The 51,909-nt window shown below is 40.9% G+C and overlaps 1 protein-coding gene and 1 long non-coding RNA gene across 2 annotated transcripts; one reads left to right on the top strand and one right to left on the bottom strand.

Annotated features, from left to right (window-relative positions):
- Positions 1 to 5,705: 5,705 nt before the first annotated feature.
- On the bottom strand, positions 5,706 to 8,421 carry LOC143296341 (uncharacterized). The gene is made up of 3 exons (XR_013057129.1): positions 8,309 to 8,421; positions 7,458 to 7,592; positions 5,706 to 5,945 (listed from the first exon to the last, which is right to left on the bottom strand). It is a non-coding gene; the product is annotated as an uncharacterized LOC143296341 (long non-coding RNA).
- A 6,419-nt stretch (positions 8,422 to 14,840) lies between these two features.
- Positions 14,841 to 44,411, top strand: LOC143296188 (triokinase/FMN cyclase-like). The gene is made up of 16 exons (XM_076607998.1): positions 14,841 to 15,215; positions 15,745 to 15,855; positions 16,978 to 17,162; positions 18,509 to 18,587; positions 21,456 to 21,545; positions 23,485 to 23,519; positions 24,847 to 24,931; positions 26,754 to 26,843; positions 28,353 to 28,469; positions 29,036 to 29,185; positions 30,669 to 30,803; positions 34,594 to 34,712; positions 36,757 to 36,860; positions 38,475 to 38,508; positions 40,794 to 40,880; positions 43,355 to 44,411. The coding sequence occupies exons 1-16, from the start codon at positions 15,017 to 15,019 to the stop codon at positions 43,502 to 43,504; spliced, it is 1,770 nt and encodes a 589-aa protein (XP_076464113.1). The 5' UTR covers positions 14,841 to 15,016; the 3' UTR covers positions 43,505 to 44,411.
- Positions 44,412 to 51,909: the final 7,498 nt, after the last annotated feature.

Genomic DNA, 51,909 nt, shown 5'->3' with positions numbered 1-51,909 from the left:
CGCCTGGTGGGTGAAGGGTGGAGATTTTTCCGATCTCCCAGGTCAACATATGTGCAGACCTGCTAGTGCCTGAACCCCCTTCGTGTGTATATGCAAGCAGAAGATCAAATACGCATGCTAAAGATCCTGTAATCCATGTCAGCGTTCGGTGGGTTATGGAAACAAGAACATACCCAGCATGCACACCCCCGAAAACGGAGTATGGCTGCCTACATGGCGGGGTAAAAACGGTCATACACGTAAAAGCCCACTCGTGTGCATACGAGTCAACGTGAGAGTTGCAGCCCACGAACGCAGAAGAAGATTCATTGTGTGTATATGTGTATATATATATATATATAATAATATATATATAAATAAATAAATAATAAATATTCAATCATGTAACTAATACATGTATGCTGTCTTACATATATATATGCATGTTGTTGTTGTTTTTTTAAGTTATTATTAATCTTATTGTGGGTTGATGATGCAGTAGTGGTAAAATTATCTTACTAACACTGGTGACCTGCCTGTCTGATAATTATTCATTCATCATCTGCTGAGTGAATGCAATTGAGAAGCTTACAAATCAGTGGAGTAGAGTCCCAACTAACAAAGAATAAATGTCACCATTTTTTTTTCTTCAGCAAGTGTGGACCAATGAAAAGCACTGATATGCCTGATGGCCATTGATCCAAATCTTTCCAGCTCACTGCAGTGTGAGGTATGAGGAGTAGGTTGGTCAAAAAAGTGAAGTGATGATTCACAAACTGAAACCTCAATTGCTGGAACAAGGAAAACTTTCAAGCCCCCCCCCCCCAAAAAAAAAGGCCATTACACCAAGGAATGTATATAGGAATATCCACATAAGAAGCCTTAAGGTTTGTGTGATTCCACTGAAAAGGTACAAAAGAAACCCTGATCGTCACTCAGTGTTTAAAATGGTTGAGACAACCATTGTCATGATAGGTGGACCATTTGGACAGTTACCATTCCTACATTTTAGGTTCAAGGAAGTGTTGCCATATATATGAAATTGTAAAACAAGCCAGGATTCCCACATTTTTTTTTTTATTAAAATGTTTTGACTATATTTGTTGTCCTGATAGGAGACCAGTTTATATACTTTTATTTTTGTATTTTATGAATTGTCTTTTGGCACTTTCATTGTACCTTTTAATGTCTTAGTTTGTATAGACTAGACTAATCACTGTGATCTGAGGTAATTTTGTTTTCTCTCAGTGGAGTGAGGATAATATCTTTTATTACTTTTTGTGATGGTATAAATTAATAGACCCTGGTTTTAACTTTTCTGACTGCCTGTACAGTTTTACTTCAGACAGTACTCTTGTTGGAATTAAGTGGTGTTCAGTATAATGCTTTAAGACTGTTATTTTTTTGAAACTGTATGTAGCAGGCATGTGTTCAAGATGTCTGATGAGCAAACTGGTCACAACTTACATGTCAATAACACAGCCAGCTGAGAACACTGGAGTTGCATGACAAACAGAAGTTAGGTCACAATGTCTGCAGCCAAACCGACCACAGAAGCTATGTCAGAAGAATCTGTCAAAGACTGCAGTATCATGCATTGATGAAAAGGCCAAATTTTCATTGAACTGCCACACTGAAACTTGAGAATTGGTTTAACATATGGACTTTGAATGACAATTGAGTACAATACCTGTTACTGTATTTGCATGTAGTTTAATGTTTTTCATCTTTTCCCTCATTTAGAGTTCCATTTTTTATGGAGACAAAACAGGAAGGGTCTGTTTCTATCAGGTCTGAAACCCCATTAATTATTTTATTTTATTTTTTTGCAAACCACTTGAAATTCTGACTATTAAATAATTACACTTTCAATCCTGATAAGTCGACTGATCCCACAATTTTTGCAACTCCTTGAAGTTGAAAAGACCAAGCTGACCATAAAACTGAAACCAAGGATGCTTTTCAGTGTAACTTTCACATTTTTATGTTCTTTTGGCACCTTATTGGATAATATTGTGCATTGAATGCCTTGGGATACAATTTTCTCTAGTCCAATCCTCACATTTATATTAATTTTGACACAGGTAAATGTGTATTAATTAGTAAGTGTAACAGAATTATGAGATACTTTTTATGCTTATTATTCAAATGTAGACTACATGAATTTTACATGCACTTTTATCATTGTCTCTGCTTTGGATGAATCACGCTTTACATAGCTTCAATAAATAGCCTTGTCCAAAGATTGTGGGTATTTTGGTAATTTGTTTGTGTTTGTATTGTGTGCTGACCAATAAATCAGGATAAACTTCTTTTTTTTTGATGTCGTGTCATTTGCACAGTTTCACTGGCATTACCTCTAATGGTATGCAGTTGAGCCTGCTCTGATTCAACATGTGCAGGACATATTAGCCACCAACTGGTGACAACAGTGTTGCCTTGTGAAATCCGACAAGTGAGCATCCATCCTGGAGTGCAGACCACCACCATGTCCCTCCAACAACAGTCCCATGAATCTGTTAATGCCTTAGACTTTGACAAGCATGGAAGTTGGTGGGAAATGGAAACAGGTCACCATGAGAGCAGTTTGGTCATGACAGACCACAAATTTATTCGAGGACAATTTTCCTATACTTGGGCAGGCTCATTGTGGCTACAGATTTATTGTTAATATCGTTTTAAATAGAAGAAGATATAAAAACAAAGAAAGAAACAAACAAACAACCCAAAAAATGAACAATCCAATAATGTATCAATGTTTCTCAAGGTGAAGAGGATTGAGTGTCTCTGAAAACTTGGGCATGTTGTATGGCAACTCGCTAGCTGCAGGCCCAGGTGTTGCATCAACGCTTTTGTGGATAAAGACGGTGCGTACCGTCCACCTTTGTTGACGTGATCAGAGGAGAGCTGAGCAGAACGTAGCACCAGCACGGCTGTAGGAGGTGCCTATATGAGTGCTGAAATCCAGCCACCTTTAGGGGTTCCAGTCGTGGGCTGGGATGCAGAAGTGTTATCAGCGGCTTTAATTTTCCTTGTGTTCAGAATATTTTTAAGTCAATTCCTTTGACTTATGGAAATATTCTTAACGCTAAGCAAACTCAGCTCCGTAGACTTTGGAAAATTCTTAACGATTTTCCATCATCCAGATCAAGAAAATTCTGAACGCTAAGCAAACTTTGCGCATTCCTTAGACTTTGGAAGAAAACTTAGTGCTGCTAGGTTCGCTTAGGCAAGCTAGCACTGGTTTTATGTATGGGTTTACTCGTTTTCTCCTGAGGATGATCCACGAGGCAGTTGGACTATTTACTATGGGCTGGAATATTGATTGTTGCTGGATCATCGGATGTCTGTTGACTCAGGGTCATCATGCTCCTGAGAACACCTGGCTCTCGAAGTCCGCGTTTCTCTCTCTCTCTCTCTCTCTCTCTCTCTCACACACACACTCTCTCTCTCTCTCAATGTGTGTGCGTGCGTGCATGCCACGGGGAGTGCGTGTGTGTGTAAGTGTGTGTATGTGCATGTGTCTCTGTGTGTGTAATGAACTGGAACTTTATTTTCTCGGCTGCAACAAGGGATATCTAGGAACAATACTTGCTTGAATGGCATTTACAAAATAAGACTTAAGTTATTTTGTTTATACTTGTGAGCAAGATCAAGGTTCAAGGTCCCCATTGGTAAACTGAAGCTTGTTGGAGCTCATGCATTACACATGTTTTCATCAACCTTAGTATTATGAACGACCATGGCGACATATTGAGTGCCTAGAATATTTCTTGAGGACAGGCAACAAGCAGTTGTGGCGGAGGAAGCTACCTCAGAATATATTCCAGTCAACTCGGGTGTTCCCCAGGGCTCGGTACTCGGCTCTTGTCTCTTCCTTCTCAACCTCAATTACCTTCCAAAGTTCATCAAATATAAGGCCAGATTATTTGCAGATGACATCGTGTGCTACAAAGTAATCAAAGGAAGCCGACCAGCACATACTTGAAAAAGACCTAGTTTCTCTTACCATCTGGGAGAAACAGTGGGCCATGCAATTCCACCTGCAAAGGTGTTTCATGTTGAGTGTCAGTCGAAAGAGGAAAATGATCGAACTAAACTACCAGCTCCATGGCCATCCACTGGGAAACGTCAACACCTCAAAATATCTTGGTTTGGATCGCTGGAGATCCCACATCAATTCTACAACCAACAAAGCCAACAAGACCCCAGGCTTTCTTCGGCGCAACTTCAAGAAAGGAAACGAGAAGACAAAGGAAACTGCGTACAAAGCCCTTGTTCGACCTATCCTTGAATACGCAGCGTCTGTGTGGGATCCCTATATAGCCAGTGCTATCGAAAAGGTCCAGCGCCGAACACCATGATGGGTCACTAACCGACATCGACAGACGTCTTGTGTCAGCTCCATCCTTGGCTTCCTCAACTGGTACCCACTATAAGCTCGCCTGGAGATGTTTTACAAGTTCCACCATGGTCTCATGTCCATCAACTCAGTCTGCCAACCAAGACCATCAGACAGCATGCTGAGCTCTAGAAAAAAACCCAAAAAAAACCCACACCTGCAACTATGACATCCCTGCCTGCAGGACAAAGTACAGACAGATGTCTTTCTTCCCCCGCACCATCCCGGAATAGAACACTGCGCCAAGACCCAAGACCCACCCCCCACACCCTACTAGCACCCAAACACTTCTGTTTAGTCCCTCACCCCACCCAACCAGCCAGCAAGCCCACCAACCCCAACCCCCACCGTTTTTGTTGTTGTTTTTCACTGGTAAGTAGTGTCGTAGAAGGCTAAGGCTGTGCCGGTCGGATGCATTCCCAGGGACTGCTGCAGTAGCCGGACTGGCCTAGCTGGAGATGCGAACACACCAGTGGACTGCGCCCCATCTATCAGTTGAACAGTTGAATTACGCCCAACAGCAACCTCCCACAATACGACAGTTTTCCTCAACATACTAATGTTGGTCGTCAAGTGGAAGAAAAAGATTAGCTTGGAAACCGACAAGAACAAGAGAGGTAAGATCTTGCGTACAACCTTCATCAGACTTTGTACGCAGACTGGTCATGATGAGAACAATAAGTACAGGTCAAAAGTCAAAGTTCAAGGTCACAACATGACATGATGGGATAAAGGAAGAAGTTCGATATAAGAACTTGAGTAAACTTTTTTTTTTCTTCCAAATTTGGTACAAGGACTGGTTATTGCCTGAACATAACCGCTTTCGAATATATAGGGGGTCAATGGTGAAACTCACAACTGCGTGCAGGCTAACTGAAATTGCCCAGTAGCAAGCTTATCAGTTTTCTATTTCATGATTGCTGTGTTGGATTGATTGGGTATCACAAGTTAGAATTGGAGGGCTTGCCTTCATTAAATATTTCCTTCATTGCAGATGATTAATCGTTTTATTTAGTTAGTTATTTATTTTTATTGTATTGATGCAAATGCATCCTTTCTACTTGCTTTGTAACCTATTTTGTGTCTGTCGGTTTAGGTTGTACTTTTTGTGTTGTGTTAAATTTCCCCAGTAAATTGTTGTGGCTTGTTGTTACATATATTGTTGCAGTTGTTAGAGTACAATAGTAAACTACAGATCGATTGCGTGGGAGATAAGGACTGCCTAAAATCTTTTCCCTCAGTCTTCACTGACTCTTCCAGTACGCATGCGCACACAGACGATCAGTGCAATGACATGTTGGTATTCTGTGTTCAGGTGATTCATATTTCTGATTTTTCAAAAACAATATTCAGAAAAATCAGTTGTTTGCTTTGAAGCTTTTCAGCAGTGTTGGTTTGGAAACAAACTTCTTGAGAGCACGAGGCCAGTTTATTGGCGGACTGTTCGAACTCTTCTTGGATTTTCGTCTGCGGAGTTGTGGTTTTAGGTCATTCACCGACTGCGGGAAGCCAACCATTGGTCGTGACGGCAAACCCAGTGATGAGAACATGGTAACTGCATCGTCTGGAACACATATTATCATTCACTTCCAGTCTTGTCGTCACATGAACATCACCAACAACATAAAGCAGGCCTAGTTATCAACATGATCACGGCTAGTGTTGTAGTGGTATGTACTATTATGTTGTGTTTTTCTGCGTTGTAGAATGCATGGTTTTATTTATTGTTGGAGCACATACTTCAAGAAGACCACGTCTCCTTTGCCATATGAGAGAAACAGTGAGCCATGTAAATCCAGTCTCAATAGTGCTCCATCTTGAGTGTCAACCGAAAAAGAGGGAGATAAAAGATTGTACCAGATTACCAACTTCATGGCCACCTATTGGAAAACGTCAACACCGTGAACACCTTCGTATAAACATTTAAGACGACCTACACTGGGGAGATCCCACATCAACTCTATAACCAACAAAACCAACAAGACCCCAGCACCGCCGCAACTTCGACAGGAAACAAGAAAACAAAGGAAACTGCGTACAAAACCCCTGCCGTGTTCGACCTATCCTTGAATATTCTGCCTCTGTGTGGGACCTAACAGAGCCAGTAAGATCCAGGCCATTGAAAAGATCCAGCGCCGAGCATCAATGGGTCACCAACCGACATTGTCAGTCGTTCTGCGTCAGCTCCGTACTCGGCTCTCTCAACGTGCATGTCAGACGAAATAAAATATCGCCCAGAGATGCTTTATAAGTTCCACCATTGACTCGTCTCCATAAACTCAGTCTGCCTACCAACACCATCTGACAGCAGGCGAACACACCAGTGGACTACCCCCCCCACCCCCTCACCCCCCTCTCAACTAAAAGCATTCCCTCAGCGGTCCAGTCAAATCACTCTGTACAGTGATCTCTCACAAAACGACAGTTTCATCAGAATGCTGATGTTGGTCATTCAATCAATCAATCAAAAACTCTTAATAATCTACATGGAAATTAACTTGCACAATCACAGACTCGTTGTAAACACCAACATAAAATGATAATGCGCTCCATAAAAGACATTAAGATAGTCAAATGATAGTAGCTGACAACAGACTGAAACAAACTACTGCACATACACATACACATGCGCGCATGCGTTAAGACTAAGGCGTGCACAACAATGCGTTAAAAAAAACATTTAAAAAAACCCCCCAAAAAACCACAAAAAAACCCCACCATCCACTGAACAAATAAATCGTATACAAAATAAACACACACACACACACACACTACTGTTGCTGCTGCTACTACTACTAAACAGACAACGAAGAAAAAACCCAATAACAACAACAACAATATTGCGCGTGTGCCTGAAAGAACCATTTGCGTATCCATTGAGAGACCAGTAGTAGACTATATGCGCCTTAAACAAACTGAATGATTTATCGATTTTTTTAAGTACCCATTTTATGAAAATATGACTGCTTTTATGAAGTGATTCTCAACTTTTTGTGAACCCTATAAAACACAAAAAGAAATACTTGTGATGATCTCCACAACGAACTAAAGGTTGTAAGGACAGGCACAGTCTGACCTTGCTCTTCCTCTTCCATTATCTCCAGAAGGCCAGTGAAGATTGTGATGAGGACGATGACCATACCATGCAGTACCCGCCGCATCCTGCAGGCAAACACCCAGCCTGGCTCCACCCAGTTACTCTTGGTAACGACTGTAAGAGCATTATCTTATTGAAAAACGTCGGTGGCTTACAGAGGGCTTCAAAAGTTGCTCGTGCAAGTAATCCATGATTGATTAACTGTCTGTCTTGTTGTCAAGTCAGCTCTATGAGGCATAACCTCTCAAGAGAAACTGACATGTTTCTGTCAGTCGTCCATTGCAGCTGCTGTTGCCACTACCACTTGTTCTCTCTCTCTCTCTCTCTCTCTCTCTCTCTCTGTGTGTGTGTGTGTGTGTGTGTGTGTCTGTACAATATATCAGATATTTTACTCACATAGTTAGATGATTGAAAGTTTGAAGAATATCTACAGATATGTACTGACATGACCCGCTAAGAAAACTAAAACAAATTTCTACAGAGATGTACTTATGTCAACCGCTAAGAAAACTTGAGATTCTGTGGGGAAAAAATCTATTAATATTCAACCCACCTGTTAAGAAAACTGAAGATTCAAGTGGACATACCTGAACAGTATTTAACTCACCTCTAATGAAACCGGCTTTTCTTGAAGAAAAATGCTTCGACTACTGAAAATATTGAAGATCTAAGAGGGAAAAAAAATCCCAAGATATTTAATTTAACTTCTTCTCCAGATATGCATCTCACCAGCTATGAAAATTGAGGAATCTGGGAAGCAGTAGGGAGGGGAATCCCCTTAAAAAAAAATTAGAGACGAAAACAAATTGATTCCAAAACATTGAACTCACTTGCAAAGAGAATTGTAGCTTGGGAAGAAAATATGTCCTGTATATGGCTCTGTTAGCAGGTTAATGCAAACCTTAGGCCTGCTGCAGTATGAAACAGTGAGCTTCGCCAGCTGCCACCCATCTCTGTCCTGATAATGAGCTGATTTACCGTGGGTGGGAATGAGTTGTACCTAATCACAATTCTCCCTCTCCGTCAGTGTATGCGAACAGAATGATTATATATATATATATATATATATATATATATATATATATATATATATATATATATATATATATATATATATATATATATATGTGTGTGTGTGTGTGTGTACACATGTGTGTGCTTCTCTCTCTCTCTCTCTCTCTCTATATATATATATATATATATATCTAGAGAGAGAGAGAGAGAGACAAACACTTACACACACACACACACATATATATATACATATATATACTTAGAGAAAGACGCGCGCGCGCGCGCGCGCGCGCGCGCACACACACACACACACACACACACACACACACACACACACACACACACACACACACACACACACACACACACACACACATATTATTCAGTGCCCACCCGAAGACCCACTCCAGCAAAAGATGAAGTCGGCTTTGTCGTGCCGACGAGAGACTCTATGACTATGGATTTATGCCTGTTGATGTTCACTGCAGGCGCCTTCTCTTTTATTCGGTGCGACAACTCACCATTACCAACACCATTTTCCAACAGAAAGACAGTCCGAAACCAATCCAGATGCATCCTCGGTCAAAGCATTGGTACCTCATAGACTACATCTTGGTTCGCCAGAGAGACCTTCGAGACGCCTTCCCGTGGAAAAATTCTTGGAAGATTGGGGGCCCAGCGTTACACACCAGTTTTTTGTACAAGGCAAACTGCCGCGGAACCTATGTGATGCTGTCATTACTACCCTGAACAAGAATCGTTAATCGTTTATTTATTTATAGTCTGTTCATGATGATATTAGATTGAAAATAAATGATATTATTATTATTACTTTGATTATTATCATTTCTATTATAATGATGATTGTCATTATTAATTAGAAATCGACATTTTCTGTATATTCGAATGAAAAGGGGGGAGGTTGAGGTTGGAGGGGAGGGGGCGGGGGGAAGGGGAGGGGACTAAGACTGAAGGAAGGTGAGAGGCGGGACGGGGAAGCGGGATTGGGACACACACACACACACACACACACACACACACACACACACACACACACACACACATCAATAATCAAATAATATTGTATGCACTACTTCTGTACATTATTATTTGAAAAGAGGTTCATGTGGGGACCTACAATCTGAACAAGAAGAAGGGGATAAAGTTCGACTACTAAAACTAGTTACCTGGGGATACCCCTGCTCTCGATCGCAGGAAAAAATCCGACAAGAGTAATCTTGAACAGACTGATGACCATTATGACAAACGAACGCCTCTCAGAGTGTAATCATGGCTTCAGAGCCAAAATGAACACCACCGACAAAATGCCTAGACTAAGAAAAAAATCTTTGTGCGAAAAGCAAACGTACGCTGCTAAAATCGATTGCGCAACTGGGTCCATGATTTCTTGTCGTTTCTGTGATTAAGAACCAAACATCACAGAAACTAAACTGCAAGGCTACGTAGAGAACATACGTGTTTTTCATGCTTAATTTATACATAGTGTTGCACATATGGCGACAAGATGGCTTTCCAGGAACCACAAGCGAATCATGATCATGATGAATCATGATAATGAGGACATTTCAGATGCGAGGATAGAAACTCAAAGCGATCATCAAAGAATAGATAAAGCGGATATAAATTCGCCGACAGAGAAAGTGCGTGCATTGAATCAGTTAGCATAATAGCCTACATCCGTTTACAATGGTTGAAATGTTGGCACTTGGTGCAGTCTTATCTGGGAAAGGCACAATGCGGAATACTTAGAAAGCACGTTGGACACATAACACAGGTTAACACAAAACAGCTTGTAACAATGGAGATCTACATTGGCCTGCTTTTGTAGAATACCACTAACGCTGTTGAGCATTCCGATGTGATATGCAAATAAAGGGTCACAGCTGTTACGAGATTTGGTAGACATAATGGTGATATTTGTTTGTTTCATTTGAAAAAACAACAACAACAAAACAACAACAAAAACAAACAGAGCCACGCAAGAACCAAGTTCGACCTTGACAAACAGAAGGATCCTCAAGTACCAGAGGCCTTCCAAGCTATGATAGGGGGTAGATTTGCTCCCCTCATCATCTTCGACGCTGATACCGACACAGATATGGATATGTTGATCAACACCTTCGACACTGCAGTGACCGAAACAGCCACTGAGATTCTTTGCAAACATCGACCAGCAAGGAAACCTTGTGTCACGGCAGATGTCATGGACCTGTGTGACAAAAGAAGGGAGCTGAATGATAATGATAATTAGGTAGATGGATCGAAAGGTCGAAACAATACGTAGCTGTCAATCAAATCAAGAAAAGCATGAAAAGAGCAGGAGAGAAATGAACTGAAGAGCAGTGCCGAGACACTGAAGACAGCCTGAAAGCCAACAACAGCAACTGAAAGGCGTACAAGCTTGTGAAATATCTGACAAGCATCAACACGGGCGTTACACAACAGAACGAATCTTCAACCTCAGGACACAGTGTTAGAGGTCTCTACCATGTTTTCGTGGATTTCAAGAAGGCAATCGACAGGGTATGGCACGAAACCTCGCGGGCAGCTATCAAGCTGTGCAACATCGCAGGCTGCTTCAATGGCAGCACTGGAGACTAGTTCAGAATAACTGTTGGGGTTAGACTCTTTGTTAGTTAGACAAGGCTGTTTACTATCTCCCGCTCTCTTCAACATCTTCCTGGAGAGATTACGATTGACGCACTTGAACACCATGTAGGAACAGTCTGGTTAGCATCGGTGGCAGGACAATCAAGCTACTTATTTGAATCAGGAGTCAAGCAAGCTACTGGGCCACATGACGATCCCTGCTGACCACTGTAAAGAAAAGGAAATTGAAATGGTATGGTCACGTCTCGCGTTCATCAGGACTGGTCAAGACCTTTCTGAGGGGACAGTGAAGGACTTGATCAAGGAGAAGAGGCAGGCAGGAGAAGAGATGGAAGGATAAAATCTCAGAGTGGACAGTCACAAGGAAAAACAACCGCGAGGGATGGAGGAGGCTGGTTGCCAATTGTGTCGCACTGAATCTCGATAATCATATTCTACACAAAAACCTAAACCTGATCTTAGCATCGTCTAAATTGAAAGGATGCTGGCCATTGCTGGTAAAAGAGTAAGCCGAGCAGTGTCAGTGACTGCAGTTTTGGAAAAAGAGGAAACACGATGTAAAAAAAAAAAAAAAAAAAAAAAAAGTATGTGTGTGAAATTCGGAGATACGAAACCTGACTCTTATTGATAAAATTTAGTATGAAACATGAAAATTTTATAGTTTTTTTTAATTATTATTATTTTATTTATTTATTATTATTATTATTTTTTTTTTTAGCGCAGCACTTTGAATTGCTTGTCTTTTGGTGAAACAGAAAGATATCCACAAACTATTTTAGTTTTAGTTTACATGATACGTTTTTGAATGAAACTTGAATTGTACAGTCACCAATTGCAACAGTATGATTCAGGTTTCATCGAACCTGGAGAAATTAACATGACAAAGATCTGAACCGATCTGTATGCTTAAGAAAGATTAAAGAAATTCTGGCTCGAAGTTAATTTGACTGTGTGTGGGAGAGGAAACTTTGTTCGAACCCGAATATTGATGTAACACTTATTCTCCAGAAAATTATTTTGTTATCAATTGGGGGAATGAACACACACACACACACACACACACACACACACACACACACACACACGAATATATATTAACAAAAGCAAGAAAATCTTTAAACTTACTCAAAATTGTGAGTAAACAATACTGGGGACAAGATACAACGATTTTGAAACATTTATCATCATCATTTATTCGATCCAAACTATCCTATGGACAAGAAGTCTTTTTCAATGCTCCAAAATATTTGCTAAAGAAACTTCAAAGCATAGACTGTAAAGCATATAGACTTGCCCTTGGTGTACCTTTCCATGCATCGATCCTCGGAACATACAAAGAAATAGGAGTACTACCTTTAGATGAATACCGAAACCTCGCATGTGCTAAATACGTACTGAGAATCTCAACAACTGAAAATTATACATCAGAGGAAGTAAAAATTACATCCGAAAACAACTTCCCCAAAAGAGCTAAAAACATATCTATTTAACACCCATTGGCACGTTTGTGTCAAACCTGTTCGAAAAATCTGAAATTAATTCAGATGACATAGACACACAGAAGACCATAAGTCCATACCCCATCTGGGAGATGAGTAAAGCACATTTTGAAGTTAATCATACTGACATTATAAAGAATGAAAATCCGAATATCATGGCAACGGAAGTCCGAGTACACCTTCAAAATAGATACTGTGATCATTTACAGATCTACACAGATGGTTCACTATTAGACAATGGCCAAGCAGGCTCAGCCGTTTCGTTATACCAGAACTGAAAACGGAAAGAGCATACTATATTGGTAAAAATCGTTCAATATTCACTGCTGAACTTATTGCTGTTCTTATGGCTCTAAATCATAATCTTAATCTTCCAATTTGCCTTCTACAAGTCTTGTTTTGCGTTGATTCCAAGTCTGTATTATGTGCTTTAAACTCATCGAATTGTAAGAACAAATCTAAAATCATAAGCTTAATAGAAATCAGCCACATTTTACATCTTTTAAGCTTGAAAGGAACACATAATTATTACGTTTTTCTGGGTTCCTTCACATCTTGGTATTCTCTACAATGAATGGGCTGACAGGGCTGCAAGAAAAGGTGCAAAAAACGAACAGGGAACCATTGAACTTTATGTGCCTCTGTCTGTACAAGAGGGTTATCGAATACTAGAAAAAACATCGTGGAACAAAGTCAGAGAATTATTTCAGGAAAACGGCAAAGCTTTAAACCATAGTGTAATTAATATTCCACAACCGGGAACTATCAATCAGTCAAATACATACAGTAATTCAGTAAGATTAAGGCAGATTCATACATTATCAAACAGGATAAAACTGAACGCTTTTATAACAAAGTTCAGCTAAGATGTCAGATGCATATGTGGAGAACATATTTCTAGCAACCATGTAATATTCGAATGTCAGAATCTAAAATGTTTTTTTGCCAGACTTCACCAAAAGTTCTTTTGAATGTGTTATTAACAATTCCAATATGTTATTTGTTTTGCAGAAGGTTTGCTGCATAGTCCTATAGGACATTTGTTATAGATGCTATAGTTGTTTGATGTTGGCGTTTATAACGTTTCCATTTTCCCTAGCGTTGTCTCTCCCTATTCACCCTCCACACATACACACACTTTTACTCCTCCCCCTCTCACAACCCCTACCCCACGGGTTCTTCCCCCCCGTCTAATATCACTTCAAGTGGAAAGACGTTAAACTGACACAGTTCACTAGTTTATTGTTACTTATTTTTGGATTATTTTCTTTTAATCGCGTTCATTTGTTTGTAATTCTCCATGTCCTAAAACTGATGAAGTAGCGAAAGAAGAAGAAGAAGAAAGAAGAAGAAGAAGAAGAAGAAGAAGGAGGAGGAGGAGGAGGAGGAGGAGGAGGAATTGCAAAGTAGATACAACTTCTGTAAACATTATATCATATTTTACAGCATCCTTGTGCCAAATTGATGTTCATGATCATGACCCCACCAGCAGGTCACTGATTCAAATCTTAATTGACTCTGAGCACCGTTTTGACTCCACAGGTGTCGGCCCCAAAACACTCAATCCTCCTGGAGTTATTTCAGAGGAAGCCATGTCTCAGTTGTTGTTTTTATTTTCCAGTGGGACATCTTTATTAATTAAGACAAGCACGTTTTGATATGCATTCAAAATCAAGACAGATATTGAGGCATCGGCCAGGTCGGTATATAAGAACTAGAATGATTTCATCCCTTGTCTCAAAATGACTCCAATTAAACCAGTAGTACTGCTCCAAAATGACTCCAATTAGACCAGTAGTATTGCTCCAAAATTACTCCGCATGGACTAGGAATAATTTTGGGCTGACCCTAAGTACACTCCACTCGTGTAAGTGTGCATTCGAATTAACTTTGTAGAGCTCCTGAAAGAATATTAGAGTCGAAAAGTAATCAGCCCAAACTGACTCATGGAGTGCTTTCAGGACCAGGGACTGCCCAAAACTAACTCCATGCTGTTTTCCTCCCCCATATATACTTTATGCTTTCTAATAAACTGACAGAATAATATTTTTAAAGGCATGGAGTCATTTCACAAGACCCCCATGGAGTTTACTTGGGGGTGGGGTTATTCTTGGGCACCACACCGGCATTTTATGGTTTGTGTTGCCCCAGAGTGCATAATCACGTGACAGACAAGGTTGGCAGAATGGAATTCTATTTATAAGTCCGCACGGTTTGTGACCTCTTGCATCGTCCAATGAATATTGTTACGGCTTCCGCATTTGTCCTTCAATTCTGGAGAGCGTTTAGTTTTGATTCCGCAAGAAGGTTGGCCACGAACTTACCGTAGAGAAGAGTCACGTTTCAGCACAGTAAACAACTTTTCATTAGGAAAATACGATACCGACTACGAAAATGAGTGGTAAAAAACTGATTAATTCGACCGACGAGTGCGTGGATGAAACCATTTCGGGATTTGTCAGCATAAACCCGGGCCTCCGGCAGTTGGATGGTCATCGCGTGGTTGTTCGTGCAGATGTCCAGGAGGTCATCCAAGCTGGCCAGGTGGCTATTTTGTGTGGCGGAGGATCAGGTCACGAACCAGCGCACGCAGGTACAGGCCCCAAGAAACATGCACGCCCATGTACACACGCAACTTTAATAATTTCAGGCCTAGGAGTTTTGATAACACACAGGCCCGTACAAGCGCATGCAGTTCCCCATAGATATTGCATTCCGCATAAGGATACCATGTACACAACAGTTGCACGCTACATGTGGATAACAGTAGCAACCCACATGCAGAAAACAGCTGCATTCATTCTGCATGTGGATAACAGTTTCATTCCACATGTGATTAAACAGGTGCATCCCACATGCAGATCTATGACATTTACATTCCTCATATGGATATTTGCGTTCAACATGTGGATAACAGTTGCATCCCACATGAAGATATATCACCAAAAAAAATTACATTCCACATGTGGATGTGTCACATTTGCATTCTGCATGTGGATAACAATTGCATTCCATATGCAGGTATATAGCATTAGGATTAGCATTTTGCATGTTGATAACACTTTCATGAATCCAATGCCTACATTCTGCATGTGGATAAATGTTTCTTTGTTGTGTGACAGGTTACATTGGTGAAGGGATGTTGAGTGCGGCAGTGGCAGGAGCTGTGTTCACATCTCCCCCTCCAGCCAGTATTCTGGCTGCCATCAGGGCTGTTGGTCTGCAGAACACAGGTCAGCAGTTGGTGAAGTAAAGAGAGACAGATAATTTAGAAATAAATTGTGTTTACCAGTTTGGAAATGAACAACATTTACCAGTTTAGAAATAAATGGTGTTTACCAGTACGAATGGTGTTATATTGACCAGTCAGACTAATAAACAACAGCAATTTTTGACTCACTTGTGTAAACAAAGTGAGTCTATGTTTTAACCCGGTGTTCGGTTGTCTGTGTGTGTGTCTGTGTGTCCATGGTAAACTTTAACATTGACATTTTCTCTGCAAATACTTTGTCAGTTGACACCAAATTTGGCATAAAAATAGGAAAAATTCAGTTCTTTCCAGTCATCTTGTTTAAAACAATATTGCACCTCTGGGATAGGCACAAAAAAATAAAAAAGAAGCCTAATTATATGCAAACTGCATTTACTGTTATATTTATATTTTTTGTATTCTCTAAACTTGGCACTTTGACCTCTTATTCTGACACAACAACAAGAGGAGTCATTATTATCATTTTTTGTTCAAACAGGAACTTCTTTTGCTAAGCATGGAATTTTTATTTATTTTGCAAATGTTTTGGTGCAATAGTAAAAAAAAGGGAAATTACTCTGTAATTAATGCTAGGGGACTTAATTTATCACAAGTGAGTCTTGAAGGCCTTGCCTCTCTTGTTCTTATTGACCTTGCATTGTAGTTCATGTATTTGTCAGCAAAATTATGCAAAAAGTTTTGTGTGAAGTGGACTAGGACAAAATAAGATTTTGGTAGTGGTGAGGATGAATATCTGGAAGCCGGGAGTTTAAAAAAAATTCTTCACCTTAGAGAGTTGATCTGTATATACAGTATGGAAAGTAACAGTGTAAGTAGGATGATGGAAGAAAAGAATTGTGGACAGATTTTCCTGAAATGTTGTCTAAATATTGGCAATGGGTCAAGGACTGCACTTATCATTAGATTACAGTCGTGTCTTGATCAAGGGAATTTGTTAAGGATTCTACACTGATAGTACACAGGGGCGGTATTTGCTTGATTTGATTTTAATCATTTTGTGTGAATGGCACACCCACACACACACACACACACATACACACACTCACTCACAGAGAGAGTTAGATCATTGCTTGTTTGGTTTCAGGAGGAGTACTGGTGGTGGTAAAGAACTACACAGGAGATCGTCTCAACTTTGGTATTGCTGTGGAGAGAGCGAAAGCGGAGGGCATCAAAACAGATATGGTGGTGGTGGGGGAGGACTGCGCTCTGAGCTCAGCAGACAAGACAGCAGGAAGGCGTGGACTGTGTGGCACTGTGCTCGTCCACAAAGTGAGGGCACTTGCGTGTGTTGGGGGTGGGGGTATGGGGGGCCAATTGGGATTTTTATTTTATTTTGTGGTATGCCTAACTGTGTGTATTTTGAGTGTGTGTGTGTGAAAAGAGAAAAGAGCAGGACTCTAAGTGTGCTTAGTGTGTGTGTGTGTGTGTGTGTGTGTGTGTGTGTGTAAGAGACAGATAGGGGGAGAGAGAGAGCGAGTGTGTGAATGTAGGTGAGTATGTGTGTTTGTGAGTGAAGGTGAATGTGGGTGAGTATGGGTATGTGTATATTTTGGAATTCATATAAAGAATATGAGAGATATAATGTGCCCGATTAAAAAAAAATATGAGTCATTGTTTTTAATTACTTGGACAAAATTTAGGTATATTTAAGTGAAACACTTTTGTGTAAAATTTTAATTTGAGGTGATCTTACAAGCAGTGGAGGGTAGAGATGTGGGAAACATGACTATACAAAGATGCTAATTGAGAAAAAGATACTGGGGGAGGGATTTGAATCCTTTTAATACATCATATGGAGACCATTTTGATTGTCTTTAAAGGGAGAGAGCCAGTTGTTAGCCTGACATGACTTTAATTTCATCCAATATACACTTGTATGATATCATTCATAGTGACTCGTCACTTATATTATGTGAGCTGTGACACCGCTAACAGTTAAGTATTTTTTTCAAATTCTTAAAGAGAAAAATCACTGTCCAGTAACTCCCCAAAGCTACCTTTGAAGAGTGCATTAGAAAATAGAAAGGAATCCAAATAGAGAATTATTTTAAAAATGTAAGAAAAAAAAGAAGAAAAAATAATTGTTGCTAATAGATAATTTACCTGTCCACTTTATGTTTAGGGATCCAAAGGAATTTTGCAAACTTCAAGGGAGATAAAAATGTGTATACAGCATATGTGGTCAGCTCAGTTGTATGCTGGCTGAAGCATGTGTGTGTTAATTTGTGTGTGGTAGTGTATTAGTGTTAGTGTTAGTGTTACTCTGTGTGTGTGTGTGTGTGTGTGTGTTTAGGCATGTGTGTGTGTTCCATGAATTAAAAGAAAACAAAAACAAATGATTCATAAATTTATATTTTAATTCAGTTCGATTTTGATTTATTAAGAAATTTTCAAAAAAATTGTTACTTTTATTTTTATTTTTTTAGATTTTTACTATATTTCATTTTTCTTAAGGCCTGACAAAGCACACTGGGTTATGCTGCTGGTCAGGCATCTGCTTAGCAGAAGTGGTGTAGTTTATATATGGATTAGTCTAAATGTGGTGACACCTCCTTGAGAAACTGAACTGACTGACCTTTGATAATGTTACCATTGACAGGATCATCTGTGTGCAGATAGCTGGAGCACTGGCACAAAGGGGCTGCTCCTTGGAGGAGATTGTCAAAGTTGTGAAGAATGCCACCACCAAGATGGGTTAGTACGATCATTTTCTTATGTCTTGGTCTTTCTTCCCCCTGAAATTTGACCACGTTGCTTTAAGCACATGAACAACTTGGCATCAGAACTGGTTGGGATTTCAAAGCACATACCAAGGAATAGCACAAGCCCCAAATACAATTGTTACAACAACAACAGCAAAAAAGCCGAATCAGTCATAAATAAGTGTTGGAGGAAAATAAGTTGAAAAGTGATGAGTGTTCACTACATGGAAATGAAAATTCCACACTCGAGCACTGTCAGTTCTCTGCAGACCAGCGCCTACAGCTGATTCTTCTGTGACTTAGTGAACAGAGACACTTGTGACAAGTCAGCTTACAGCTAAGAACAAAGTGTGTATCATCCGCGGCTTCATTCAAACGCTTGCAGTTGATTGATCTTGCAGTTCAGTCAAGCACTTCTCTCAACAGTAAGAAAACCAACCAGGCATCATAGAGACTGATGCAAACAATGACAAAACAGATGACATGACTTGACCTTCAACAGAACGAGGAAGTTCACCTTGAATGTTAACATGTGAAAAGATTCATTATTTTTAACTGTTCTTGATGCACACTGAGAGTTCAGATTTCTTGGACTTCTCACTGTATGATTACAATGAATTAGATTATGAGTCAATACTGTTAAAAGGTTTCTGATGATGCATAGTTTTACATCCCTGACACTTTGAAAATAGAAAGGACATACAGCATGATCAACAATTGTTTCCCTGGGACATTTTGAAAAATTCTAGAAGGAACACACACACACACACACACACACACACACACACACACACACACACACACACACACACACATATATATATATCTAAAGAGTGGAAATGCTGCATGAGAACTTAAGACTGATGCTGGGGATCATCTGCTGCCTGAAAGAGTTCTTTCCCTTCACCACTTCTTGGTCAAGAAACCTAGGTGATTGTGACTGAAAGGTATACCTACCTTTGTATGTTTGTAGCTATACAGAATTGATTGGAATGTGCAGTATTACAATGACCCACTGAAGGCAGTCTGAGAACCTCTAGAATTATGAAAAAAAGTCGCTGGGACTCCCAGCATTTTGGACTTGTCATTGTTTTCTGTTTAGCCATAGTTTTCTGTTTCAGAGGTTGCTTTTGAGTAGTGTTATATTTTGACAATGCCAAATACTTAAAACTTAAAACACCTTTGTTCTATTTTGAAGTTGATGTGTCTCGATAGCCACCGGTCAGAAAGTTTGACATATATTCTTTTATTATACGATTAACAGCCAGTCCCGCTCTGTATGGTATTTACTGGATGTTATTGTCAGTACCCCCCTCAGATATTGGCAATGATTTCAAATTGGCAGACCACGAACCACAACCTGGCCCTTGTGGCTTTAAACAGCAGTGTGTTAAAAAAACAAAAACATTTGAGATTTTGCGACCCAAGATGTTGCAGAAGCTTTACAAGTCATCGATTATGATGAATTTAGTGCTGGATGTGGCAGAATCTTGCTGGATGGTTTGCTTGACGAGACTGAAAGTTAGAATGTTGATTTGCAGAGAGGAGGGGCATGGGGGTAGTTGACGAGCTAGATGTAACCAGCAAAGTGAGAGAAAGTAGAGCAGGAGGTCGAGTATAGCTCTGTGGCTGACCAAGAGTTGAACGCAAAGACAAACCATCCACTTATTCAGGGCAAGGAGGGAGGGAGAGAATGATGAGTTTCATGCGAGTTGTGAATTATGTGTCCAGCACAGTTTTAGAAAAGCATGCTCGTATTGATCAAGCAGCTATCAGAGGAAATTATGAACAGTGCCCACCCCTCCTCCCCCTGCACTGTGGGCCAGCAGGGTCACTGTTGACCTCTTTGATATTGTCTGAAAATGAGCATGAAGTGAGATGGTGTGGCACAGGCACAGACAGGCCTGACAGTTGAAGGATGTGACTGTGTGTGTGCGTGCGAGTGTGTGTGCTTATGATTTCTATTTCTCTTGAAAAAAAAATGATTAAAAGAAACACAAGAAACCGAGTGAATACTGGGCTAAATAGGAATAGAATACCAGAAGTCCAGATTCTGTTTCATGACTCTATGTACACTTGAGGTACATTTAGTTTTTAGTTTTCATATATTTTCTAGATTCATTTCAGATGCTTTTACTATATAACATATATTCAGAGAGTGTGTGAAATTTATTTATCTCACATTTATTTTTCAGTCATTGCTAACCAGTGTGTTGAATCAACTTTTATCAGGATTTGATAGTCTATTCATTTTCCTTTCAGAAAAGTATGGGTTATGTATAACTTTCTTGGAATAGTTTGCATGCTAGAATTTGTTGTTATTACCCTCCACAACCACCCTCCCCCAGGAAAATAGGAAGCACAAGCGAAAATAATTCCTAACGCTGGTTAATGGTTAAGTTAATAAGACATGAACTGTGTTCTCATGCATTTTGTTTGTTTGTTTTTGTTTTATATATTGTTGGACAGTCCCAGTATGGCCCTGTGTGGTTGGCTGGACGATAAGCAACAATGTTAAGATTTAATGTGAGATCTTGATGTTGAAGGTCTTCTGTCTGCACTTCACAGATCATGCTGTTGGAGGCACTTTAGTGGAGTGGTGGCCTGGTGGTTGTGTGTCTTCCAAGGAAGGGAGAGAATCAGAGCATACAAGTTCGAATCCCATCCTTGCCAGTATTTTCTGCCTTTCAAAAAAAACAACAACAACAAACAAACAAAAAAAAGGATGGTGCTGCACTGGGGAGGTCAGCCTGAATTTTACACAGAGAGATCTGTTATGACAAAATATACAATACAAATACAGTTCAAACTATTCCCCATCTGTCTTCACTGTGCACTGTCAGTGATTGTACTGTTACAGGCACCATTGGCCTCTGCCTTTCCCCATGCAGCGTGCCTGGCGCAGGACCGACCTTTCAGCTGGCTGCCAATGAAATGGAGCTGGGACTGGGTAAGACTGGGCAGTGGTCAGTACCCAGTATGATATTGAGTCATGTGGGGTGCAGGCTGTTGGGGGGAAAAACTGTGTGGTTGACGTGATATGCACTGATCACATTGCTACTTTGCGAATTATTATTGAAAGTCAATCAGTGACAGTCCCCTCTCTACACAACCTTTGTCGACTTTGAAAAAACCATCGACAGTGTAGACAGAAAGTTCATCTGGAAGTTGATGCACCACTATGGTGTACAACCAAAATTCATCTCCATCATCCAGCAGCTATATGAAGACTTGACCTGCCAAGTCATCCACAATGGGAAACTGACAGACCCTTTCACGGTGCAGACAGGAGTGAGGCAGGGCTGTCTGCTGTCACCCACGATCTTCTTCCTCGTGGACTGGATCATGAAGATAACCACTGAAAATGGAGGGACAGGGATCCAGTGGACTCTCACCAAACAGTTAGAAGACCTGGATTTTGCGGATAGTGTATGCCTCCTCTCACATAGACACCAAGATGCCCAAGAAAAGCGAAACAGACTGTCTGAAGAAGCTGAGAAAACGGGTCTCAAGATTAACACCAGGAAGCTCATGAGAGTAAACAACAAGAGGCAGGATCAGCTCCATCTCAGAGGTGGAAACATCAGGGAGGCAGAGAGGTTTGTCTACCTGGGCAGCGTAGTGAGCAAGGATGGAGGGGCAGATGAAGACTTCAAGAGCCGCATCAACAAAGCGAGGCATGCCTTCAACATCTTGCAGCCAATTTGGAACTCCATATCTCTTTCTGCTCACAACAAACTGAGGATCTTCAACACCAATGTTAAAGCAGTCCTTTTGTATGGCTCTGTAACATTGCGAACAACCAAGACAAACACCAACAAACTACTGGTCTTTGTCAATAGATGCCTACGCCATATTTTAAACATCAGATGACCAGAGACCATATCAAACGCCTGCCTCTGGAATAGAACAAACCAGGTGCCCATCAGTGAGGAGATCAGGAGGAGGAAATGGGGCTGGATAGGCCACACCCTGCAAAAGCCTCCAGACAACACCACAAGAAAGGCACTTGAATGGAACCCCCAAGGAAAGAGGAGAGTGGGCAGACCAAAGCAGATCTGGAGAAGAAGCATGGAGGATGAGATGAAGGCAGCTGGATGGACATGGACCCGGCTGAAGAGGACAGCCCAAAACCGAGTCCGCTGGAGGAGTGCTGTAGCAGCCCTATGCTCCACAAGGAGTCAAGAAGTATAAGTCAAGTAAGTCAAGACGTGATGAAGGTTTATTAATGAATCAGTGTTGGTATTGAAATGTGATCAGATTTCATGTTGTTGTGTTGAACTGTTTTTGTTCATCAAATTTTCTGTTCATTTGTTGGTTTTACTGTCACCTTTTTGACAGTAAAAGTGTCAACAATTTATCTTTTAGAGAAAAGAAAGCGTTCATGAATCTTGCATCCTGTACAATCGGGGACTTGCTGCAAGATTGACACAAGACATTAACCATGCTGTTGAGTTTAGCACGGTGAGTGATCTTGTGTCAGGTCATTGAAGGTTACGCTGCACTAGAGAGAGGCCATGATACCCATAAAATGAACTGTTTTGCTTGGATTAGCAGAGAGTGACCAGTTTCGGAAATTCCACTGATTCATTCTTCACACACATGCAGGCACCCACGCATGCATGAGTTGTTTTTTCATCTTTTGAGAGGCCGTCTCTTTCTGTGTTATTCCTTTAAAAGCAGCATAAAATCGTTCTCTTGGTATTTTCCTTCTTCATTACTATTTCACTCTCTCTGTCTGTCTTATTACTGTGTGTTGTTAGTGCTCCTCTCTCATTCTGTTCCTTGTGGAGGGGAGGTAGGGAGGCGGAAGGGGCTGGAGGGGATGGTGGGTGAGGAAGTGGTGGCTCTAGCATTCTGTTATTGTTTTTGTTTGTTTGTTACCCCAGGTATCCATGGTGAAGCAGGTGTGAAGCGGATGGAAGTAAGTACGGACAAACTCTGAGCAGTTAAGATAATGACAGATCCGGTTTCTGTTGTCTTGTTTCAGTGGTATGTCCAGTTTCTGTCTGTCTAGTCCATGTGACAAGTTCAAACATGTGCCCCCTTAAAAAACTTTTTAGTGCTAACTTTTGGTGTGTGGGTGTTTATGTATTTGTGTGTATGCATACTATTTTAGATAATTTATGTATTATTGTTTCAAGTGTTATTTATTTTCTTTTGCCTGAAGAAACTTACATATCTTGTTTAATATTGCTTCCATCTGTATTGGGTCTTTCATATTTCTTCTGTGTATTTGTGGACTTCCACTTTCATATTTCCCATGTTCATGTAACTTTTGTGAGTGGGATTTTGTTGTTGCTTCGGATCCACTCTGTTTACGCGTACCCAGCAAACACTCCACTGTTGGACGCCGTTCTTTCTCTTTCTCTGGACCTTGTATTTGGAATAAACTTCCTCTTTCACTTCGTCCGGTCTCTGCACTCAGCTCTTTCAAGTCTGGCCTTAAAACCCGTACCTCTTCCTTGTCTTCAGTTTTCTTCAGTTTTAGGGTTATGCATGCATGTGAATGACAGGTGTAAAAGCACTTTGATTTGTCTCTGCACAAGATTCAGTGCTATATGAATAGTATCATTATTATTATTTTTGTTGTTGTTGTTGTTGTTCCACCATCCATGCCATTTCAGTTGAGTTAATCTCATGTCCCTCATCCTGTATCCTCCATACATATCCTTGTTCAGAATCATCTGCTATAGCCCCAGTGCAGTCTGCAGGGAGTTTTTGATGTCAGGTCACCAGAGGGCCACACAACAGAGGAGGCTCTGCACTGCATGCTGCACGTGGGACCTGGGTTTATCGTCTCATCCAAATGACTAGATGCTTTTGCAACCTTCCTCCTTCCTGAGTGAATAATAAAGCCCTGGGCGTTTACAATAAAATTAAGAAAAAAAAAATGCAATGACACGTGTATACTAAACACACACAGATGCACTCACACACGGGATGTCTGCTGAATGTCTCCTGTAAAGTGAGACTACCACTGCGTTCCTCCAGCAACGACCCCCTTGATCCTGCCAGTGCTGAAATTCTTGACAGGAAGTCACCACAAACATAGGAGGGAAGGGTGAAGCAAAACTGAGGTCACCATGAAAGCAAGGCATGTAAGATAATAGTATTTTTAGATATTGTTTTTTTGTGCAACGGCAGCTGGTAAGGGAGTGGGATTTTGTTTGCACAAGTGTCTTTATTCAGCCATTTAGGCAGCCACAGTCATCCTTGTAACATGACTAGTGTGCTGTGTGTGTGCGCAGCTTCAGAGTGCCAAGGAAGCAGTGAAGACAATGCTGGACCACATGACGAACCCAAGTACAGCCACACATTTTCAGCTGAACAAAGGTCAGCATGACTTTGCACCACACAGCTAAAATGACAGTCATGACTGAAACACATCTGTCACTGCTCAGTGTTTGACAGTACAGCTCTTTCTTCTTGCTTTCCTGCTTGGGTTTGCAGTGCACTGCCAGATTTCAGTCCTGCCTGCTACACCTTTGTCATTGCTCAAAGTTCAACCTTTTCTTTATTTTCTTCTTGGCTTTGCAGTGCATTGCTAGATTTCAGACATCCGTCTGTCATTGCTCGAAGTTCTACAGTTCTTTATTCTTGCATAGATGGAAGGGTTTGCATTTCACAGCAAATTGTCAGTTGTGCCTGGAGTACACATCTATTGCTGCTAAGATCTCAACACTTTTTTTATTCTTGCTTTACTGATATGGGATTGAAGTACATAGCAAAATGTCTGTCTGGCTTGCTTCTATCACAGCTCAAAGCTCATTAGCTGTGTTCCACCTTACATTCATAAAATTGTCAGCACTCAGCCAATGTTCCACCTTACATTCATAAAATTGTCAGTGCTCAGCCAGTGTTCCACCTTACATTCATAAAATTGTCAGTGCTCAGCCAGTGTTCCACCTTACATTCATAAAATTGTCAGAGCTCAGCCAATGTCCACCTTACATTCATAAAATTGTCAGCGCTCAGCCAATGTTCCACCTTACATTCATAAAATTGTCAGCGCTCAGCCAATGTTCCACCTTACATTCATAAAATTGTCAGAGCTCAGCCAATGTTCCACCTTACATTCATAAAATTGTCAGCGCTTAGCCAAATAGCAGGTTACAGCATGATGTGATTGTGGCAAGTGGGATGATTAAAGTATTTTGAATTTAATTGTTTTTATATACTGTTTACAAAGATTAGTAAGACGTTACACTGTGTATATGAGTTATGTCATCCACATTTTTCACTGCATAAAGAGATATGAGATGTGCATTAAAGCTTGAGACTTCTTCTTCTCATTTGTGAGATGGACAAACCTTGAGGTTTGACTGCTGCAATTCTTTGCTCTCAAGATGCCCCAACTACTTGCTATTCCGACTTCAGAGTCCAAAAGCATGCTGTATGGCGAAACTTCCATTCTCTCATACTTGCTCTTGTCACTGTTATTCTTCATTACCTCCACTGGTTACCTATTGAGAAAGGATTGCAGGCTCTCTCTCCTGTGCTACAAATTCATGAATGACATGGCTTCTTACTTTTCTGAGCATAACTTCTCTCTCCATATTGCCAGCTTTGGTTGTCAGGTGATAACCGTCTCATAAAAAAAATTCCCTCCCACAGAACCAGATCATTTGGAAAAAGTGCTTTACCTTTCCAGGCTTTTCCCTAAGGGAAGGCTCTTATGTTTCCTGTCTGCCATGCTGTTTCTTGTCCTTCTTCTTTCAAAACCTGTTTGAAGACTAATTCATTTCCAGCCATTCAAATCGATAAGTAATTTCTTGTTTTCACTTTTATTTTTTTATTTTAATTTTGAATTTTTATTTTTGTTATTATATTTCAAATTTTGCACATGTTCGTATACCTTGAGTGGCCAAGGTGTGCTCGAGTGTGTGTGTGTGTGTGTGTGTGTGTGTGTGTGTGTGACCAACTGTTGGCATCTTTTGTGGAGTGAGTATGGGTTTGAGGATTGAGAATGGGAGTGGGAGGATTTGTGCATGCAGGTGTATTGTGTGTGTTTTTAGTATGCATTATGTCATTGTGGTTTTTCATTGTAAATGCACAGAGCTTTTGTATCATCAGACTGGGCGTACCAGATGTCCTCTTCTTATAAAAATATTTTTTTGTCGGTCTTGCTAATCTCGAATGATGCTCTTTATTTCAGATGACAGTGTGGCACTGATGGTGAACAACCTTGGCGGCACGTCTGTTTTGGAGCTGAACATTGTGGCTCTTGAAGCTGTCAAGTATCTGGGTGAGATGAAGTCTGAACTTTGTGCTTTTCTCAGTGGGTGACTCGGTGAACTGTCCTGATCTGCTGACAGTGCGGATCTGATGTGTGGAAGAGACAAAAGAGCAAAATGAATAAACTAACGATCACCTCAAAAGCTGAGCACCAGTTGTAAAGTAGCACTGTTTGCAGTAATAAATGTTCTCTCTATGATTGTGTGTGTTTTTTTAAATTTAATATTTTAATAAATACTTCAGAAGTTGTGTGCAGGTAGTACTGCTGTTACTACTGCTTCTGCTGCTACTGCTACTGCTGCTGCTGTTACTACTACTAGTACTAGTACTACTACTAGTACTAGTACTACTACTAGTACTAGTACTACTACTTACAAAAACTTGTTGAGTTCTTTTTCTTAATCTACTGCTTTTTCTGAGAAAGTGCAAAAACTGTAAGGTACCAGATAATTGGAACAAATGAGGAAACTATCCTGGCAGAAGGAAAGCAGAGAATACAGGCATTGAAAAGTAGAGAGGACAAAGAATGTCTTAATGGTATTCAGAGCCAGTGCCACTAACTGGTGAGAATCAGATTGAAGAGAGGTGGTGAAAGTCTGGATTCAGCAGTCTCTTTTTTTGTAAAAAAATTAAAGCTTTTTTTTTTTTTTTTTTTTCGATACATGGAAGTATGAAGAGTAGGTGTGCAATTTTATTACTGTGTACGTACGTACTGGTGCTGCGTGTGTCTAAGTTTTCATTTGTTTGAACAGGTGCATTATAATTATTTTTTTTATTAAATTAAGATTTTGTTAATATTCCTTGTGACCCTTGTAAACTTGGTCATAAAGACATATTCTGTTCTGGGTGTTCAGTGTGCATCATTATTTATTTTTGTTCAATATGTGTGTAAATGTTTTTGAATACATGCATATTTGTTATGTTTTTTTCCTTAAATCTATATTTGTTTGCAAGGTTTGTGTCCTATGACATATAATATACAGTCATTTTCTGTAAGTGGGAATGTATCTCTGCGCGCGCGCGCGCGCGTGTGTGTGTGCCCGCGTGTGTGTGCATGCACATCGTGTGTGTATGCACATTGTGTGTGTGAATGTTTGTGTCTGTGTGCATGCATATTTGTGTGTGTGTGTGTGTGTGTGTGTGTGTGTGTCCATGCACATTGTGTGTGTGAGTGTGTGTGTGTGCATGCATATTTTTGTAGGTGTGTGTGTGTGAGTGCATGTTATCTGTTCAAGAGTGTAGTTCACAGGTATGCATGTACACACACACACATACACACACACACACACACACACTCTTATATATGAATAATGTGTGTGGTCTGTGCACATTGTGTGTGTGTGTGTGTGTGTGTGTGTGTGTGTGTGTGGTGTGTGCACAGGGTGTCATTGTGTGTGTGCGTGTGTGCGCATGTGTGTACACGTCTGTATGTGATTGAGCATGTTATGTGTGCAAGAGTGTTGTTTACATGCATCTATTACATATATACATGTGTGTGTGTGTTTGTGTGTGAGAGCAGAGCGCCAAGGTGTGAAGGTGGACCGTGCCTACTGTGGCTGTTTCATGACCTCCCTGGAGATGGCTGGGGTCTCCCTCACCCTACTGAAACTAGACGTCGACCTGAAAACATGTCTGGGTAAATCTATCTCATGTACCCCTGACTAGCGCTCTCCCTTTCTTCTCTGTCTCCTGCGATAAATGTTGCCAGTCGTGTTTGTACACAAGGCCCTGGAAACTGAAATGTTTCAGCCTGTGGTCCCCATTGTTTAAACAGATGCTTTGCTGTTCTTGTTAAGTGCCAAGGCCACTTATTAGTAATCATCCTGATTCTCTTGTCTTTCCTTATCTTTCAGTAGGATTTTTATTGCACTGTTATGCTTATGTTTTAACATCAGTACTCTTGAGAAAAGTGTTAACCTCCACTGAAGATTCCTGAAATGCAAGGTTTTATTTTGTTTTTTTTCTTCTGAATGTGCAAGTTAAAATGCTTATGTTAAAATGTGTATTTATGGAAGGGATACAGAAGTATAGAACTTTCTAAGTTACTGCTTAGAAACCTTTATTAAAAAATTTGAATGAGGGAGATTGAAGGGGTTGGAGGTTGATTTCAACAATCATTGAGTACACAGTAAGATTGATTCATGTCAGTTTGTATGCAAGAGAAGACATAATTTTTTTGGTTTTTTTTTTTGGTCTACATAGATGCTCCCACCACAGCACCAGCCTGGCAGCATCCTCTTCTCACTGCTGGAGTGACCGACAGGAAAACCCCTGATGCTATGATGGTCCAGGTCTCTGATCAGCAGACATCTTCAGATATTGACACACCAAAAGGAGCGACACTTCCACCAGGTAAAGTTTCGTAATTTTCTGTCTGGGATGTGATGTGTTTTTCCTCGACCTTTACTTGTTAACTGTATATACAGTATTGCCTCCTTCTTCTGTCGCATAGTCACAGACCTTAGGGGCACAGTGATAACCTGGCAGCCAGTTGTCTCCACCTCTTCCTGTTCCTTATCTCTCTCAGGGCATTGCTCAATCTCAGGCCTGTCCATTCTGTGACATTGTTCTCCCGTTTCTCTTTCTGCCTGCCTCTCCTCCTCCTTCCTTGTGCTGTGCTTTGCAGGATTGTCTTGGAAAGCCCTGCTGATCATGAGGTGTTCCCGTATTACTTCATTTTGTGTCTCTTTGTCACGATCAGGAGGTCTTCAAATGATCCGATGGTTCACTCAACATTTTCAGGAGATTTCAGGGAGTTTTTGGAAGCATCTCATCTCAGTGGCCTACATCCAAGATTGCCCTAGTGGTTGATGAAATTAAAAACAGAGCAGTTCTATCAGGTTTTATTATCACCAGTTAATTTGATAAAGGCAAGCATCATGGAGGCAGACACAAAACAATCAGAAAGCAGTTGACACACCTGGGTCTTCAGCAGCGCTGGGGAATTCCAGTGGTAAAAATCAGGCCTTGACCTCCACCTTGGGTGCCAGTGTATTTGAAGAAGCCTTATTACAGCTTTTCTTGTTATGCTCTGAAAGTTCTCTGGATTCTTGCTTGCTGTATGATAACAATAATCATTTTGATGAGTGAGATGGTGCTGTTTGACTTTGGATGTTTTAGAAAGTCTGTTTGCAAGTTTTCTCTGTTTTATGTTCTTGTATTGTTGCACACAACATTACTGTGTTGAACATTTGCAAGTTTCATTTGACTGTGGTTTGTGCATTTCAGTTGTTGCCTTTGAGTTTTGTTATTTTTTATTTTTACAGTATGGATATACATGAGAACACTGTGTTCTAGAATATTTCATGATTTTTTTTGTTTGTTTGTTTGTTTGTTTTGTTTTGTAACTCACCAGCTGCTTTGGCAAAGTGGTTAGCATTGCAGACTGACGACTGGGAGGACTCAGGTTCAGTCCCCATCAGAAATTAAAGGTATGTTTTTCCAGACCAGTGGCTGGCTCCAACCTTGAGTGAAATGTGTTATAGTCTCAAATGGGAAGACAGGAACCACACAGTTGAAGGTTGTCCACTTCATGGATGCACCTTTGAGAGTGTTGCTCAAGGTTTGTGACCAGTGCAGTAGGTGTGTGGATCTCTAAGCCTGGCTGACACTGTGATATATTTTGAGTGTAAAGCCTTGTCAGTTAGTTCCCAACCTAAATGGACCCACATTGCCACATTTTCATCACCCCTGTCACCATTCATCCTCATTAAAATATAGAAAACAATAATGTGTCTGGGGCACCAAATGAAAACACCAACAAACTCTCCACCCCCCCCCACTCCAAAAAAAAAAAGTAACTGAGAAGCGTTCATGGACTTTTGACCTGTTGCAGCTGAGGCGGACCGCATGTACAGCATTCTGAAAAACATTGCGGAGAGTCTGGTATCGGCGGAAGACCAGCTTAATTCCCTGGATCGGCAGTCAGGGGATGCAGACTGTGGCAGCACTATGGCCAGGGGAGCAAAAGGTACACATAATGTCATCAGCACTTTTGATTCATTGACATTGACATGCAGAAGGCAGGTTATACACCAAGGGAGGTCACTAGCAAGTTTCTTTGGGCAAGTCAGGCAGTAGTTTGCACAGGACAGGAATCAGACCCTTATTGGAGTCTGCACCAGTAGGTCAAAGCACAGTATGTTAGATTAAATGTTATTTTAGGGGAAAAATGTTCCTGTCATTAGCACTTTTTTTTACGTTGATCTGTTGTACTTTAGGTTGTACTACTGGAGACATTGAAAATTTGTGAACTGAATGTGTTGTTGATTCACTCTGATGTGTTGAATTGACATGCTGTACTTTTGTTCATGTTGATGGTCGTGTATATATCTCTCATTGTCTGTCTGTCTGTCTGTCTTTTTCTCACTTTCATTCACTGCCTCCTTGTCTTTGCAGGGACACCATGTTTATCTTGTACATCAGACTTTTTCTTAGGAGTCATTTTGTGTGTGTGTGTGTGTGTGTATGTGCGAAAATGGTAAGAAAGCAGTATATGAACAAGCGCAAAAGGCAATGTATTCTTTAATGCAAACATCTAGAAATGAAAAATTGCCCATAGATGTTACCGTAAAGTTCGGTCTATTGAGTGCACCGGTATATAAGCCGCACCCACTAAATTTAAAAAAAAAAAAAGAACTTCATACACACATAAGCCGCACTGGCTTTTAAGCCGCACCTGTTACCGGTACCGGAACACATACCAAGCGAAAATACTTTGAACTTCATACACATACCGATACTACGGAAAAGCTATCAATACTGTAGGTTATGAATTAATAAACACACGCTGAAACAACACAAAGAAAAGCAAGTGAAAATACTGCAAGTGCCACAAAAAACCACAAAAAACCACAACAAAAATAAGATCCATAATTTAAGGATAGTCACTTTTATTCCACGTCGTCCTGCTCACTGAATCCACTGAAATCTTCGTCTTCAGTGTCCGAGTTAAAGAGGGTCAGCACTGCTTCCTCCGCCATCTTGTCACTGACCTCAGCCTCGCTTTCACTTGATGAACCTGAATGCAAGGTGGAGGTCGCTGCTGGTCTGTCGCTTGCACTGTCGTCTGCTGCAGCACACAGTCCAGCCTTACCGAAAACCACTGACAATGGTGGACTGCTTAATTTTCCCCCATGCTGTCAGGATCCATTGACAGACTTCAGCAAAGGTAGCTCGTCGTAAACGTCCAGTTTTGGTGAATGACTTTTCACCACTTGTCATCCAGGTTTCCCACTCGACACACAGTGCCACTTTGAATGGACGGTTGATACTGATGTCGAGTGGTTGCAAATACTTGGTTGTGCCTCCTGGGATCACTGCTTGAATTGAGTTGGTTGTTCTGACAGCTTCTTTCACAGAGTCAGTAATGTGGGCTCTCATGCTAATCCAAAACAAGCATGGCCTTATTCCGGCGAAAGAAACCCCCTGGACGCTTGCCATAGAACTCTACCAGCCACGCCTTCATTAAAGTTTCATCCATCCACCCTTTCTTGTTGACTTTTACTACGATTCCTTTTGGGAACTTTTCCTTTGGCATTGTGATGCATTTAAAAATGACCATTGGTGGTAGCTTTTCTCCTGATGCTGTGCAGCTCAGAACACAAGTAAAGTGTGTTTTTTCATGGCCAGTTGTTTTCAGTGTGATGGATGATTCTCCTTTTTTTTTTATTTACAGTCTTGTGAAGAGGAAGGTCAAAGGTACTTCATCCATATTAATGATGTCTTGCGGACCAATGAAATTCTCGGCTATTTTCTCCTATGTGAAGTTATGGAAATTTGTTAGTTTATCTTTAAAGTCAGGAGGAAGCTGTTGACAGAGAGTTGTTCTTGTCCTGACTGAAAGACCTCTTCGCTTTAAGAATATGAGGCGCCATGATGGCCCACCTTGGAAACCCTCAATGTTCTTTTCTGCAGCGATTGTTCTTCCCTTCAGTCTGATCTGAACTGTGGAAACACCTCGGCCGTTCGCTCTCTGTGTGTCGATCCAGTCTTCGAGGTGGTTTTCTAATTCAGGCCATCTGCACTTCTTGCGTCTAAAGCCTTTGTTGTTTTCTTGCAACACAAAAGTTCTCCATGCTGCTTCCTCCAATGTCGTATCATCGATTCATTCACTCCAAGCTCATGTACAGCGGCTCTATTACCTTTTTCGACAGCTAGGTTGATCGCCTTCAATTTGAAGGCTGCATCGTAGGCATTACGTTGTGTTTTCGGCATGATGCGGGTGTGCGCTTGAGCAGAGTAGAACTGAATGCTCAACTGAAGGCTTTAATGTGTGCGGATCTGATTTTTAAAACTTGAACAGTTAGCACACAAATCTGAAGCTCATCCAAAAATTAATGAACAGAGATCGTGATTTTGGTGAGTTGAAGGGCCGCTAAGAATAGACGAGAACGTGACACTCCCGGGATTGGGAAAATCCGCAAATAAGCCGCATCATTGTATAAGCTGCATAGGTCGAAGCTGGGAGAAAAAGTCGCGGCTTATAGACCGAACTGTACGGTACCTTGGATTTGTATCAATTAGCTGTTCTGGTTTTATCATATGGTTTGGAAATATGGGGATATGAAAATATTAAAATATCCTAGGGAAATTCCAGTTAAAAATCATAAAACATATATTTCAACTGAAGAGAAGTACAATGAATAACTTGATATTTGGTGAACTGGAATATCCCCATTTTCAGTCCTAATTAAATCAAGGCAAATTTGATTTTGGACAATCTCTTTTTTTATGAATCAGAAAAATTATCTTCAAAAAAATGTTTAGCACAATATACTATTTGAACACAGAAGGGGTTTATGGATCAGAAGAGATCTATGATCCAAATTTTAGTTGGAATGGAATTCGATTGTCCATATTTTCTGATATTCGAAAAATTTTGTTGCCTGTTAAATATGTATGTCCAAGGTCTGGTTTTCTTTTTATAAATTATTTTCTGCAAGTAAACAGATTCTCTTTAGTCAAAGTAAACTTATTGAAATGTGCAATGTTGCATAGGATGCTTTCATGCAGAAGAAGGAATGTTAACCCTTATTTTACCTTATTTGCTGCAAACATGATAATTCTAGTGTTCTTGATTTTGTTGTTGTTGTTGTTGTTTTTTTAATTCTCCATGTCCCAATATTGGTCAAGGGTTAATTGAATTTTGAAATCCTGTCCGTCTCTGTCTGTATGTCTGTTATAAGAAAAAAATGTTTGTCTGTTTCCTGACCCAAATCCTTCCCCACAGCATCCCCCCACACCCACTCACTTCTCCCCCTCAGCGCACCAACCGCCTCCTTCAGCCCCAGTTTTTCTCTATGTGGTATGTTGTGCGCCACAGAAAGTGTGTGTGTGTGTGTGTGTGTGTGTGTGTTCGCACGTCTCTCTCTCTCTCTCTTTCTCTTGCGCAAAAAAACTTATTCTTTGCCTGTTTTTTGAAACCCAGGCAACCCCTCCCCCCCCCGCCTCCCATACCCACACACCCACCCACTTCTCTCCCCCACCCCATGCACCCAACCACCATGCTTATCACAAACTTGTTCTGTCTGGTATGTTGTTTTGTGCACTGCACAATATTGTTGTTGTTGTTGTTGTTGGGTTTTTTTCTTCGTTGTCTGTTTAGTAATGTGTGTGTGTGTGTGTGTGTGTGTGTGTGTGTGTTATGTGCGCGCGCGCGCGCGCGCGCGTGTGTGTGTGTGTGTGTGTGTGTGTGTGTTATGTGTGCGCGTGCGTGTGTGTGTGTGTGTGTGTGTGTGTGTGTTTTCAATACCCCACAGCCCTGCTGGAGGGCCTGGGAGGGCGAGAGGAGCCAGGCCTGCCCGTGTCCTGTCCCAGTCTGTGTGCCACCGCTCTTGCTTCCATTGCCGAGAACACAATGGGGGGGTCTTCGGGAGCTGTAAGATGTTATCATTATTATTATTATGATCATTATCATTATTGTTGTAGTTATTGGTTTCAGGTGGGTGGGTGTGTGCATGTGTGTGGGTGCAAAGTTCACTGCCATTTCAGTGGCATCACCTTCAGTTTCTGTTGCAAGGAGGCGTCAAAGCATGCGGACTGATGCATGTGCACTGCACCACATCTGCTGTTAAAGAAATAAAGAAATGAAAGGAGCAGGTGCTGGTCCCACGTATAAACCCAGTGTGCTGGTCAGGCCTTGACAGCCTAGCTTGTATAAAACATTAACACTAAATTAAATAAATCCTCAATAACATAAAAAGCACAAAAGACAAACCTAAACTAATATGAATAATAAACTTCACACTGCTCATATTGAAACCTCCATACACAACAGCCCCATCAGGGTCTGGTCTGTCTGCCCCACTCAGTCCCACTGCTGACAATTCACAACCCACAGGGAAGCAACCGTGAGGTCACACGCCAGATGTGACCCTGCATTGTTGCTGTGCCATTACAGTGGTGTTCTGTGGTGCCTGTTCGGTACCAGCATATGAAATACACTGTGTTAACTTACTGCTAAGTCATTTCAGTGGTGTTCTGTGGTGCTTGTTCTGTACCAGCATATGAAAGACACTGTGTTAACTTACTGCTAAGTCATTTCAATGGTGTTCTGTGGTGCCTGTTCTGAACCAGCATATGAAAAACACTGTATTAACTTAGTGAGCCACTGCTAAGTCATTTCAATGGTGTTCTGTGGTGCCTGTTCTGTACCAGCATATGAAATACACTGTGTTAACTTACTGCTAAGTCATTTCAATGGTGTTCTATGGTGCCTGTTCTGTACCAGCATATGAAAGACACTGTGTTAACTTACTGCTAAGTCATTTCAATGGTGTTCTGTGGTGCCTGTTCTGAACCAGCATATGAAAAACACTGTATTAACTTAGTGAGCCACTGCTAAGTCATTTCAATGGTGTTCTGTGGTGCCTGTTCTGTACCAGCATATGAAATACACTGTGTTAACTTACTGCTAAGTCATTTCAATGGTGTTCTATGGTGCCTGTTCTGTACCAGCATATGAAAGACACTGTGTTAACTTACTGCTAAGTCATTTCAATGGTGTTCTGTGGTGCCTGTTCTGAACCAGCATATGAAAGACACTGTATTAACTTAATGTGCCACTGCTAAGTCATTTCATTTGCGTTCTGTAATGCCTGTTCTGAACCAGCATGTGAAAGACACTGTGTTAACTTACTGCTATGTCATTTCAATGGTGTTCTGCAGTGCCTGTTTTGAACCAGCATATGAAAGACACTGCGGCAACTCACTGAGCCACTGCTAAGTCGTTTCATTTGTGTTCTGTAGTGCCTGTTCTGAACCAGTATACGAAAGACACTTTGTTGACTTACTGGGCCTTCTTCTGATGATAATAATCACTTATTCATGGAGTCAGAGAATGAGCGTCTTCTCTGAACAGAACACTGCCACCATGTCCTCCCAACGTCAGTCCCTGTGAATCTACAGAAACCAAAGGCTTTACAAACTCACCATAGGAATGGAAGTGCAGGGGAAATGAGAACTGAGGTCACCATGTGAGTGGAGCATGCAAGGCCACAAACTTTGGGAGATATTTACTGTGGGCTTTTTTTATGTTTGATGATGGTGATGGTGCTTTGAAGATTCATGTATATAATAAATACTGTATTGTATAAAATATTGTATTGCATCCATGTAGGTTTTGGACTGTGGTACACATTTAGGTTTGGGACTATGAGTTGCCTGTAATTGTCTTGTGTGTGTAAGTGTGTGTGTATGTGTGAAAGTGTTGTGTGTGTGGTAATATTTGTGTGAATGTGTGCTTGTGAATGTTTGTGTGTATGTGCATGTATGTGTGACTGAGTTGAAACTGTACTGTATACTCATGTGTGTGATCAGATTGCAGTGTACTGACTTGTAACTCTGTGTGTGTGTGTATGTGTGTGTATGCTTGTGTGTGTGTGTGTGTGTGTGTGTGTGTGTGTGTGTGTGTGTGTTATCAGCTGTACAGTTTGCTGCTGACTGCGGCTGCAGTCCCTCTGCAGGCAGGGGTGCAGAGTGCTGACTGGGTAAAGGCACTGCGGGCAGGCATCGATGCCTTAAAGAGGTGTGTGGCCGCTCTCTCACTCGCTGTGTGCAGCAGCAGCTTTTCGGTTCTTACTACCTCCACACGCCCCATCTCAGCGTCATGTCATGTCCTTGGGGAAAGGCATTTTACAGCATTTTACTCTGATTTCCCTCACTCCTCACCCCAGGTGTGAATGGGAACCTGACTTAGGCTGAGGAAGGTTAAAAACTATGGCTCTAGACACGGTGGATATGAATTCACTGACCTGATGGCCGTAAAAGACTACAGGACCATTCACTTTTTAACATCCACCAGGTCTGGGTTTTCACTTTGTTTATTTCTGTTGGTCAGCAGGATCATACAAAACTCCGCAGACAGATTTTTTTTTGTTTTTGTTTAAAGTGTGCGTGCAAATGTCAGCTGTTGGTCAAGGATCAGTTGATTACATTTGGATGGTCACTGTGGTGATCTGGACAGGTGTCTGGATTCAGGGAATTTAAAAAAAACCTATTCTTCATCTTTGAAAGTGAGGGGTGGAAGTTGGGGAAAAGGTAACAGTTTGTGTGACATCGTAAGAAAATGTCTGTAGATTTCATCTTATTGTGGAATGACGGGCCATGAAAGAGGGATAAACAGAAAAAGATATTAGATTTAATCCTGGCAGAACCCTCTTGTTCAATTACTGCAGGCATTGACACTATAAAGTTATCTGTGGCCAGTTTCTAGCAATAGCTTTTAGTGCTTAATCACTGTGGGCATTGACTACAAAAGAGGTGTGTGGCCAGACCTTCACTGTATGTTTCTAGCAATAGCTTTTAGTGCTTAATCACTGTGGGCATTGTCTACAAAAGAGGTGTGTGGCTAGACCTTCACTTTAGATGTGTAGCAGTTGCTTCTGGTGCTTGTTGAATTAAAGGTTTAGCAGCTTAGAAAAGCTTGTTGCACTGATGGTTTCACAAGGTGGGTGGGGATTGGGAGTGTTTATGTGAGTGACTGTGCACCCTTGACAATGTAATGTGCGTATCTGATTTTGGAGTGAATCTTTACTATTTGTTCTTGTAGGGATGGAGGCTTGCGCGATGGGGGTGTGGGGGGGTGGATGAAGGGGGAGTAGAAGCAGAGGGAGGAGGGAAGGATGGTTCTGAGGGGGAGGGGGCATGAAGGAGTTTGTGAGTTAGAGATAGGGGCAGGACATAGACAGGGGTGTGTCCATCCAGCTTTGCACTCTCAGCACAGACTGAAGACAGAATCCTGCTTTCCTCCATTACAGACTGCAGCTGCACACATGCATTCAGGCAGACAAAAAACCTGGACACTTCTGCAGGTGCAGACATCCAGTCGTTTTCACACACACATACACCCACATGTCCAAGTGCGATTGCTGTGACAAACACATGCATGTGAAAGCTACAGGTTGGATTATCCATTTGTTTACACCCACATGCACTCGTGTGTCCAAGCGCGCTTACTTGACAAACACATACAAGTGATAGCTACATGCTGGATTATCTGTTTGTTTACACCCACATATCCCCCTATATCCAAGCATGATTGCTGTGACAAACACATGCAGGTGACAGCTGCATGCTGGGCCATGCTGACAGTTTTGATGAAGCTGTGTTTGTGGAGTGAATAGCATTTGTTTTGTTCTAGGTATGGAGGAGCTGAACCTGGTGACAGAACCATGGTGAGATTTCTCTGTGTGTTAACTGGAGGAAAAGTGTGTGTGTGTGTGCGTTTGTGTGTGTGTGTGCGTGTGTGTGTGTGTGTGTGTTTGTGCATGTTTACACATGTTTATGCATGTTATGTGTTTGTGTGCATACATGCAGGCAAGCATGCACCAGGTATAGTCTTGCGCATGTATGTAAGTTTATTGATATTTGTGTGAGTTCACATGTTTGTATTTGCTTTTAGGACACAACTCTTTGTGGAATTTGAGAATATGCTTCTAAAATAAAGGATAGAACTGGAAACATCTGTCAAACCCAAAACCTAGGTAAACAGTTGAACAGTAAGGGTGAATGAATGACTAAATTTTCATTTTCCAAAGATGGAGACATTAGCATATTGGCCAGCTTACATGATCTGCTATTGGTACAGTAGAATAAAGATTCAGAAATAAATCGGAAGGGAATAACACTGTCAATGAAATGATAAAGAGTAAGTAACACACACTGTCAAAGGCTGTTGAAGATGACCAAGCTGGAATCTCAAAGTTTTTTTTTACGAGATGAATACAAGATGGAACTTGCTCATTTTTGCACACATTTTTATGTGATAACCACTGATTGAAATGATGATTCCTCACTGTCGCACATACAAATTACCTTACAGTGTGAGATTTTCAGTTTTATTTTATCAGAGAGCTATGCTTATATTCTTTATTGTATTATTTATTTTGTGCAAACAAGGTATTCTTTTACAAACAGAAATATGCACAGATGTTTAATTTTTTTTTATTGTATTATATTTTGTACAAACAAGGTATTCTTGTACAAACATAGTAATACACACAAATATTAAACTTTTTGTTTTGTTTTGTTTTTTATGTGAGCAGGTTTAAGTGTTGGACTTTCAGTTTGAGGGTCCTGGGTTCGAATCTTGGTAACGGCGCCTGGTGGGTAAAGGGTAGAGATTTTTCCTATCTCCCAGGTCACCATATGTGCAGACCTGTTTGTGCCTGAACCCCCTTTATGTGTGTATACACAAGCAGAAGATCTAATAGGCTCGTTAAAGATTCTGTAATCCATGTCAGCATTGGGTGGGTTATGGAAACAAGAACATACCCAGCATACACACCCTTGAAAACAGAGTATGGCTGCATACATGGCAGGGTAAAAACGGTCATATACGTAAAAGCCCACTTGTGTACATACGAGTGAACATGGGAGTTGCAGCCCACGAACGAAGAAGAAGAAGAAGAAGAAAAATTTTTTGCAAGCTTGAAATCTGTTAGTCATCATTTTCAGTTACTCAAGAAGGCATCACTGCAAGAAGGTATCATTGCGTTCAGACAAATCCATATATAATCTACACCAGAGCTGCTAGACAAATGCTTGACCAGCAGCATAACCCAGCATGCTTAATCAGGCGTTGAGTGGATGCATATATAATTTTGTTGCCTGTCATAGTGGATTTCTTCAGCAGAAATTCACCAGAGGACACATATGTTGCCGTGGGTTCTTTTTTTAGAGCGCAAAGTGCATGCTGCACATGGGACCTCAGTTTATTGTCTCATCTGAATGATTAAATGCTCAGTTTGATTTTTCAGTCAAATTTGGGAGAAAGGATGAGAGCAGGATTTGAACCCAGAACACTACAGATACTGCATTGGCAGATAAGCGTTTTATCTATTCTGCCACCTTCCTCCTCTGAATAATCAGACAGACATGCATCTTCCTGTTCAGATCTGTACAAAGGTCTCCCGTCACCAAAGCTTTCCTGTTATTCAGGTCATGAGTGATGGAATCAAGATGCATGTTTACTTGGTTTTATCTTGTTTGTGTGGTTGACGTTTGCCTTGGCCATAGTTATCAACATAAATATCAAAGACTTCAGAAATTAAAAGCCGGTGAGGATAATAGTACAGCAGGAAATACCTGGGAACAATATCAGCCTGCTCTGGAGAGGATTTGTTGGCATTGTATGCTTCAGCAGGAGTGAAGAGGATTAACTCACTCAGTACGGCCAGTCCTCTCTTCTCCTCTACACAGACCCCTCGGATGTCCAGTGGGTGTCTGAATGACCCAACCTTTAGCTTCCGTCATCAGAACTGTGGTATTCTTTGTCAACATTCATGTCTTCAGTATAAGAGCCTTCCGCTTGCAATATTTTGATGATGGTAATTGGGGTGAAACGCTGTTAACGTCGTCTCTTTCGCCGTTTGTATGGAAAGAGTTAAGTAAGTAAGTAAGTAAATAAGTAAGGATAGTGTTTGTAAGCAGCACCGGCAGTGAGAGGAGACTGTTGCAGCTGGACCCCCTTCTCACAGCATCCGCTGTCTTCAGTCAGCAGGTGACCCAGACCACTGCCATCAAGGCGTTTTCTATGGCGGTTGAGGTCAGCAGATGTTTTTGTGACTTTATACGTTTTGGCTTTGTACTCGTTGTCATCATTATTGCTGTTGTTGGTGTTTGATATCTTACTTCTTGTCATCATTATTGCTGTTGTTACGTTTGTTTTCTTACTTGTTATCATTACAGTTGTTGTTTTTGTGTGATTTGAGAGAGAGATGTTTACGATATACAAATAAAAGAAGTTTGCAAAATGCTTTGTGAAATTAAAAAAACCCCAAACAAACGAGAAAGAGAAGGCCCTCATGGCTCACATTTGATTCTTACTGACCAAAAAAAGAAAAAAGAAAAAAAAAAAAAAGGAAGGAAACAGGACATGGTGCTGGATGGCAAACAGCAGCAAAGGTCCAGCTCCGAATGGTGTTCAGGTCGGTGGGTTAAACAACCAGGTTCATATAAATCAAAGTTTTATCATTTAATTGGTGTTGAACCCGGAGGACAACTCAAATGTTCCTTAGTCTTAACTGATCAGCATTAGTTTTGGATAGCAAGTGTAAGAACCCACTAGAAGGTTACCAGTTTTTAAACCCATTTGCTTACTACCAGAAATCTCAAACCGAAAGTTGTGAATGTATGTATGTATGTACGTATTTCTCTTTTTATTACAACAGATTTCTCTGTGTGAAATTCAGGCTGCTCTCCGCAGGGAGAGTGCATCACCACACTACAGCGCCACCCATTTTTTGGTATTTTTTCCTGCGTGCAGTTTTATTTGTTTTTCCTATCGAAGTGGATTTTTCTACAGAATTCTGCCAGGAACAACCCTTTTGTTGCCTGGGTTCTTGTATGTGCGCTAAGTGCATGCTGCACACGGGACCTCGGTTTATCGTCTCATCCGAATGACTAGCGTCCAGACCACCACTCAAGGTCTAGTGGAGGGGGAGAAAATATCGGCAGCTGAGCTGTGATTCGAACCAGCGCACTCAGATTCTCTCGCTTCCGAGGTGGACATGTTACCTCTAGGCCATCACTCCATGTATGTCTGCTGTGATGTAAACGTTTCCTCCAAATTTGTGTATTACAGAAGTATTTAGGTACTTTTTCACCCTCAGATACTCGTCTTGCTTTCGATCTTAAAGCTTTCCCTTCCATTTGTCTGTTTTCTGTTTTTCTTAATTGTATAATGTAATAAACTCTTTTTTTTCCTTCTGCAATTTTCTGTACACACTTGTACACACTTGATTCTCAAAGTTTAATTTTCTGTTTCCTCATTTTCTATAAGTCATCTTTTCTTTTTTAAAACCAAATGTTTTTGTTTTTGCTCTGATTTCCATTACTACAAGAAAGAGTTAATGGAAGGCTAGAAAGAACTGGTTGTTAGCGGTTAATTGAATTTCAGTGTCCAGTATTCTACTTGTTTTCTCATGCTTAAGGCAATACTGCATATTGTTCATTTACTTTTTCTCTTTTTTCTTTGACTAAATCAATAAATTCGTTGTCCCTAAGTGAAGATGAGTTCAGTTTCCATAACGTTTTTCTTTGGGGTTCTTTGTTGAATGCTAAGTCAGTTTTAGTATGAGTGATCACATGTGGAATCATGCAAGATGTCAGCATCTTTAACATTGGTGACAAGATTGTCAGAGATAGGGAGGAAGATGCTTTGGTGTAAGGGAGCAGGTATCCTCCAAGTGTATCCAAGAAATTTATTGTTTTATTCTGTCTGTATTTCCACTGGCTGTAAGTCATGCACCATCTTTATAATTGTTTCTTGTGCGCCCATATTATTTACATGCTTGTAATTATAATAGTCTATGTTAGGATTTGTTACCAGATTCCTTTCTTTCCCATTATTGCATCAGAAATAACTTGCCATACAATCTTTTCTGACTTTCTTTAAAAAAAAATAATAAAGGGTCATCCATGTTGGGTCCATACGGCATGTCAGTTATTGTGTGATATTTTGCACAAATATTTTTAGTTTTTGTTATGATTTGTCTAAACCAAAACCAGAAAGTCAGATGAAGACACGGAAAGGTTGAACCTTTGATAGATATGATCCTAAGATTAACCTGGAGATTAAAACAATTAAACACTGATGATTGACATGGACTGACTTAGGTGGAATCATTCGCTTTCCAGCACACAACTTCCAGTTTGATAAACACTCATTTCTGATGCTGAGGAAAATGAATGAATTGTATTTATGATTGCAGTTTAAACTTTTTTCTCCTGTTTGTTGCAGCAATTGTATTGATTAGGAAACAAAATTCTTAACGATTTTAATGCATGAAAAATTAGATGTTCTCACACATGCGAACACACTCCCCAACCCCACTTTGCATTTTTTTTTTTATGCGTGTGAAGCACTCTCCAGATTGGGAACATGGAGCATGGGCAAACTCATTTCCTGGAATTTAGGAACTTGGACCCCTATAATGTTGTTGTTGATATGTCACGTATGACTGTCTTCATAAACCATCAAAAAGTGTTGTATATATATGATTTCTATGATACGCACAGGCTGCGGAAAAGACGGCAGAGCACACGGCCAACATGAAGGCACAGGCAGGCCGTGCCAGCTATGTGAGTGCTGATCTGATCAACCAGCCTGACCCAGGGGCCATAGCCGTGGCAACGTGGATGAAGGCGGCCCTTGAAAAACTGCAATGAATGATGCTCAGTGTCATTTCCAGGATGTGTTTTTCAAAAGATACTGTTGACTCAGGATTTTTTGGTTTGCTGGAGTTTGTCTACATGAAATTGTTTCAGTTTAAAATGATTAGTGAAAAGCTTTCGCTTTTTTCTCTATCTCTGTATGCTTATGTTCTGTGTATGTACTGTATGTATATGGGAGAATGATGGTGCTGCTTGTGAGTGTTGTGATAGAGGTGGAGAAAGACTTGTGGTTTCTGATTATATTGGTATGGTATATTGCAGCTATTGTTGTTTTGTTAAGATATGTTGCCAGAAAGTCTTTGAGGCAGCAATTTCCTGTGTGATCCATTTTTTGTTGTTGTTGCTGAACAACTTGATGGTACTTTCAGAACCATTTATCAGCATTTCTTAAGTACCAGTGATTGAAACCATCACCATACAGGAATGCCAGATTTTTACATGATTGTGACAAGAATTTATTTTCAAGCTTTTTTGTTATGTACTTTTGACTTTAATGAAGTGGCCTTCTCAGTGTGCCATTGAATAGGTAGTTCGTTATATTTTCTGTGCTTAAATGAATGGGACTGTAGAGCACTAATTTCTGTAACATCTTACTTGTATGTTTCGTCTTAGGTTACACACCACCTCTGTGGCCAAAGCTTGAATAAAAACCACTAAACATTGTTCAGACATGTGGTGTAGTTATTTTCACACCTGCATTGATATAAACAGGAGCAGCTTATTTATATTGAAAAGCACAATTTATAATAATAACTAAATTGTGTCTGGAACAGGTTGTCCCACCGGGGGAAATTAAACTGTTGATGGTAGCAAATTTGGTATGGTCAGCTATGTTTAACCTGAATTTTTCTCCATGAAGTACCTTGCTGATGTGTTTAATGCAAATTTTGAATAAACAGATGAATTATTTCTTTTGCATGTTTTCTGTTCTGTGTTCAGTGTCAGACATGTTGCTTAGTTCAAGTTGTGTGTGCCAAGCATGGTCATGTTTGGGTGAGTCTGTGTATCACATGATCTGTATGTGTTTTCTCTCTCTCTCTCTCTCTCTCTCTCTCTCTCTCTCTCTCTATATATATATATATATATATATCTTAGTTCCAGATTTGTGGTAGTGGTGATGGTGGAATTCATTGGATGTAAGTTGAATGACATGTGGCATTGGGAGTACTAATATTAGTACATACACACACAATACAGCACATCACAGCATAAGATCTCTCTCTCTCTCTCTCTCTCTCTCTCTGTCACACACACACACACACACACACACACACACATGAATCAAGTGGAGATTTATTTTATGCACGAAAATGATCAAGTCAGTGCTGACAAAAACAAGCAGCAGCATCAAAGCCAAGCTTTTCAAACACTTCAGTAATACATATCAAAGTATGTTGTATGTAGCCTAGTTCACCGAATGAAAACAAACTAAAAGAAAACAAAAAAGAAATGTATTTAGGCCAAAAATGCAAGTACCAGAAAGTAAATATTCGAACATATTGTAATGAATTTAAAAAAACAAACATCTTAAGTGCAGTGAAAAAGGAGGGCAAACAAAAAGCCAATACTGGTGCAGTGGTCAGCTGGTTAGATCGCTGGATTCGCACCTTAGTTTCCTGAGTTCAATACCCGTTTCAGTCCACTTGACTGGTTAAGGGTGGAGACTTTTCTTACCTCCAGGTCAACATATGTGCAGACCTGCTACCCTCTTCATGTGCATACACACACCGACACAAAATCAAATACGCATGTTAAAGATTCCGTAATCCCTGTCAGTGTTCAGTGGATTATGGAAACAAGAATATACTCGGGATACACCCACCCACCCACCCACCCACTGAAAATGGGGTACGGCCGCATACATGGCATGGCAGGGTAAAAGAAAAACAACAAAAAACGGTCATGCATGCCCTTCCCTGCCTCTTCCTTGTCTTTAGTTTCTCCACTTTTAGAGTTACGCGTGCATGAGAATGACTGGTGCGAAAGCGCTTAGATTTGTCTATGCACAAGATTCAGCGCTACCATTATTATTATCATTATTATTAAAACTTACATGTCGGTGTGAGTGAGTGTGTGTGTATGTGTGTGTGTGTGTGTGTGTGTGTGTGTGACCGAAATCTGACTGAATGACACAGGAGACGAATGATAAGTACCCAAAAGCATCTCTCAGTCAGCTCTCATCCAGGTAGGCAGCCTGTTGTGCAAATGACTCCGTATTTTGTGAAGCACTTTAGAGCTTGGTTCCTGTCTGAAGATAGTTTCAGTTTCAGTAGCTCAAGGAGGCGTCACTGCATTCGGACAAATCCATATACGCTACACCACATCTGCCAAGCAGATGCCTGACTAGCAGCGTAACCCAACGCACTCAAAGGCGCTTTCAGAGTGTCCGTATCGTCATCATCAATGTATAAACGTTATCAGAACTTATTCCCATTTTGTGTTGAATGCAATTTTGCATTTAAGAAAAACTGACATCACCAGTATTCTTCAGTTACTGTTGGTGACTTTGGGACGTGTGTGATAAACACTGAAAAAACAGGATAGTGATGACGTCATCAAGATAGGAGAAAGAACAATTCCTGAAATTAGGGGGGGGGGGGGGGGGGGGGGGGGGGGGGGCGGAGGGGGTGAAATTTAACTCGTGGACAAAAAACAAACACACAAACAAATTTCGGGGAAGTGAGAATGAATGAACTGACTCAGTCATTCTGTCTGTCTGTTTAATCTGGCTTCTCCTCTGTCCGTCTGTGAGAGAGAGGAGCACTCCTATCGAAGGGAAGTTATCAGAAGACTAACAGCATCACACAAGTTTGTATTGAATTGAGTTGCTTCCCTTGCATTGATTGCCCCCCTCCCCCCCGCCCCTACATTCCTCGTCCATCAATATCACAATAATCACGCCATTATGTATTAATTATTATAACAAAACAACAACAACAACAACAACAACACACACACACACACACACACACGCACACACACACACGCACACACACACACACGCGCGCGCGCGCGCGCGCACACACACACACACACAGAGAAGAAACGTACAGAATAGTGGTAGGAAAAAGTGGGGTGACAGTTCTTAGCCACACATCCGCAGTGACAATAAAATATCCAACATTGTACATCCAGCTTGCATTTGAACATATATAGGCAGTTTGAACACATGAAGGCAAAAAGGAATAGCTCACAAAATTACAAGAGAGAAAAAAAAATGCTAGGGTGGGTTGATCTACATTCTACTCGGTACTTATGTTTTATCATTTTGAGAGTTTTTTTTTTCCTTTGTTTATGTTTCTTTGTTCCTTTCTTCTTCTTTTTTTTGTTTGTTTGTTGTTGTTGTTGTTGACTTGCTGCGACAAATATGGATATCTACAGATCAGGCTTCAATTGTTTTTGTGCGAAGTTATTCATCTTTCTGTGTCTCTGTTTCTGTCTCTGTCTGCATGTCTGTCGGTCTGTCTGCATGTCTGTCGGTCTGTCTACCCCCCTCCTCTCTCTCCCGGGCGCTCTCTTCGTCATCCCCGCTCTCCCCCACCCCATCCCCTCTCTCTGTGTCTGTCAAAGTGATCAAGATAAAGTCAGTGATCAATCACCACACATCTCTTTCATAAAGGGGAGGTGTAGAGCATTTGCTTTATGTATTTCCGTGTCTGTCTGCATTAGACAGAAATGTACAGTTAAAATTTATAAATTATCGAGCTCAGGTTAAGAACATTGATTAGTTCGAATGGCTTCCACAGCGAAGAATTAGGTCAGAAGTTTGGACACGGTTCAGTCGTCAGTTGGTTTGAAAAAGCAACTGGGTATTTGGCTTTGGGTTATAGAATTTTATCGAAAAACAAAACAAAACAAACAAACAAACAACAACAACGACAATGCCAGTATGAATGGGGCAGTCCGTGAGACGAGTTTTAATCAAGCGTCTTTGTTTTACACCGAGTGACAGTGCTTATTCCTTGGTTGGTAATACCAGCATTCTTAATGTCATCTGTTGGTGATCAACAAGAAGAATAGTTTTCCCCATGAGGACCATTGCCTTGGCTGACACATTGAAGTTCAGTGTCGGAGTTGGCATGATCATGGTGCTAAGGTTCCGAGCTGCTATCTGAACGAGGGTTTTTCTTTCAAATGTGAAGATTCTCTAGTTCTGGTTGACACATCTAGCGGAAAGTTTTCTTGACAACAACAACAACAAAAAGTTGCCACCCACTTGAATATTTCGATGGCTTCTCACCATGCACCTTCATCAGCAGAACTGACACGGGGTCTTCTTCTGTTCGAATGATTTCGGTCTGCCGGTTCTGGCCTGTTTACTCTGATCTCCAAAGCGACATGAATTTCGGACGGAGAAAGGTGCTTCCGTGGCAAAGCAGCTGGAATGAGTTTAGCTTCTCTTGTCGTGAGTGGTTGAACGATGCCCCCACCTCCACCCCCACCCCCCATCCCACTGAGGGGCAGGAAGGTCCTTAGCACGTGTGCCTTTAGGTCAGTGTTCTTCTTCAATCTTCTTGTCATGCCGTCTTGTTTAGACCTTCAAGTGACTTGGGTGTGCACAGCACTTAAGAGAGAGAGAGAGAGAGAGAAGGGGGCGGGGTGGGGGAAGAGGGGGGGGGAGGTGGGAGGAGGTTTTAGATCGCGGACCTTTATTTCACAGTATCTGGTCAGGACCTCTCCGGCTAGCGAAGCGCTCCCTGGGAATTCTACCCAATGAGAAGGAGAAGGCGCCACCTTCAGAATCATGGTTTGAGTGTGCGTGCTAGCTATCTGGGCATCAGTTCGTGTCTAACCCGTCTGGGCGTATTTCTTTCGGGGCGCCCTCTCATACATATGGTAGAACTCCGATTAAACTTTAACTTCCAGGAAAGTCTCTTTTAATCAATTAATTATCCCGATCGGCACAGTGTTTTCCGTGACGTTCTTCTTCGCCATGGCACCCACAGTGAGGTTGCGGTGCCGAATGCTCTTTCAGTGCATAGACACTAGTGCATAGACGAATTCTAGTGTCTATGTTCAGTGTAAACAGCAAACCTGTCCCCACCTTCTGGAAATTTTGGCTGGAACTTTTTATCTTTTCTTTAGCTCTCTTTCTTTCCGCTTTTTTCCCTTTTCTTCGTGTCGTCTCTTCCTTTCTTGATGTCTGCCTTGCTGGTCCATTGACATTTGTTTTCTTCTGGAAAGCCTGGATTTGTTTGTGGTCTTTTTCTCTGGGCTACTTGATAGTTGATAATTGAACACTCTTATTTATTTTATTTTATTTTATTTTATTATTATTTTTTTTTCTCAAGGTCTGACTAAGCGTGTTGGGTTACGTTGCTGGTCAGGCATCTGCTTAGCAGATGTGGTGTAGCGTATATGGATTTGTCCGAACGCAGTGACGCCTCCTTGAGCTACTGATACTGATGCTGATACTGAACACTCTTACTATAATATATATATATATATATATATATATATATATATATATATAGTGTGTGTGTGTGTGTGTGTGTGTGTGTGTGTGTGTGTGTGTTGCTCCAAGGACGTGTGAAATGCCCATTGGCAATGTTTGGTTTGCATGCCTTTTATTCTGTATGATTTTGATTGTTGTGTATAATTATGCTGTTTGGTTTTGTATGCCTCTGATTATGCATAATTTTGTTTGGTTGTGCTTTCATTCCGGTTACGTTTTTTGTAAAGCCTCTGACCGTGACGAAACTCTGTCGGGATGGTCAACGAAAGAAGCATGTCCCACTGAGGTTTATGTGCATGAAAGTGACTGCATTCGTGCCTGGTTTACTTTTTCGAGTGTTTTATTTATTTTTTATATATATATTTTTTATTAAGTTGTTTTAGTTTTTTTAAGGTTCTGCGGGACCGAAATTTACAGTTTACTTTTCCAGGTGGGTTTTTGTTTGTTTGTTTTGTTTTAAGTACGACTGGACCAATATTTACAGGATTGTTTTTTTTTTTCTTCTCAGTCCTGAGCTGGCCCTGTGTGGTTATCACACACAATTATACGCCCATCCAAACACACGCACACACACACACACACACACACACACACCACACTCCCCCCTCACCTCCCCCACCCCTAGCCCCCAAGCACAGCTTGGACACAGACTATTCGGTAAACACGTTCCATAGACAACAACAACAACAACACACACACACACACACAAAACACCACCACCAACAACAAACAAAGCAACAACAACAACAATACAACAACACGTATCTCTTCCATTTCTTTGCTTCGCAGCTGATCAACAACGCATACAAGAAACCAAAACAAACAAAAGAAACCTACACGAAAAAAACAACTAACTAACTAACTAACTAACTAACTAAACGGGCGAAAAGAAATTCAGAAAAGGTAACCATTGACACGCAGAAGACGCAGCACAGGCGAGCAAAGAAAGTTTGATTCATCATCGTCTAAATTCCCCGACGACTCACACGTGTGCTGCAGAGCAGACCAGTGCAGCAGACACACACAAACAATCAAAGCCAAAGCTTTCCGTTACTTCACATCTGTGGTTTCCATGCAGGTATCTCCCAAAATGTGTGTGTGTGTGTGTGTGTGTGTGTGTGTGTGTGTGTGTGTGTGTGTGTGTGTGTGTGTGTGTGTGTGTGTGTGTGTGTGTGTGTGTGTGTTTTCTTCTTTATTAAAACCCTTCTTTATGCTATTTTTTAATGATAGCATAGCATACTCTGTGAGCTCGGCTCTTTCTTACTGGGAGTTTCCATCTCCGCTCCATTGGTTTCCAATGGTGCTCTGCGAACTTCCGTGTTCTCTCATTGGAAATTTCGACTCCATTGACTTCACAGCGGAGTCTGGACTGTTAAAACGAGTAAAACGCCTTTCCTTTTCTTGCTGGGAAGGGTGGGGAGGGAGGGAGGGAGGGAGGGAGAGGGGACAGGAGGGAAGGGTTTAGAGGTCTTTGGGGTTTTGTTTTTTGCCGACGGACCGAATGGGACAGGAGACAGGTGGCTGGTTCTTAAAGTGCTCCCTTACTCATGCATGCCGTGATTTTTTGTTTGTTTGTTGTTGGGTTTTTTTGTGTGTGTTTTTGTTTTTGTTTTTTTGGATTGACTGTTTTCCGACTGGGTTGGTTCCTAGGATGGATGCAGACAGGCATGTATGAACCAGACTTGACGTTTCACACCAATTCGCCGCTTCCCGTTAACTGTTTCCCACACGACCAGTTCGGCAAATTGTCGCCACATCGCGGTTTTGGAATACGGCGAATCGGTTGTCATTGTAAGGTTCGGGTGGTGGTGGTGGTGGTGGTGGTGGTGTGTGTGTGTGTGTGTGTGTGTGTGTGTGTTCGCGCATTTGTGTTGCAGTTTTTACAATAACCTATCATCTAAAACAAATTTTTTTCTTAGTGGTTTAAGGGATTTCCTCCTCTTTCTTTTTGTTTGTTTCTTTCTTTCCAGATCTCTTATCAGTCCCCTTCTGAAGCTAGTTCTTTAGGCCTGTGTATTTACATATGTTTATTCGTAACACAACACATTCAAAGTATCTTAAAACTGCTCAAGAAGTGACGGGAGATGAGGAGAAAAAAGTACTGCAGGTGACTGTGTGAGTGTGTCCATCAGCTCTGTCGCGTTGTCTCAAATCTAACTCGATCATCAACATCCATTTTTGACTCACTTGTGTAAACAAAGTGAGTCTATGTTTTAACCCGGTGTTCGGTTGTGTGTGTGTGTGTGTGTGTGTGTGTGTGTGTGTGTGTGTGTGTGTCCGTGGTAAACTTTAACATTGACATTTTCTCTGCAACTACTTTGTCATTTGACACCAAATTTGGCATAAAAATAGGAAAAATTCAGTTCTTTCCAGTCATTTTGTTTAAAACAATATTGCACCTCTGGGATGGGCACAAAAAAAAATAAAGAATGAAGCCTAATTATATGCAAACTGCATTTACTGTTATATTTATATTTTTTGTATTCTCTAAACTTGGCACTTTGATCTGATATTATGACCCAACAGCTAGAGCAGTCATTATTATCATTTTTTGTTCAAACAGGAACTTCTTTTGCTAAGCATGGAAGTTTTATTTATTTTGCAAACGTTTTGGTGCAGATAGTAAAAAAAGGGAAATTACTCTGTAATGCTAGGGGAGTTAATTTGCTTTAAACTGATCTTTCTCATCTTAAACATTACATTTTGAAATTATACTCAATACATAAAAAGCTTGGATTTTTTTAAAAAGTGTATCACAAGTGAGTCTTGAAGGCCTTGCCTCTCTTGTCTTTCATGTTTTTATTTCAGTCTTTTACCTTCTACTTATACTTCCCCGCTGATCCAGTGCCAGCTACGCTGGACAGGACACGTTGTCCGCATGACAGACAGCAGGATCCCGTAGATGCTCTTGTATGGCCAGCTTAAGGAAGGCCACCGCAAATTG

The sequence above is a fragment of the Babylonia areolata genome, chromosome 21 (assembly GCF_041734735.1).
Source record: "Babylonia areolata isolate BAREFJ2019XMU chromosome 21, ASM4173473v1, whole genome shotgun sequence".
Taxonomy (NCBI): Eukaryota; Metazoa; Mollusca; class Gastropoda; order Neogastropoda; family Buccinidae; genus Babylonia; species Babylonia areolata.
Note: the sequence above shows the minus strand (reverse complement) of the source record. Positions and strands in the feature narration are given on the sequence as shown.

Excerpts from the sequence above, each read along its gene's own strand:
- LOC143296188 (XM_076607998.1), top strand. The coding sequence starts at position 15,017 with ATGAGTGGTAAAAAACTGATTAATTCGACCGACGAGTGCGTGGATGAA. Across the intron at positions 15,856-16,977 it reads TGTTGGTCTGCAGAACACAG|GAGGAGTACTGGTGGTGGTA; the intron begins GTCAGCAGTTGG and ends GTTTGGTTTCAG. Across the intron at positions 36,861-38,474 it reads GGCATCGATGCCTTAAAGAG|GTATGGAGGAGCTGAACCTG; the intron begins GTGTGTGGCCGC and ends GTTTTGTTCTAG.